General features: G+C 35.1%; 1 protein-coding gene and 1 long non-coding RNA gene across 4 annotated transcripts; one reads left to right on the top strand and one right to left on the bottom strand.

The window, feature by feature from the left end:
• Nucleotides 1-12,476: 12,476 nt before the first annotated feature.
• prkd1 (protein kinase D1) lies at nt 12,477-56,269 on the bottom strand. Its single transcript, XM_046856306.1, has 19 exons — nt 55,965-56,269; nt 37,849-37,987; nt 34,150-34,281; nt 33,004-33,164; nt 32,147-32,170; nt 29,078-29,276; nt 28,267-28,344; nt 27,388-27,586; nt 27,070-27,193; nt 26,761-26,838; nt 25,613-25,892; nt 24,717-24,769; nt 22,727-22,799; nt 22,407-22,513; nt 21,412-21,573; nt 21,167-21,265; nt 20,209-20,476; nt 16,217-16,302; nt 12,477-13,395 (listed from the first exon to the last, which is right to left on the bottom strand). The coding sequence occupies exons 1-19, from the start codon at nt 56,127-56,129 to the stop codon at nt 13,177-13,179; spliced, it is 2,646 nt and encodes an 881-aa protein (XP_046712262.1). The 5' UTR covers nt 56,130-56,269; the 3' UTR covers nt 12,477-13,176.
• Nucleotides 56,173-63,714, top strand: LOC124390400. Of its 3 annotated transcripts, XR_006926736.1 has the most exons (5): nt 56,568-56,614; nt 56,710-56,808; nt 57,498-57,671; nt 62,776-62,808; nt 63,493-63,714. It is a non-coding gene; the product is annotated as an uncharacterized LOC124390400 (long non-coding RNA). The 3 variants fall into 3 exon arrangements; XR_006926735.1 differs by lacking the exons at nt 56,568-56,614; nt 56,710-56,808 and adding an exon at nt 56,173-56,297; XR_006926734.1 differs by having other exon boundaries at nt 56,529-56,808.
• The last annotated feature ends 8,375 nt before the right edge of the window (nt 63,715-72,089 follow it).

Raw genomic sequence — 72,089 nt, 5'->3', positions numbered from 1 at the left:
GGCAAATGGTCAATTTTTTTTATTTTATGGCTAATGGTATGTTGTTAATATGAATAATAAAAGTTTAAGATTTGGCCTTGGCCTTTTGCCCACAAGTGTAGTGTTATGATATATCTCTACAAACCAATAAAACAATCATTCATAAAACATGTGTTTCTACTGAAAGCTATGGATGTAGCACAGATATTGCTTATTTTGGGTGTGTGAAATAGAAAATAAATTCTGTGAGTTTTACACCCAATGTTTGAGTTAAGACATAACTTGAGAAGGTTTTTAACTCAAAATTATGCATAAGCACTAGAGCAAAACCACATCTGCATAGAAGCATGTATAATTACCAAAGAATCCTGTTTATCCACAGATGTAGCAGGTGTTAAACATGTAGAAATGAGCATATAAGGAAAGCCTATTTAATCTCACTAGACAAATAGCAAACCTTTCTGAATAGTGTGGCGCTACTTAGAGCACAAACAAGGCACATTATCAACACAAACTATTTGTGACACTCACTTGTGTAAGAATGTGTAATTAGTCATTTATAAAAAATAAAATATTTGAATTTTCCTCACTATAATATAAACTATATAACATACGCAGAAATTGTTTGAATTACTGAATTAATTTTATTGATTGGTAAACATTGGAATTGATCTGATGAGTCCAAAATTTTGAACATGACCACCAAGATTTCATACAGAGTTGCTGCTTAAACTTACGTATGGATGCAAAGTTTTGTAAATTCTTCTTTTGTTTTTTTACTCAAAACATGCTGCCAGGCGAGGTGGCTATTTTAATTTGCCCCATAAGTGAATGAGGGTATGGATGGTGCCCTGTGGCAGACTGATACACATTTAGGTGTATATTTTAGCCTTGTGACCAGTGCAGAGGTGGCAAAAGTACACAAATCCTGCACTCAAGTAGAAGTACAGATACTCATTTTTAAAAAGACTCTGGTAAAAGTTGAAACTTTTTCACTTAAGTTAAAATAAAGAATTTTGGGCACCGACATGTACTTAAGTAAAAAGTAGCCATTACTACTACCCCTTTTTAGTGTCACGCTGGTAACTGGACCTCACATCCTTTTAATATATTAATACAAAATTATTTTAAATGTTGTTATCTAATGAATGTATCCAGGCTGAACAACCACCATATTGAACACAAGCATATAAAAGATGGGCTGAAAACGGTGCACAATGCTAGGAAAAAATATCGGTCATGTCACCAAATAGTTCAAAACACAACTACTGAGCCTTGTTTGAAAATGTAAGAAGTAGAAAGTACAGATATTTGTACAAAAACTGTAATGAGTAAAAGTAAAAAGTAGTCTGAAAAATAAATAGTGAAGTAAAGTACTGATACCAGAAACATCTAACAAAGTATTTGTACTTTATTACTTCCTATCTCTGGTCCAGTGCCCCTTCAGATAGACTCTAAGTTCCTAAAGATAAAATCAAATTGTTAAAGACAGTGTACCTTCTAATTTTAGTAACGAGCAGACTATTTTGGCATTCTGTGGCAGTCTATCCCTTCTTTTACTACATGTGTGTATGTGATGAGAGCACACAGGTGCCCTATAAAGGAGCATACACTTGGTCCAAAGCTGAGCAAAGTACCCCATTCAGGACAGAATCAGAGAAGAGCCAATGGTTTGTTCGGCTAAACAAATAGCACCTTTCATCTTCGGCTGCTTTCACGGCCATTGAAGTGGAAGATAAACTTTGCTCCCCTCTCTCCCCTCTCTGTTGGTGTGATTGCCTGACACCCCCTTATTAAGAAACTTTTACTCAGGTTGGCATGAATAAGCAAGGAAAAATTTAAAATGCATTGCGTCACAGTGTTCTAATGAAGCCTGGGTCTTAGAGAAAATGGTGCACACCTCAGAAGCTTAGATTCACTTCATAGATAGACAGAAACATGTGTGACACTCTCATCATATTTAGCTGCAGAGAAAATTAAAGGTGCTTCTACCTCTGTGGTGTGACCCACAATTTATTTCAAAAACCAAAAATAAATTCTCCATATCAATTAACCTTTCCTGGTGGTGCATGACCATGTTCGCCCTGACCTTTGACTATATCACAATATGCAGTTTCTGCCATTTCTGCCAATGTATTTTTAAAAAATCTATCAAAACACCTACAAAAGGCCATCATGCCACTGACACCATGTATGTGATTTTCTCCTCAGAAATAGAACTGAGCACATTGAAATGCACACCAAGTGGAATGACTGTCATCAATGGGAACATTTTGCATGTTAAGATGATAGAGCTCATTTTTGCACCTCATCAATTTGCCAGGCCATTACCAAGCCCATACAGTTAGTGTACATTCTAGTTAAAAGCTAATGTATAAATGTTTATTTACAATGCAGGCTATACTACTTATAAAAGCATAGGTAGAAAGAACAGTTAGGCTGAGAAGAATCTAATCAACTAACTTTATTATATCCAATGCCTATCTAATTGGAGCTATGCTCAGGTTAGTCTAATGGGCAGTTATCTAATTTTCCCTTACTTCCATTGAAATGATGTTCATGTCTGCAGAGACAGACAAAAAAAAGCAAAGATTTCTCCTCATTCTGTACCCAGAAAAATGGTTTATTACAGGAAATCCTTATTTAAACTAATCTCAATTTTTTCTTTGTCACGTATCAGGGGGAACTTTTGGCTTTTTGATTATGGTTACCAAGGTGACATCAGTAATGGCCTTGGTGACACATGGCTGATGTGGTAGAGAGACAAAAGTTTGTATTATGCATGCCATCACTGTCAATATTTATTCATTAAAAAGCAGCAGTGGCTGAAAGAATGCTTGCACAAGTCCTAATTTTGCAAATCAGACATTACACATGACCACAAATCATGATCTCAGATTAAACAATACAGGGTGGAACATAAGCCATTGTGGGTACAATTTTATTGATTCTACACTAGAAAAAAAAAACACTTCATGCTTTATAAGTGTATGTACTTCACAGTGATAGAGACACGACTTACAATTTTGCTGAACACAAACTGAAAACAATGCCTCCAAACCATCTGCACAGAAAATCACAAGTATAGTTATTGTTTAAGTGTCAAAAATGTTTAAAAATGCATAAAACATACACTAACCAAAAGACAGAAAATGTGGTAATAAGGACAACTAAGAGAAAAACAGTGTGTTAAGTGAGTCATTTTTAGTTGTGCTTGTTTTTTTTCTCCTACTGAAATAATTTAAGAATTCTCATGGTTTGTTATTTTTTTAAACGGTGGACACAGAACAACAGAACAATAGGGAAACTGTAAGAAAATTGAGTAAGATATAGCAACGAACTGCTTCCTCTCCTGTGGACAACATTAAGAAACTCAAGCTCTAGCCCTGAACTCTGAGATTGAATTTACATGACAGGGTAAAACAATATATGTCTGTCATTACAAAACGATTGCATGCAGCAAGCTAAGTGGTAGAGGTACTTATTACTCGTTGCATCTAAAATTGCTACACAAAAACAAGAGTAAAGATACTGCAATCTAACACAATAACAACATAATCTGTTAAAATCCGTTGTATTTGAAGTAATGTACAAAATCTTTATATATGCTGTTAGATGTGAACGTGCATTACCCAGAGCAATCAAACAGATCTCAAAATAAATTTGTGGGAATTCAAATGATCTAAATCTAAATTATTCATAAAGTTTATCAAGAGCTGTAATGTAAAATTCTTTAATAAAATAATTGATTTGTATTAACCTTTTTTGTAGCCTAGCCAATAGGATATGTCAATTGTAACTGAATTATTTATCTCTAATGAAGTCAAATAACCTGTACCACACAGAGGCTGGATGTTGCCAAGGGACCAATGACTTTAACCTGTAGAAGAGCTCACCTGTGAGATGATACAGAATAATTGATTTATCTACATCTTGAGCCAGTTTAAACAATAAGTTAATTTTTTTCTTGTTGTCACCTGACCTAATACAAGATGAGACATTTCACATATTTAAGGGATGAAATTTGTAAACAGAATCTGACCTTTAAATTTTTTTTTTTTGAAGAGACTAAAAAGGAGTCATATTTTTATTTATTTATTTTTTTTTTTTATTTTATCAGAGATGTGCATGTGAGGTACTGGTGGAGTGGAAAACAAAAATACCTATAAAAAAAAGACTTTGCATTCCCTTTCACTGGCATTTTTGTGAACTGTGCACTTGAAAATGTTGCACAGTAATTGATGTTGATCCTAGTATGTGTGCAGGCTGCGCTACAAATTAGGCTGAAAAAGGTTATCATAATATTTAGCTAGACCAATTTGTGAACTTGAGCAGCTTCCCCCGTGGGCTGATCGCGAGAAGCAAAATATATTTTTGGGTTTATATTATGTTATACAAGATGTCACCTAGTAAAATGGTGGGTGGCAATCTGAATCCAACAAGTCAGTGAATGGTTAGACAAATGGCTCATGGCTGCATGTTGTAGTGGCTCAAGGCTGTGAGCCTTACACTAAGGGTGTGAAGCAATGTGTTAAGAGTTCAAACAGCCTTCTAATACCACAAAATCCCTCCCCGAAGTTCAGAGGAGACTTTTAAGCAGAATCAAGCTCTTTCTCACTCATTTAGCTCCAAATCTTAGCATGTTTAAATGATTCAAATCTGTGACTTTATGTTTCGAGAAGCTGTAAGGCAGAACTAAGCATTTATATTTCAGAAGCCTTAGGTTGAGCTATTGCATTGTTATAATCATATCCTGTATTTTACATTACTTTAGACTTTATTGAAAGAAAACCAACAATAAGACAATGTCAATTAAAAAAGCTGCAATGACATTGGCATAGACTAACCACTTCTTCATCATAAATATTAGATGGACCTTTTAGTATGAGTATCATATGGTCCTTCCATTACTTTTCAGTTCAGACATTTATATACAAAGATATTAGGATATACAGCGGTCATTTATGTTTTTATTATTATTAGTAGTATTAGTATTAGTAGTAATAGTAGTAGTAGTAGTAGTAGTAGTAGTATCCTGTTTATAATTTCTTTCTTTAACTCAGGTTGTGTAAACCACAAAGCTATTTTGGCCACATTGAAAGTCATTTTGATCACATACACTCTTACACTTTGAAAAAAAAATTTAAAACATAAAACGTGCTCACATTTTTGGATCAAAAATCGCGTCCTCTACCAGTGCAAAAGACATGTGAAATGATATCATTTACTAGGGTAAAGCTGGTGTGTCTGATATTGCTGCGATTTTTATTTCGCTGCACTGTCGGCTTTATGAAGTTGTGCTCATGTTTGTTCGCTGTGGCAGACTGTGTGCAGGAGTGTGTGGAGGTTTTCTGCGCACTGCCGCTGCAGGTGCCATTTCCCTCATACACAAACCCGCCATCCTCTCAACACCAAGCCATTTTCTACCTGCTAGAAAATCATTCTCGATGGCTTCATTCGGATAACAAGGAGGATCCGTTCACATGAAGCAGTACAATCTGACTCCGACAAGACTGCGTAAAAGCGGGAAGACTCGTCTTAAAACGCGAAATATCACCTGCTTAAAAGAAGTAGTCTAATACTAAGACATTCTGATAATAATAATAATAATAATAATAATAATAATAATAATAATAATAATAATAATAATCATACCGCATGTTTTGTCATTTTAAATCGCAGCTTTTTATTTTTAGTTTTAAAATAACGTTCAGTATAGCAATTAGAAAAAATACTATAAGAAACTGGAACAGGCTCAGTTTTACCATTTATTTTACAGCTGCCTGTTCGCAGATTCAGATTCTGATATTGTCACAGTAGCGAATATTTAAGGCGTGTAAAGCTGGCACAGGCTGGGGTTTTGACAATGTAAAATGAAATAGTAGAGCATATAGCAGCTGGAGTACAGCGCTGTCACTGCTCATCTGCATTTAAAAAACAGAGGAACTGTACTTGTAGATTCATCAAAAACACAACTCAAGCACTTACTATTTAGCCTGTGGAAAGATCTTGCTAATATAAAATGTAATCCCTGCCTATTCATGGTTTGCATAAATATTGTTCTAGATAAATACACCTAATAATTGTTTTATAATAATAATAATAATAATAATAATAATAATAATAACAATTATTATTATTATTATTATTATTATTACTACTTTAACATCAGCAAATTACTTGAACGTGTTAGCATGTGCTACCTTTGTGTAAACTATGTATTTAGAATGGATCATTAATTAATTTGCATGCCGTGCAAAACGATGTAATACACCCACAGGCAATCCCACAGTTATGAAAACATTATACATTTGTATGGTGTATACACATACACACACACACACACACACACACACACACACACACACACACACACACACACATATATATATATATATATATATATATATATATATATATACACACACACATACATACATATATACACACACACACACACACACACACACACACATGTATATACACCATACAAATGTATAACATTTATATAATTATATGTTTATATTATATGTTTATCCTAAAGCAAATAGCAAATATAAATAAATACAAATACTAGTAAATATATATTTTTAATCTAAACATTTACTGTATTTACTTGCTTGAAATACTTATGTACATATTATTTATTTATCTATTTATTATCATAATTATTATTAGCCCACATGAGCGTTTACAAATTTTTTAGCTTTGTCAGTACATGCAATAGAGCAAAATGCCTCCAATTTGAGTTTCAATGACGAGAATTTCAATGAAGTCGAAAATGCTTCATACTTTAGCGTGGGTAAGCCGACAGACAGTCCATCTGTAGATTTCCCCCTTTTCTTTCAGTCCTGAAGCTTTTGCTCTTCATCATCTGCTCCGGTTTGTCACAGCTCATGGCACCGGCGCAACTGATTCAGAGCTGCTTGATGTATTTGCTTTGCTGTGGCTTTCTGCTTTGAATGATCGCGACTCAAACTGGTGTAAAATGAGGAGCTCAGTGAGAAAAGACTTCGCTCCGGGCCCATTTTTTCCCTTTCATGATGCCGAGTGTCATGATCTATCCCCGGGCGCCGCGCGCTCAAGTTTGTGTTGTTTTGACAGGTGTGTGTGCGCGCGCGCGCGTGTGTGTGCGTTGATGGATAAAGTAGGATAGCCAACACACGGTGCACTCGTCGCTTTGATTTGCATGTCCTTTCACATTAATAACTTTGCAAAATCGATTTATTAATATTATTATGAATAATAATAATAATATCTTTTTTATTTGTGTTGTTATTGTTAATCAACAGCTCTTTCATCTAATCCCTACCTTATGGACTAGTGCTAGAGGTGTTCTGTTATAGCAGCCAGTTCTCTTATTAGAGACTGCTCTATAGCATAATTCAGTGTGAAACTGAAGCAGCGTTTGAATAGCAGTGTAAGACTTCTGAGTTGTCGTAGGAAAGTGTGCTTCCACAATGAAAGTCATTTCGAAACCTTTCCCTGTTTCAGTATGCTGCCATTTTTCTTACTATTTTGGAAATTCCTTTTTGGGCGTCCTTCGTATTTTAATGAAGGTCACTCTCTCACCTCCAAATCCGCCAACACCTTCTCTCTCTCTCTCTCTCTCTCTCTCTCTCTCTCTCTCTCACACACACACACACACACACACACACACACACACACACACACACACACACACACACAGGTGAACAGAACCCGCGCGCGCAATTCGCATCAGTCTTTCTAAGCGCACAGCGCCATCTGCCGACTGCCTCTGCAACCTCAGAGACTTAACAACGCAAACAAACAAGAGCAAGGTTTAATTAGCCAACAGTTCCCTCAACAACAGCAACAACGAACACGCACACACAAATGCACAGAAATGCTGTAAAGATGCTTTCAAAAATAATGATAAAATGTTTCTACTTTTAGGACAATAATACAAAGAGCAGTAAACAGTAATAAACTGTGCAAAGCCAATATTTTGGTGTGACAACACATCAGTATACTCTTTGTGCAGTTTATAGTTACCTCTATTTTGCAGATTAAAACTGATTATTTTGTAACAGTGTAACAATTTCTATCTTATAATGTAAAACTGTTTTTGTAATAATACTGTATTGGATTTACTCGATATGCACCCACCCCCTCTCCCCCTCTCTTTCTCTGTGTATATATATATATATATATATATATATATATATATATATATATATATATATATATATATATATATATATATATACACACACACACACTGGCGATCAAAATTAGAGAACAATTTATAAACAATTGAACAATTCTGAAATAATGTCATCTTCACTGCTCAACAGTTGAAGGAGTTTTTGTTCTGTCTATACCATGCTACCAGAACACCTTTTCCACAAAATAACTAAGGCATTTCCAAAAAAAACCATTATTTTGCAGGAAACACACTGATCAAAATTAGAGAACAACAATGACTGTAGAATTGAAAAAGATTACAACAAAATGTTCTGAAGGTTACAACAGTCAGCAATTAGTAGGAAGTGTACAGGCCTCTGCTCTGAATGACTTCTGCACATCTGCGGCCACAGGACAGCACTAGTCTCTCACACTGCTCTGGTGTGATTTTGGTCCACTCTTCTTCCAGTCTCCTCCACAGTTCGGTGACTGTAGTTGGTTTCTTGGCCATAACTTTGTCACCAAGGATTTTCCAGAGGTTCTCTATTGGGTTGAGATCAGGACTCTGGGCAGGCCATGTCATTATTTCAATGTTTTCAGTTTCGAGGAACTGCTTTACCCGTTTTGCTGTGTGACATGGAGCGTTGTCCTGCATGAACACTGCAGGCTGATTGGGTGATGAACGCATGGAAGGAACCATATGTTGTTGAAGAAGGTTCTGATAAACATTTGCATTCACTCTGCCATGTAGCTGTATAAGAGGCCCAACTCCTGCTGCAGAAAACATGCCCCAAACCATGACACTTCCTCCTCCACTTTTCACTGACTTCTTTACACACTTTGGGTTCAGTCTTTCTCCAGTTTGTCGCCAAACATAATGTTTCCCATCGGACCCAAATAAATTAAACTTGCTTTCATCACTGAAGTGAACTTTGGACCAGTTCTCCTCTGTCCACACAACATGCTCCTCAGCAAAGCTTAGTCTAGCCTTTTGATTCTTTCTGCTAATGAGAGGTTTGGTCACTGCAGAGTGGGCTTTCAGTCCAAATGCTCTTAAATGTTGAGACACTGTATGACGAGACAGATCCTTACCCTGTTCAGCACTGAACTGGTGAGCAATTCACATTTACATTTACATTTGCGGCATTTGGCAGACGCCCTTATCCAGAGCGACTATTTAATTCCAGCTGCAGTGTGGAAACGATTGCCCAATGAGATCCTCCGCAGTATCCTGTCCTCTCTTGTATTTGTCTTCCGTGGACGACCAGCCTTCTTGGCGGACTTGAATTAGTTTTTGATGTTGTAAAGAGTCAATATTCTTGAAATCACAGATTTGGAACAACCAACTTGTCTTGCTATGGCTGATAGGGTCATCCCTTTGGCCTTTATCTGGACAACCTGCTGCGGAGGCTTTCAGTCACTTTAGAACGGCCCACCATCTTGCAGAGTCAGTGAAACTGGAAGTTAGGCTGCCAGATAATCTAGGAAATTAGCACCAGGTGCCAGATTAACACCAATAACTGGGAGGTATCTGAAAGTGTTCTCTAATTTTGATCAGTGTGTTTTCTGCAAAATAATGTTTTTATTTTTTTTTAATGCCTTAGTTATTTTGTGGAAAAGGTGTTCTGGTAGCATGGTATAGACAGGACAAAAACTCCTTCAACTGTTGAGCAGTGAAGATGACATTATTTCAGAATTGTTCAATTGTTTATAAATTGTTCTCTAATTTTGATCGCCAGTGTGTGTGTATATATATATATATAGAGAGAGAGAGAGAGAGAGAGAGAGAGAGAGAGAGAGAGAGAGGTGTGGGTGCATATCGAGTATATACAATATCTCAGAAAACCACTCACATTTCAGCAACAATTTTAGTTTATCTTCTAAAGGAACAATACTAGAGAAATGGAACTTTGATATATTTTAGAGTAATCAATGTGCAGTTTGTATAGCAGTCCAGATTTACCGTCCTCTGAAAATAACTCAACATACAGCCATTATTGTCAAAATAGCTGGCAACAAAAGTGAGTAACAGCTGTATGTTGTGTAACCAGGCAAAGCCACATGTCCAATTCATGTTCATGTTTTTGTCTGCTTGGCAGGAACATACTTATACAATACTTATTTATGTAGCTAGCATTAGAGCAGTTAAAATGTGGTGCTTTGAGTACAATTTTCTCATACTGACCACTGGATGTTTCTCTCTGAGGATTTGAGAATTAGAATTGTTGCTCGCCACAAAGACCGCCTAGGCTATAAAAAAATAACACCCTGAAACTGAGTTACAGAACAGTGGCCAGAGTCATACAGAGGTTTACTAAGGCGGGTTCCACTCAGAACAGGCCTCACAGGTCCAGGTGCAGAAGCTGCTTCAAAAACAGATGCATGAGTGCTGCCAGCATTGTTTTAGAGGTTGCAGAAGCGTAAGGTCTGGTTATCAGTGCTCCAACTATACGCTGCACACTGCAACAAGTCGGTGTGCATGGCCGTCCTCCCAGAAGGAAACCTCTTCTGAAGCTGGCTCACAAGAAAGTCTGCAAACAGTTTGCTGAAGACAACCTGTCCAAGAGAATGAATTTCTTGAACCATGTCCTGTGGTCTGATGAAGATAAACTTGTTTGGTTTCGATGGTGTCCAGCATGTGTGGGGATGACCTGGTGAGAAGAACCAAGAAAATTGTGTCTTGCCCACCATCAAACATGGTGGTGGTAGCATCATGGTCTGGGGCTGAATGAGTGCTGCTGGTACTGGAGAGCAGTTCATAGAGGAAAACATGGATTCCAACATGTACTGTAAGAATCTGAAGCAGAACGTGCCCTCTATTAAAAACTGGGCCGAACGACAGTTTTCCTACATAATAATGACCCCAAACACAATGCCAAGATGACAAGGCTTGCCGAGGAACCTGAAGGTGATGGACTGACCAAATATTTCTCCTGACTTGAACTCTATTGAGCACCTGTGGGGCATCCTCTAGTGGAAGGTGGAGAAGCGGCATGTGTCTAATATCCAGCAACTCTGTAATGTCATTATGGAGGGGTGGAACAGGATCTCAGCAACAACCTGTGATTCCCCCCACCCATTTCCCTGGCTGAAATATAAAGGGTGTACACACACACACACACACACACACACACACACACACACACACACACACACACACATATATATATATATATATATATATATATATATATATATATAGTACAAACCAAAAGTTTGGACACACCTTCTCATTCAAAGAGTTTTCTTTATTTTCATGACTATGAAAATTGTAGATTTACACTGAAGGCATCAAAACTATGAATTAAAACATGTGGAATTATATATGGAATTATATACATAACAAAAAGTGTGAAACAACTGAAAAATGTCATATTCTAGGTTCTTTAAGTAGCCACCTTTTGCTTTGATTACTGCTTTGCACACTCTTGGCATTCTCTTGATGAGCTTCAAGAGGTAGTCACCTGAAATGGTCTTCCAACAGCCTTGAAGGAGTTCCCGAGATGCTTGGCACTTGTTGGCCTTTTTCCTTCACTCTGCGGTCCAGCTCACCCTAAACCATCTCGATTGGGTTCAGGTCCGGTGACTGTGGAGGCCAGGTCATCTGGCGCAGCACCCATCACTCTCCTTCTTGGTCAAATAGCCCTTGATGCCTTCAGTGTGACTCTACAATTTTCATAGTCATGAAAATAAAGAAAACTCTTTGAATAAGAAGGTGTGTCCAAACTTTTGGTCTGTACTGTATATATATATATATATATATATATATATATATATATATATATATATATATATATATATATATATATATATATATATATATATATATATATATATATATATATATATATATATATATATATATATATCCAATGACAGATAATGGACATCATTGGATGTCTTAAAGGGATAGGCAGCAAACTACTGAACTGATTATATATATATATATATAGACACAATTTTCTCTATATTAGTGATCCCCGTTTATCATGGTGTTTACGCTCAAAAACTGCTCATGATAAACAAACGCCACCCCAAAAAATGTATTTTATGTATACAGTACTGTACTGTATTAACATGTTATTTCATTTAATAAGTAATAATATAATATTTTAATTAATAAATTTCATTAGTTCAACATAAAATTATATAAAAACAATTCCCTAAAAAGTTTTTTGGTCTATCGTGCTATCCGTGAGGAATAAAAAAAAAAAAAAGAAAAAAAAAAAGAAATATATATATATATATATATATATATACACACACACACACATGCAAACACATACACGCACAAAAGGATTACAAATAATATACTGTGAGGACAACAGCTGAAACTGTGCACAAGATGCAACAGTTTAAACTATGATGTTTTTTGGTTTTTATTAAACTTGTCACAGAAGAAAGCAAAAGAGGACAAAAGTGGCAGTGTTACTTTTCAAGCTGGTTGACTTGTTGCACAAATCATGTACACACAGACACATGCATGCACACACACACACACACACACACACACACACACACACACACACACACACACACACACACATAATCACTCTATAAAGCACAGAAGCCCACAAATGCTGCAATGACACTTCTTCTAATAGTTACACGTCCATTATCTGTCATTTTGTGAATTACACCTGCAGATTGAATGTTGATTCAGCAGAAGTTATCAAAGTTTTACAATTTCCTTACTTGTAGGGCCATTTAAAATACTTTAAAATACAAATCTTTTTTTATTCTGAAAAAGGACGCTTTTGTTTAAGAAGTATTTGTATGTATTGTGCTTTGTTTACTGTACTGTGAATGAAAATGTTGAGATTTTTCAAAAATATTCAGTGGAATGGCTATATGAATTAAATATAATTTTGTTGTACTATTTAGGAACTGAATGTTTTGCAACATTTTTTGTATTTCTATAGTGTAATCAAGTACAATATGAACGTGTTAATATGGCATCAGAGTATATGTATTTGGACTTGTGCTGCGGTGTTGTGAAGTGTGTATTTGGCTTTATTTGTGTTTTGTCTTAAAGGGATAGGCAGCAAACTACAGTGAACTGATTCGATCGCTGAGCATGCTCATTATAGCCTCTTCAGACTCCACCTCCTCAGTGACATCAGCATGAGGGTTAATGAGGTGAACAGGATACTGCAAGCCATTTTGCTCTGCAAAATGTTCCCAGCGCATATCATCACTCTCATGTGTGATGTATCGCTCTTGCATTTTACACTCTAGATTACGCAGGTCCAGCCACATTTGGTAGTCCTGTCAAAGAAACATAAGAGCAAATCTTATAAACTGCAACAAGTTGCTCATTATAGCTTATTTTCACAATTCACACATTCATATTCTAATCATTCATACCATCTTAAATAATCAAAAATCATTTAATTATCTTTTTTTGGTTTAAACTTTATGTAATGTCAAAGGAAAGAGCTACCGTAATTTCCGGACTATAAAGCGCACCTATATATAAGCCGAATTTTACAAATATTTTTATTTTGAACATAAATAAGCCACACCTGTCTACACTAATGAACTTTACACAGGCTTTAACGAAAGACGAAAATATGTTGCGCTTCCTTTAGGAGCATAGCGGTATTTTGAGAATAGCCTGCACTGCATTTTTCTGCTATTACTGCGTGTGTTTAAGACGAGGATTATGTCCTTATTATTTTCTGATGCTCATTTCTAAGTTTCTTTGACTAACCCGTAACGCTGAATAATAAACAAAAAGTTTTGTAAACCTGTCTGTGCTTATATGAATTCTGTTTCAACTGGAGTTAGCGTGCTCTCCCTTCACCCAGACTCAACGCATTACAACGGCTTGTATCTAAACAGTAGCCTACCAAGTAAGTCATTGTTCACTGTCTTCCTCCTTCCTTTCACAACTATTACTCTCGGGAGTTTATCTTTTGGCATCGTTGTGCGTTAAAAAAAAACTTCTTTTCTCCCGATGCCGTGCAGCTCAGAACACAGGTGAGGTGCGTTTTTCCGTTTCTGTTCGGAAATTTCATTGGTCTAATGTTATGGGGTTCAGTTTTTTGGCTTGAAGTTTGTGAAACTGGGAAAAACCCAGGAAAAATTCATAAATAAGCCGCTTCGTTGTTTAAGCCGTTCAAAACATGGGCTTATAGTCCGAAAAATACGGTACATATGATTATACAATGCATTTTATAGTTTTTACACATTAAAAGCCACAGTAATTAATATAATTTTTAAAATTCAGGCCTCAAATTTTGCAGTAATGTTTGAAAGCTAGCACAAATGCACTGAGGGATAGGCACATTAGTTTTATTTTTTGTTACTTGTGTGAAATGTAATTCACTGATTTAGAGATCTGCTACAACTAGGTGAGTGACGAATGCTTTTTAAATATGAAATCACATTTCTAATGTCTACATGAAAACTATAAGCTATAGGAGCAGCTTAAGGCAGTAAGTAACAATTATAAAATCAAATATCAACATTAGCAGTAAGTAGCAAATATAAAATAAAAAAATTATCTAAATATCAGCACTTTTAATATAAAAATTATGATTGTAGGTAATCCTGAAATTTTAAAATGCAAAATTTATTTATGCTCCAGTAGAGCTGCTGTAGACATGTTATCTCAGATGAAATAAAAAAAAAAAAACAATAATAATTTTATATATATATATATATATATATATATATATATATATATATATATATATATATATATATAAAACGCATCATAGTAGTAGTCACTCTTCTCGACTTACGACCTGACGGAGTTACGACCATTTTTCCGGTCCCTATCTATGTCATAATTTGGTCTACCTGTACTGATGAGTTTTTATAGTTTTTACAGTCGTAAAATATTTTATGACTACATCTCAATTTGTTAGCAGCACCTGAACTCTAAACATAATGTTGGACTGAAGTCAAACATCAGAATTTACAGTTACATTTTTACCTCTGACAGACTTAGATTATATAGAACATCCGTCATACAAGTCTGTCTGAATGAGTTGTTACTATAGAAACAGTACAGAGAAGTGTTTTATATATGTGTGAGTGTGTGTGTATGTGTGTGTGTGTGTGTGTGTGTGTGTGTGTGTGTGTGTGTGTGTGTGTGTGTGTGTGTGTGTGTGTGTGTGTGTGTGTGTGTGTGTATCATTGGCGGGTTGTCAGGGCCAGCAAGACCTTCTCTTCTGGGCTAGAATTCTTACATGCATTTTAATATATTTTTGTCCATGAATATGTATTAAATTATTCCTTCATTTCATAGCTTTTCTCTCAGTTGACAACTAGCTGAAAGAGTAGAAGAAATTGATTTGGGCACAGATATACTTGTAAGAACATTTACAAGCTGGACTTTTAAGAAAAGCTGGACATTGTGAGGAAAGTTCGGCCAAAACAGTTCAAAACAGTTCTTAAGCTTTTTCATGAACCATTATTCCTTTGTGTTTTCTTTCCGGTAGAATTTGCACGTAATGCACGTAAAAAAAGCACAAAAGTGGACTAGAAAAAAATGGACTAGTAAACTAGAGATCATGTATGCAGGAGATGCAGCTGTGGCTGCAGTGAAAGGAGACTTGTTGAATTGTGTTAATTGGATTTCTTGCGTTTGTAATTGCATACATTATCGCTGCATAAGATACCTGTTTGTGATGTAGCGCTCTGTTATACTGCGTTTCTTTATAATATTTATGGTTTCTATAGCCGGGGCATCATAATGATAGTATTAAGAGGTGGGTTAATTCAGGTAGGACTATTACATGACAAAAATGTTCAGTATGTAAGCTCAAACTACACATATTAAGAGCACACAACTGATTTTCTTGTTTTGTGACATTATTAAAAAGTCACATTTGCAGACCCTTCTCAATTTATTTACACTATCATGAATTAATTGTAAATATTTAAACTTTGTTCTAAATTAAACACAGATACATAGACTGCATTATGAATATCTGAAAAGACCTAGACTGAAATACACATCAACTTAGTGATTACTAATTTAAATATCATTGTATGCATAATTTTTATGTTGAATATTAATTTTAACTATATATTAACTTCTCTGCAGACAAACTATGAGATATTAAATAAGACTGACCTGTAGCCAGGGATGACTGAGGGACTTGTCCACACTATAGCGTTTCCTCATTTTGACTTGCAGCAAGTTATTAATGAGGTCAATTGCTGGAACAACAAAGAAGACTGTCAGTGGCCAGGCCACGGTGGGAAAGCCTCAGGATTAGGGGATTGTTTGGATAATGAGCAAAACCAACATTATTAACATTATTTCCGGGGTCACAGAGTTCTGAGAAAACCTGAACCTTCACCTCAAGGCCTTATCCTAAGGGACTGGTGGGCATTACATGAATAGGCCATGACAAAACCTGAACACACTTTAACTGACCCCTGCTTCCTTTAACTTCTTCCTTCTTCTTTCCTTTTTACTCGTTCCTCCCCCTTCCTGTGCTCATCATTCTACACTACTGCACTTATTTTAAAGGGTACTATGATATAGATTTTTTTATTTAACATACATGCTATTGTAGAAAATACCATATTCATATCGACACATCATATAAAACACTAATAATTTAATTAGTACTTAATTTTGTCAAATATCAACTGTCAAATGTCAAACCTTTGCTGAATAACATACACAAATAAAGTCTTCTATAACTAGTGTTTAGTGGTTTAGCAAAATTCTGTCATGTAGATAAATTATTTATGTAGACTTTATTTATTAATTATTTTATTCTAATGCCATGAAGAGAAACAGATAGCATTCTCACACATCCATACCCTCAAACACATAGCACACTGTCACTTTTTTGTAACAGTGTTATGTTTTCATTTCTGTGATGATTGTGACCAACATGTTCAATATTCAAACTTAGTCATCTAACAGGTAAATCTAAAATGAGCTACTGAAGTATGTTCTGTACTGTATTTGTCAGTATAATTTAAACTGATGCTGATGAATATTTGTTTGTAATTTCAGTGTACTTATTTCTCCCACAACCATATTACACTTAACTCTTTTGCGTTCAGACACAGCAGAAACAAAATATGACGGGTTTATATGGAACAAGATCCTATAACCATCATTATAATCTGATTTCAGAATTACCACAGAGACAAAGAATGACTAGCATACAGTCATGATAAAAAGAAAGTACACCCTCTTTGAATTCTATGGTTTTTACACATCAGCACATAATAACCATCTTGTCCATAGCAGGTTTTAGAATTAGCTTCCCGCAAACGCTAATGAACGACACAAGACATATTGAAAATACGAAGAAATAGAGAAACCATGTGTGAATTACTTAATAGACCTTATGATTCGATAGCTTGTAGCAATAGCTTGTATCTTTAGCAGCAATAACTACATATTATTCTGTATGACTTTACCAGACTCTCACATTGTGGAATAATTCTAGCTCACTCTTCTTTACATTGTTGTTTCAGTTGATTCAGGTTTGTGGGCATTTGTTAGTGCACAGCATTAGTTGCACAGCAGTTTTGTCCTAGATTTGTGCATGTGCTTAGAATCAATGCTGTGGATGGTTTCTCATCAAGGCCCAGGGATCCAAGAAATTACGGAGTAAGAACAGGAGCTTTGAGGATTTGGATTTGGAATGTAGTTAATGTCAACAGTCTGCTACACTGACACAAGACTACATATGATCATCATAACTGCACAACTCAACATTGTTTATCTGTAATAAATGGATATTCAGTGCCACCCAGATGAGGATGGGTTCCCTCTTGATCCTGGTTCCTCTCAAGGTTTCTTCTTTATGCCATATCAGGGAGTTTTTCCTTGCCACAGTCGCCATCGGGTCGCTCATTAGGGACAAACTTACACTAATAAAGAACAATATTATATATTCTTTATCACTACATTATCTGTGTTAAGCTGCTTTCAGACAATGTTCATTGTTAAAATATATACATTATACAAATAAAAATTAATTGAATTAAATTGAATGTCCTGCTGGATGACTCAATTTCGAGTTTTAGCTGTAAGTCAGATTTTGCCTCAAATTTGACTAGAACATTTTGGCATGCAGTGTTCACAGTCAACTCAGTGACAGGAAGGTGCCCAGATTCTATGGCTATAAAACAAGCACAATTCATCAAGCCCATATTTACCTATGATTTTTATTATATCCTGATGAGTAAAAGTATAGAATTCAAAGAGGGTGTACTTTCATTTTCACACGATTTAAGGTACAGTACATTAATTAGCATTGGATGACATTGAATGTGTAAATAATAAAATATCAAGCATTCAATTATCACCATGAAGTTCATTATATTCCTCTAAAACCACAAATGAATGTGCTTATTATGCCATATCAATTTGCACAACGTGTTTTTTATTAACTGAAAATTGAGGCATTTTACTTTTAAGTTTATTTAATATTGCAAAAATAACAATTTAGGTCATCAGATTCAATCAATTCTGGTTTTCAATAATGAAAAAAACAGGCCAGGGTTTTAAAAGGGTCCTTGGTCAGTTTGTGCACATGACTGCTTAGACAGGATTTTCCCTTACATAAGTTTCTTGTATTAAAAAAAAAAGAAAAAATCTGCTAAATAAAATAAATAAATGTAGAATTTCACCAGCTTCCCTGGTCAGTTTCTTATTCATTTACAGCATAAAGCACTGAGAGTATACATTAATGCAACCCAGGAAGCCAGGATTACATTGTTATTAATAATAAGAGATTTGTTCACTGATTCATCAGCGACTGTCCCTGCATAATTTCAAAAGTTAATTGCAATGACACCTGTAAAATTCTGTAGTGTGCAGTCATGATGTGTATAAATTATGATGTTAGATTATCTATGTAACACTTTAATAATGAAGTGGTAAGTGGTAGTGTGAATAGGCCTTGAGATTTGAATAACATTAATGTTTTTTTATTTTTTTTATTAGAGCTTTATGCAATTATTTTTACAAAAGTCAGACTTGTTGGAGTAATTCCCTTCTGGATTGTGGTGCTTGAGAATGGAAATTATTCTCTTTCCTTACATTCTCGCTATCTTGGCATCTACACACAAGGCTATGACAGATTTCATGATCATTTAAAGAACCAATAATGGTGGTCTTACCTGGATATAAGATATCTAAATAAGATATCTAAAATATCTTATTTGAGAAAACTCATCTAGCCATTTGAAGCAGGCCATAAGGCTACTGTTCATACTGTAGTTACTGAAGATTCAAAAAACAAAAATTTGGTATGTAACAATATTGTACAACACCACAAATAATGTGATAGGCTGATGTTAGAGAAAGTGCTCGAACAAAGTTTTATAGCTATTCGTCAAGACTGGATAATTACCTGACAGAAGAAAATTATTAAGTTATGCAGCTGACTTAGCTAGGCCATACCTTTTATCTTTTTATAAATTATTCACAGTTTATTTGTTTTATCTGTTGGCCAGGGCTACACATGCATATATTGAAAAATGAAAAATAGAAATACCTTATTATATGCTTTTCATATAGTCATAGCCATAGTACTGACTAAGGTAGATGAGTATATCTAAAGCTAGTATTAAGTGGGACCCAAGAACTGAACAAAAAAATTAAAGAGAAGAAGGCAGTAAAATAAGTGTCTCAACTTCTTCTACTACTATCACTACTAATATAGCTAATTAAAATTAGATGGTGTTAAATGGTGTGGCCAGGTGAAAACTAAAACAGTAACTATTGGACTGGGTAGATTAGGACAAATTTGGAATTTGGAAGCAGGCAGAAGCCTGTACACTTCTAGATTTAGGAAGTGACATTTATTGGCATTCATTTATTTATATACTTATATTCATATTAAATATGCATTTATGCTGGTTTCTAGGTGTGTACAAATGTAAATATGTTGATGCACACTTTACCATTTTTGTTATTGTTTAGCAGAAAAGTTGTCAAATACAGTAGAAAGTATCCACTTTTTGTGGGCAGCATTGTGTGAAAGCTGATGTACGCACAGTTTAATTTTACTGTGGTTGCCTGCCAATTGCATTTAAAAAAAATCATTCATAAGGACAAACTGGATCCAGGCCTGACTGTTAACATACCTTCAGAAGTCACCTTCTTCCATGGGTTGGGTGGGTACATGAAAGCAGCATTTTGTATCTGGTCATGAATATCCTCATCCTCATTGAATGGGAATGTTCCACTGAGGCTGACGTAGATGATAACGCCAACACTCCACATGTCAAGTGAGCGGTTGTAGCCCTTGTTCCTCAGCACCTCAGGTGCCAGGTAGGCTGGCGTGCCTACCACTGAGCGCCTGAAAGACTTCTCGCCAATGATCCGAGCAAACCCAAAATCACACAGTTTTACCTGTGAAAGAATGATAAGTGTTCACAGAGTGCTAGAAGCTTGATGCTGGAAGCAGACAACCCCTTTAACTTGACTGTGGTGCAACAAATAGCATCCATTATTTCTCCTCAACCCACCACAGACACTATAATGAGCAGTTGCCAGAGACTGTGCTAAACTCAAATAAAATTATCATGCAGTTAAAAGCAGTTACAGTACTACTCTCCTGCTGATTTTCCCCTTCACATTTCACACGCATAGAGGAAGGAATGCTGTTTGAAGGTCATCATAGGACCACTGCCACTGAGCTAAAATCATGGAAATTGCAAATGACAACTGATTTAGCTATTCTGTTTTTGTGTTTTTTGTGCTTCTTTTAAAAAAATATTTGTTGTAGATAAAGCAAAAGCAATTTGGTTTTGTATTCCTCTGAGATGTTTGCTGGTGCCCAAACACAGTGAGTCATTCGTTCTGCTCGAGTGCTTCCAGAGCAAGCTGCACACGCTAGACGGGTAAAACAATGAGGAGATAATTTAGCAGTCTTTCAAGGCAGATATGTTGGCACACGCTCTGTGTGCCAAACACAAAATAAACTGTAATTATCATTGCTTATTGTTATTCTTTTGCTTATGTAAAAGCAGATTAATTCATGTGTATTTTACAGTTATCTCTTTAGATTTTTGAATGGTTTTCTGTCAGCACACTACTCACTTGTGGAAAAGAGTCAGCAGATGCTAGTAAGACATTCTCAGGTTTAAGGTCACAGTGTACAATGTTCTTGAAGTGAAGATGGCGTAGCGCTACAAGTATCTGTCCAAAAAAATGTTGACTTTAGTGGAAAGCCTTTTATATACTCAGTGGTATAAGACTTACTTTACAACACAATGACAGGGCTGTTTGCTTGTGGATATGGTGTCTAATGCTGCATTATCTTCTTGTGTGGCTATGAGACCCACCTGTGTTACTAGAAACTTAGTGATGCGTTCTGGCAGCCTCCCTTTCTCACTAGACAGTATCATCTCAAGCATGTCACCATGGAGCTTCTCCATGACGACAAACACACGCTCTGGTGTCTCAAACATGCACTCCAGGTTCACCACTCCAGGGTGATGAAGGTTCTATAAAATAACAAAAATGTTTAGATATACAATAGAATATAAAATACCATCATATATAGTAGTTAAGCACAATCATACATTTAAGTATTGTTTATTTTTTTGTTTTGTGTGAGGTCTTTCTGCACTACAGCTGTGAGGCAGCAATCTTATCTGCTTTTCTGCCACCGTCATGCAATACTTAAACTTAACAGCCATAACATTAAAACCACCTGCCTAAATGTAGTTCCCCAACTATAAAAAGAAAAAAAAGGTTTGACCCCTCAAGGCATGGACTACATAGAACATTTGAAGGTGCTAAGGTATTTGAAGTGTGCCGCTACACAGCCTGATATGCCACAAACATCCTTCCTTGAAAACCTTTTGGTATGTACTAACCACTGCATACCAGAGACACCCATAATATATGCTGTTTTAGAGATGCTATGACTCCTATCCATTACACTTTGCCCTTGCCAACCTTGTTCAAATACGTACGCTTGGCCATTTTCTTCATGCTTCCAACACAACTACAATACAACTACAATACAACTATTGTTCACTACCTGCCTATTGCATCCCACTCTTAGACAGGTGCCACTGTACCCAGATAATTAATATTGTTCTCTTCACCTCTTGCTGGTTTCAATGTTATAGTTGATGGTGCACATTTACAGTTTACTCATTTGTTAGAAATTTTCTATCCAATGTGACCTGCAATCCTTGCTCATAGGCCTGTTATCTGAGCAACCATTTCCAAATTAATTTCATATACTGATATTATTCACAGGAGAATATGAATAATCATATGCTCAATTTATTTAAATGCTTATATATACAATTGTGTATTTATCTACCTGCAGGATGGCAACCTCATTGCGCAGCTGACTCTCTTGTTTAGTGGGAAAGCGCAGTTTGTCTATAATTTTGATTGCCATATCTCTCCCCGTTTTTCTGTGCTTTCCTGCAGTATACAAATTATAAGAACAAAACTATTTGGTTCAAATGTGGTTTTATGCATTATTGTTAAATAATTAATTGTATCCACATAAACATCAGAGATAAATCTTAAGGACATTGCTTTCATTTACAATGCACTGAAAACATTATGCATTGTTGTATGTCCTATCTTGTTATCAACAAACAGAATGCAACAGAGTAAATACAGTTTAATTACCACCATAAACAATGCCAAATTGCCCAGATCCAAGAACTTCATCAGGGAATATTTGATAAATTGTGCTAATGTCCTACAAGAGAAGGAAGCAAACATATAAACATGACTGTCCAATAAATTACATCCACACTTTCCATTCTGAACAAATGGTTTATTCCCTTGCTATGTCTAAACTGGTTTGTAAACTTTTCCCAGTTACAGTTTTTGAATTAAAAGTAAATTTGACTTGCATTAGACTGAAACTCTGCTAGAAAAGCATGGGTAACCATGGCAATCCCACGGCCACATGGATGATCAAAATAAATTTCAGCAAAGGTAGTGAGTGTTTATATTGCACTGAAACTCAAGGCTACAGCTATTGGCAAGCCAACAGTTTACTCCAGCACATAGAAATACAGTTCACAGAGAGAGAGCGTTTTAAAACATGACATTCATTCAACCCTTTTCATATTTTGCAGCATAAATTATATCTGCATTGGAGGACTGATAACTCAGGTTATTCCTTTATGCATAAATGATGCATATAGCTATATGACACATACTGTCCTTTGCTGTTCTGTAATTTATAACCTTATTCATTAGAACAATCCTGAAGTTTATATTATTGTACTGTTTATGTTCATGATGAGTATGGAATACAAAACTAATAAAAAAATCATTAATACCACATTCTCCTGAATCTGACAGTTGGACACAGAAATGCTGATGGAGACGTCTTCTGTTGATAATGAAAACAAATGCAATTATTATCCATAAGTTTTACATCCAGGCATGTGTTATTTTTAAAATAACACTTTAATACATATTTACAGTAAATGCTGCCTTATTCCTCTACCTTTATTTATTTAAATTGGCACTGTAAATAATTTTTCATTTTTAACTAGAAGTGTAAAATCAATCTATCAATTTATTATGTTTTTGCAAATGAATCTCAATTTTTTTCCCTATTGAATTTCATCTTCAAAAAATATTGCTCAATCCCTTTTAATAGTCAAATGAGAAAATGACTTAAGACATTTATGGAATGTAATATGTCTAATCAGAATCATTGTTTTTATAACTAGCATTTAAACACCATTAATAAAGAAGAAAATACTTATTCAGGTCCAATTAAAGTGATCTTTGTAAGTTTGCCAACATCATTTATAAGCTGTTCTACATTGTCCACCATGTTTTGTTCACCAACTTTCAAAACCAGGCCAAACATTTCTTGCTCCCTTTGTTCAGTGAAAATTACATTAATGTGGCATTCCACTGACCCATTATTTAATTATTTAGTTAAGGCCACTACAAACACATTATACGTCATACTTGATCTTAAGTTTAGACCCAATTCTCCATGCACATAGAATAAACTCAAGAGTACAATAGGCCCTTGTAAAGATATAATTGTGGAGCTAATTGTGTGTTATTAACAGCATAGTGCAATACATTATCTGAAATGTATTATATACAATTCCCATTCTGAACAAATGGTTTATTCCTTGCTATGTCTAAACTGGTTTGTAAACTTTTCCCAGTTACAGTTTTTGAATTAAAAGTAAATTTGACTTGCATTAGACTGAAACTCTGCTAGAAAAGCATGGGTAACCATGGCAATCCCACGGCCACATGGATGATCAAAATAAATTTCAGCAAAGGTAGTGAGTGTTTATATTGCACTGAAACTCAAGGCTACAGCTATTGGCAAGCCAACAGTTTACTCCAGCACATAGAAATACAGTTCACAGAGAGAGAGCGTTTTAAAACATGACATTCATTCAACCCTTTTCATATTTTGCAGCATAAATTATATCTGCATTGGAGGACTGATAACTCAGGTTATTCCTTTATGCATAAATGATGCATATAGCTATATGACACATACTGTCCTTTGCTGTTCTGTAATTTATAACCTTATTCATTAGAACAATCCTGAAGTTTATATTATTGTACTGTTTATGTTCATGATGAGTATGGAATACAAAACTAATAAAAAAATCATTAATACCACATTCTCCTGAATCTGACAGTTGGACACAGAAATGCTGATGGAGACGTCTTCTGTTGATAATGAAAACAAATGCAATTATTATCCATAAGTTTTACATCCAGGCATGTGTTATTTTTAAAATAACACTTTAATACATATTTACAGTAAATGCTGCCTTATTCCTCTACCTTTATTTATTTAAATTGGCACTGTAAATAATTTTTCATTTTTAACTAGAAGTGTAAAATCAATCTATCAATTTATTATGTTTTTGCAAATGAATCTCAATTTTTTTCCCTATTGAATTTCATCTTCAAAAAATATTGCTCAATCCCTTTTAATAGTCAAATGAGAAAATGACTTAAGACATTTATGGAATGTAATATGTCTAATCAGAATCATTGTTTTTATAACTAGCATTTAAACACCATTAATAAAGAAGAAAATACTTATTCAGGTCCAATTAAAGTGATCTTTGTAAGTTTGCCAACATCATTTATAAGCTGTTCTACATTGTCCACCATGTTTTGTTCACCAACTTTCAAAACCAGGCCAAACATTTCTTGCTCCCTTTGTTCAGTGAAAATTACATTAATGTGGCATTCCACTGACCCATTATTTAATTATTTAGTTAAGGCCACTACAAACACATTATACGTCATACTTGATCTTAAGTTTAGACCCAATTCTCCATGCACATAGAATAAACTCAAGAGTACAATAGGCCCTTGTAAAGATATAATTGTGGAGCTAATTGTGTGTTATTAACAGCATAGTGCAATACATTATCTGAAATGTATTATATACAATTCCCATTCGCACAGCAGGATTCTTAAAATTTAAATGAGTTGAAATGAAATAAAAAGGTTTTGTAATATATTAAGTCCAAATGCATTTCAGAGTAATGATCATACTGTGGTAGTTGTGTCGGCTGCTGTGAGCTGTGCCCTTCGAAATAACAGGCATGAGGGCATGCTGGATGGCCGTTTGCCACATGTGAGCCACATCCTGACCGGTTCCACTGATCAGTACACTGCCATGGAACAAAGAATAGTCTTCCTGAGACAGGTTTTCTCCTACATAATACACTAGAGTGGCGGTGGCAATCTCAAAGCAGTGAGGGTTGGCACCTTCGGGAAGCAAGCTGAAGTTCTGAGCAGGCTCCAGTGACAGAACCTCAGATAAGGGGATTTCCTGTAGAACAAAATGAAACATTGAACCAGAGACTGGAGAAGAGACATTGTGAAATACTGTAATATGAAATATCACATTGAATATACAGAAAAGCATCTACACTGAATTACTCGCACATTAATCTTTGTCATTAATAAAGTGACTTATTTTGTAATAAATGTCTGATATGACCTTTAAAAAAACTTTCTTGACACAGTGATCTAGTGCATTAGCCATTCCAGCTCTCATTCCTTCTCTTTAATGCTCAAACAAATTGCCTTCCAAGTGTCAACTTTCGTGTTCATATTACCTTCAAGTGCATCAAGATCATCTAATTACTTTTTATTTGTCTGTAGAAATAAGATATTTATGGATTATAATGTGTCTCCACATGATCCTGGTTTATTAACTAGCTATAAAACACCACTGGTAGATAATAAAAGAAATAATCTTAGCAAACTTGCTTTTTGCTTTGCTATCATCATTTGTAAGTTGCAATGGGCAACCATGTCACTGAAATGTCAATTTCCAGCATCTGTACTTAACCAAGCTAAACATTTATAGCTGCTTGTACATAGTACATTATGTATTGTCTATGTTAGCCTTGTTAGTTGCACAAAGATGAAACTGTTGACCTTTGTAATGTACAAAATTGTAAAAAGTTTTTATACTTATATTTATCAAATCAAAGTTTTTACATGTCACAGTTTAGTCTGTATTATTTTGTACAAACTATATAATAAAAAGCTAGTTTATATTATAGGCATGCATCCTTTAAAAAAACTTTTTCAACATCAATACAGCACTTCATATAGGAAAAACTAAATTACAGCACCAACCAACAATTCACCAACCGGACTCACTAAGCATAAGAAAATATTGTACTCACCTTATAGTATTTGCTCCCTGTATCATTCTGGAACAGTGTAATGCACTTGCTATCCAATCGCCAATAATGCCTCTTACGCTGGTGTAAATATAAACAGTGAAATGGCAAGGGTTTCACTACTGTAGAGTCAAATCATTTTTATCACCACATTTTCAAGCATAGTCGAGACATAACTAGAAAACTGTTCTTAACTATAAATACAAATATTTATTTAATGTATTAATCATATACAATAGTAGTAACAACCTCTTCTATTTGTGAATATCTAAGAGCTTACTACTTAAAGGCACTAAGGACCAGATTTCTCACCAATGTGTCCTTGCTGGTGAAGTGCACAAGCCATCCCTCCTTCAGGACATTGCTGTTTTTCCTCTTGATGTGCTTTACTGATTGGACCACTCGCATTAGAGGGATGTTGTTGCTGGTGCATGGACTTTAAAACACATTGACAAAAAGAATGTCCGTGCTTTGTGATCTTACTTGGTGAACTCAGCTTGACCTAATGTTCCTGCCACTAATCCCAACAGTTTGCATTAAATTTATTTATGTGGTGTTAAGAAGAGGCAATGAAGAAACTATAATGTTTAATGTATTGTTAGAGTATGTTTATGCTATGGATGAGATTACCTGATAATTCTATTAGGCTCATCATGATCTGGATCATGGAAATCTCCAAGTTCACAGTGGCCTACATCCAAAAGAACTGAAGAATCTGCAACCAGGGATTCATCTATGTCATCTATGATGGGACTGTTTCTGTCACTATCATGGTCATCACAGCCTTCTGCCATTAACATATCCAACTCAGCTCCAGGACTCAACAGGTCTAGAATCAGAAAAAGACAGGAGTGAAGAGAAGAGAAGAGAAGAGAAGAGAAGAGAAGAGAAGAGAAGAGAAGAGAAGAGAAGAGAAGAGAGGAGATAATAAAATAATAAAAAATAATGTTATTAACACCTGACACCTTTTATAGACTTGTTTCATAAATGTTAAATAAAATGTTTAAATTGCATCGTTACAGAAATCCTAACAACTTAATTTTAGGTAATTTACCTGCAACTATAAAAAAGATCTGACATTTTATATCTGTTGAATATCAAATGCTGTAAAAAGATCACAAATTAGATTTTTGTATCTTGTTACCTATTTCTATTACAATTAAAAATACAGAAACAAAAGATTTGTGTATATAGGAATTACATTATGTTTGTAAAATAAGCTGACATCCTTTATTGTATATTCTTATATTATTTTAATAATTTTCAACTGAATTTGTTTGCATTTAGTTGTGTATTGTTTTGTGACTATTAGAGACTTAATGTGTCTGTGCATTGTGCAAAAATGTTTCTTTTTACCAAATTTTCTGTTTTAAAAAGAACTTATTGTAAATAGAGCAAGGCAGCATTTTAACTCTAAAGTAAGATAAATATTTTTGTATTTGGTGTGAAAAAACAACGATGTTGATTGTGACATTAAGGAACATGTAGAGACTCTAAACTTATACTTGCCTCCATTCCTTGACACCTCTCCAAGACAGTTGTTAGGCACTTTAGGTGCACATCGTTTGTGGCAGTTGAATTTGCAATCTGTAACAGTGTGAGGGGGAAAAGGAGATGAGAAAATCATGGCAACGTGAGAGAGAGAAAGAGAGAGAGAGAGAGAGAGAGAGAGAGAGAGAGAGAGAGAGAGAGAGAGAGACCTGGCACTCTAAGATGAGCGTGTGTTGTGCTATTGGTTGACAGGCTGAGACCTTGCACATTGCCAAAGCACATTAAAGCTGTTTCTATCAGCTATCTGACAGCACTCTTTACTGCCTGACGCCCACTATGCCTTTATCAAAGCAGCATAGTTACTTATGTGGTCACCAAATCTTTTTATATATATAATTAAAGAATAATAAAATTAATAATTATTAATAGATAATTAAATAATTCTAATAGAATTCTCTCAAATTTATTATTTTATAATATATTATTTGAATAAACTTACTGAATTAATTTGTGCATGCATACATTACAAATGCATAAAGTACTACTTGAATATAAGAATTTTATGTAAATATTGTAGTCATTTTGTTTCATTACATATCATTCATTTACAATCCTTTAAATTTAAGCACTTAAATATTTACAATATCCGAAAAATAGAGTGCAGCATGTATACACTAACTAGTGTTTGGCTTGTAAACCCAACTGGCAAATGCAGCTCACCGGCAATGAATCATACTGAGACCTTTGAGGATGCAGACAAAGTGAGCAAACAACAGTTTGATTCCCCCAGCATGGCTCAGGTTTACACAAGTCAAGTGTGAGCGCATACCTTTGCACTGCAGGCCCTGGCGGAACAGGCCCTTGAGCAGCTTCTTACAATGCTGGCAGACAGTGGGGCGCGTGTAGGAGTGGATGACAAACGTGTGAGGCACCTTGACTTTGGACAGCAAGATCTTGTCCAGCTCTATCGGGCGCCCAATATATGACTGTGAGTTGGAGCGCCCTCTTCCACTGAATATGTCCTTCTGCTGCAGAGACGCAGAATAGAGGCAGTGCAGAAAATCATTTTGCAGAAAGTAGCATGTACTGCAAGTTCTCATGTTAGCTGTACTCACTTTCAGTGGGAGAGATCAGCAAGCATACTGCCAGGTTAATTCATTTTGGATCGAAGTGTTAATCGCACATGCATTTTTTTTTTTTTGCATGAACACAGCAAAGTTGCCTGTGTGAAATTACACCCAGAGCGTACACTGAAGACCAGTTTAGCACTCTAGGTGTTCATTTAACACTGGTGAGTTAGCTGTGCACAAGCTGTACTTTCGACATAAAAATGCTCCTTTTTCAAATGTTTCCTCACACACACACACACACACACACACACACACACACACACACACACACACACATTTTAGACAGCTGTCACCTCAAGTTGTATGCACGAGACTGCATTCTTGAAGAAGCAAACAAGAATATTAGTCAAGAAAAACAGGTTGAGAAGGACGGGCGGTAAATTTGCATTAAACTCAGAACAACAAGTTTCCAGCACCAAGCTGTTTTTAATGTGCCACTGATTGGCAGTGGTGCAGATGTCTTACCACCTGTTGAGAATAGGCCTGACATCACGCAGGTGTGCCAAATCAACTGCACACTACACTCTAAAGAAAGCAAGAGATCAATATCTTTCTTATCTTTGTGTTGTACATTTGGATGGTGGATTTAAGTAACCTAATGTCACTAAGATGATCTTACAATAAGTATTAATCTTAAATAACTTAAAGCTGTTAAAACTTACATTTTAAACAATTTAAACTCTTAATACTAACACATGCAACATACAGGTGATAATTTTTTTTTTTTTAAACAACTAATACTGAATGTTAACAGTTAATATTTTTACTATTCTTTACTGATGCTATAGGATCAAATGCTTTAAAAAAAAAACTATACAACAACCATATATACATCTAGTTAATTTAGTAGTTTACTAGGGAGCTGTTTATTATGATTTTCCTCAGCTTTTTTGGCTGCTAACAGCATCTCTGCTGATTTGTCTGACAGCTCTAGTTTATTCTGGTGCACGGCATTCATGCTTTCACATACACAAAACTGTCATGGCTAAAAAAGTGAATGACCTAAGTAAGATCAACAAAACATAAGCAAACAGCCATCTACACGTCCAAACTTAAGCCAGCTGATCTCAATGTTTACTCAGATCTCCAGACTAGCAAACTAGTAAAATAAATCTTTATTTAAACTTCGTAAATTGTTAGACTCGTTATTAAAATTTACATTTTTGCCTATTTACTGGTGGCTTTTCATTTTCAACACAATATATATATATATATATATATATATATATATATATATATATATATATATATATACACTATTTATTACAAAGTTATTTAAATTATAAATCTGTTTTACTGGTCAGTTAAATAATGTATATATATATATATAGCACTGAAGTAAATGACAAGATATGATAATGATTTAACTTTTTAATGAAAAAAAAAAACTTGCAGTACTCACATAAAGAGTTTTTATATTATTGCATTTAATACTGAAATAATTGTTACATTTATAATAAGGATAATCTTGCACTTTATTTCAAATAGAATTAACAAGTAAATATCAGAGAATCATTTTTGTTATATTTATTTTCTTTTGCATTTCTGGTCTGAGGATTACTGAAATACTACAATGAACAGAAATGCACATGTACATACAATTTTCATGTACAATGCACAATGACAGTCATTAAGTATTCCCCTTCAGAAATACTTCCAGGTTGTACAACAACAAAACATTTAAAACTACAAAAAATAACTTTTCATTTTTGCCTCATTGCCGTGAAATCTCTAATCCAACAGAGACGATCTGGCTAATCAAGTAGACTGTGCAGATGTGTTGGATCAGGGATAGAATTAAATTCTAAATATAGGAAAGTATATCTCAAGAAACAGGCTAAGTGATCAGTGCTCTAATATGTGATCTGTGAGGTAAATTGGGCACAGTCAGCAGATGTTGCTTTTTTGCAGTCAACAGTTGATTAACAGTTTCCTTTAAACAAACTCAAGTGTGTATCACAGCATTTCTAGTGTCAGGATAAAATGTCTCAACCTTTGGGAATGGGGGATTTGAAGCCTGCCATATGATGGTTGCAATCAAATGAAAGAACACCTTTAAGAAAAAAATAAAGCACAGCAGAATATGCTGTTATAGGATATCTGTCTGTAAAGCATAGCAATGATTAATTTCCAATAACAGCCAATAGTAAAGTGTTTTATTCCACTAATACAGTGGTAATTTGCAAACTATAAGGTTTTTAATTTAACCTCAATAATTGTGAAGCAATTCAATATCTGTTACTGCTTATAAGCAATAAGCAATAAGTAAGACTAATATTTTTATTTAAAAAATCCCTAATCAATGTCTTCTTTCTTCTTTCTCTTGAAGTAAATAAGATTTTTTTTCGAAACTGCAAAGCCTTCAGTCCAGAAGACTTCCCCATGTCAAGAAGTCACTGGAGTCTGATTCCAAAAAATCAGAGTTTATATAAAAATTTCACTCCTAAACTTTTAACCCCTTCTCAGATTTAAGAATTCAACAGAGCTGTACTAAAATATTTTTTTAAAAATGATCATCTTCTATAACTTCATATATTGTTTCATTTGATTAAACAGTTATCAGTGATGGTTGAGACAGTTACTTCATAACTACTTTAGATCCTCTGAAGGCATTATATTCTATCACATCACAGAATGGGAAGGGAAGCCGATATTCACCTTTATATAAAGAAAACATGAGACAAAAGATGTATGTATAAAAGAATAACCCTTGAAAGTATGGGGCTGTTTTTAGATAATATTAGTGAAAGATTCGTTTCAGAACTTACCTCAATGCTGGGACTGAGAGGAGACTGGAAAAAAAATTACACAAAATTGTTATTGTTATTATTAAACACCAAAATATTTTAAGCTATTTAAACCTCATGTTAAGTTTAAACAAATAGACTTGGGATCAATGAAAGACAATTGTACAATTCTTTTAAAAGATTTATATTCACACTTCACACCGCACAAACTTTCCATTATTAATTAGTTTTTATATCAATCCTATCAATAGTGTTTATTAACTTTAATGTTAAACTTTTTTTTATAACATCTGGTCAAATCTATACAAACTTGAACAGCCATTCTTCTTTGCACAAGGTAGGTCAATAGTCTCAAATTCTCTTCTTACACTTTCACATGAACTATTTAAATAGAATGAAGTAAAAGATCAGGCTGATGTGAGCTACATAACCTTTTTTCAATTTCAAGTCAAGGCAAGAATGCTAAAACTGCCAACTTTTACTCAAATATAACTTTAATTTAGTGGAGTTTTCCAAATAACCTCAATGAGGTATAATTTTCTGCAATTTTCTTTACCCAAGTATTGAATATTCTAAATCATTTAATATAAATAAAGAAAAGCCTTGATTTTTTAATTGCAGCAAACTAAAAGCCTAATAGAAATTCCATTTAATATTAAACATGTTTATGCACTTTAATATTATAATACTAATTCAAACCAATATGCTTTAGGAAAAAGGCATTGTAAATACTAGAGAAAAACATCATTGTACAATTTATTTTGCTTATTCATCTTATTTTTTTTTTACCTCTTGAACTCATCAAAGATCAAATCACTTGTGATACTAAACATGACAACAATAAACAGTGTTAATATAGACTAAAGTGTGCAACGTACTAGTAAAGCTTCATCAGAGGGGCTGGGGGAAGGTTCAGCAGAAATTGAACGAGTGGTGGTCAGGCCGGTCAGGGACACATTTGACAGCCGGCGTTTTCGAATACCACTGCAATTGTTTGGAATCTTGAAAGCACAGCGCTTGTGGTAATTCAGCCCACAACCTTTTATCGAAAATACAATGATAATAAAGAGAACACATAAATGGGCTGACTATATATTTCCTTGTGAAACATTACAAAAAAGTTGTGCATGTAATTTGTTAAAACAGGTTTAATTCTGTATTGATAATTTTTGTATTTATTACTAATGTTGTTAAAAAAAATAAGACCCAACTAATGTTATTTCAAATTACAAATTAGTCAGGATGTTTTTATTAGGCTTCAGCTCTAATAGCAGTCCTTGATTAAGTTATATTTGTTTTTGTAGAAACCGTTATGTGCGCATCTTATACAATTTTACAACATTTGTTACAAGATAACATAAAAAATAAAAGGAAAATTGCACAACTCTTTAAATGAAGAAAAAAAATGCACATTAGATTTGTATATACATTTATAAAGATATATGTAGATTATACAAAATGGTTGTCTAAAGTCCAGTACTATTGGCCAACACATTGCAATTGTTTCTTTCACCTGACGGTGGCAGCAGTCTGTGTTAACATAATTAGCTATGGCCAGGAGCCAAGAATCAAATTTTTTTCACCTGCAGAAAAATAAACTAAATATTTAGTGATAGCAAGAGACAAACTATACAAACTTAAGAGTGAGAAGAAAACAAGAATATTTTTTTTATAGCAAATGCATGTGTGAGACTCCTGCAATAACTGCAGAGATTTAAGGAATTAAATATAATTAAATATAGACAATGAAAAAATATTTAGAAGATATAAGCACAGGAAATCTAAACTAATAACTATATCCTGGCAAAAGCAGTACAAAACAGTTTAACAAAACAGTTAATCATTAACCAACCTAATCAACCAAACAAAAGATTAGCAAATAATCATTAAAGACTATTTAATTTGACAATTTAAGATTATTTTAGTTTGTCTAATTACTTTTGGTCTCTTGAATAGATTGAACACATATAATCTGCCCTTCTTCTAAAAAAAAATGTCTATATGCCTTGTGGAGATATGATTACCTTCACACTTCAGTCCCTGCCTGACCAGACCCCATAACATCTCTCCACAGTGGTCACAGAAGGCAGGAGCCCGGTATGAGTGGACGAACAAAGTGTGAGGTCTGATCTGGAAGTCCTCTACTGTAGCTGAAGCTTTAATTTGTTCAAAAAAGATATTTGTTACATATTATATGAAGATTAAACAATATTTAGACAAAAAAAGATTAGATCCACATTAATTGTGCATTTATTTGTAGATTTTTTTATCAAATGTATATAATGTTACAAAAAGTTTGATAAATATTAATCATTTTAAATTCACAAAAACCCTCACTGTCACTGTAATAAACTGCAAAGACTTCTTTCTTTCACTACTTGCCTATCACATCATTTGGACTTTGAACTTCATGGGGGAATTTAGCTCTCAAAATCCCTGCCATTATGAATCAACATGTCATAAGTTTTCAAAAGAAAAAAGGCAAACAAATGGTGCAGAGGGAGATATTTTTATTCGATAGTGTCTCCTCTCCCGGGGCTTCCCTCTGGGGAGGTGTGCCTCCGGAGGTGCAGATGGACTAGAGTCCTGGCCAAAGCCGTTGTGTCAGAGGGTGGACTGGCACGGTCCTTTCTCGGCAGGCTGGCCCTCTTCTCCTTACATGAGCAGAGAGTGTGTCTGTCAGGGTTAATGGGCTGGAGATTAGTGGCTCCCCAAGAGGGGCTGATGGTCAGCAACAAATTAATTAAGGGTTTGATTTAAGCCATCTGAATGCTGTGAAAGATCGCAGAGAAGCCAATTCAAAGCTCCATGGCACTGACTTCCCTTCTGAAAATGCTTCAGGCAATCTTTTAATAATAGACTGCTGAAATTGAGATGGAAAATTTCTCTCTTTCAACATTCTGCATGTATGCAACTTACAATACAAACAGTACCTTTTAGCAAAGTACAAGATGATTGTTGACTTTCTACTGGTGAAATAATTCAAATAATAGAAAGGATAAAAAATATTGTGGCCTAAGTATTGCAAGTTCTTTCTTACCACATTATCTGTGTAAAGCTGCTTTGAGACAATGTCCATTGTTATACAAATATATATAATAAATTGTACAATTGTACCACTATACAAATAAAAATAAATTGAATTGAAGTTCTCTTTGTAACTCTTTTATTATGCTGAACATAAATTTCCATTTCTATATTGCTGAAGTCAGACATAAAACATTCACATACAATAACCTATAAAGATATGTATAATATTTATATTCTCAAATGATGCTATGAAAGAGACGGGTGGAGTGTTTTGATTGGCTCTTGTTGGCTGCATGTCGGCGAACCAATAGCAACCGAGTGGGAAACCCAGCGGGAGGACTGCTTGTTGGAGCATGTGCCCTTAGCTTCCTCTCCAACATGGCTTCCCCGCAGCATGCTCAAGTAGAATACATTCTGATTAGCCATTCTCTGGCTAAATTGCCTCAATTCATTCAAATTATTGTTTTGCCTTTTGTTTAAAGGCCAAGATATGTTTGCAAGTTTGAAATACCTGTAAACTGTCATTAAATGCTTCAGGGAAATGAGGGTGGCACAAAAAATCCACCCTGTGCTGCTGAGTTAAGGTAAGTAAAGACTTGTGTATGTGTGTCTGTGTGTGCCCATATTAACATGTAAATTTTTTCTAAATATTTTCAAGATAATCATTATATGTAATAGTAGTTTAAATATTTTGCATAAAAATAAAGTGTATTTTATTCTTGGTCTAGTTTATGATGCCTGAGAAGACATACAGTTCCCTTTAATTGTTAATGGAGCAGTGAACTACTGTTTTTCCCTCTGTTTCAAAGTTTCAAAGTCATTCCCAGCCTTTCTTAATTTCTTTTTCTGTATGGTTTTGTGCTTTTGACATGACATTGAGTTGAACTTGTGTATTGTAATTTTTGATGAGTTCACAAGTTTTTCACGATGAATTAAATTTGAGACTATTTATTATTCAAGAGCTGATATTTTCATTGCAGGCTGCATGTATTAATCACGTTGAGAGATTTATTAAGGGTTATCATATGCATGGAGCAGATGTGTATTGACAAATTCACTAGAGCAAAAAGCATTTTCACCCAATCTGTGATTTAGATACAGGCTATGATTTAAAATGTTTTCTCTTCATTCTTCTTGTTCTGTCAATGTCAATAAAAAATGATAAAGATAATTTCTTATGAGAAAAATATATATTTGTTGAAACTGTACTTTTATTGAATTTAGGTTTCATTGAATAAAGTGGCTTGGGAGAAAATTAATACTGGCATATTCAAGAGTGAGAAAAATATTGTTTGATATGTTTGAAGGATAGACGAAAAATCTCTCACTGTTTAACAATTAGGATAATTAGTGATACACTGAAAATGAAATTCACGAAAGAGGGGAAAGATGGCAGATTGTTTCCTTTAATGGTGACATTGTATGGATTATATATAATTTTTATTTACACGATACTGACAAATGTCATTATCTTCAATCCAGGTAGCATAAAATGCTAATCTAGCAATGCAACAAAACATATGTCAAATAGAATTACATTATTTAATGTGGGATTTGGCATTTGCTGCAAAATGCCTTTATACCTAATTGGTACAGATTAGTAATGCCAGAAAATTTTGTGATGTATGAAATAAACATACTGTTTAGTAATGTCAAACATATAATAAAATAATTAACAATTTATCTTTATTTAATGCAATTGTACACTGAGCACATTCCTGTATCAGTGCAAAAGTATATGACTGGAAATCCGTTACCATTTTAAGTTTAACCTGATGCAACTTTTACACTGCTTGTTTGAAAAATTATACCCTCTGAGGAAGTGTGACAAGACAATCATTATTAATGATTCAGGCTGACTTAGCCCTCTCAAGAGGAAGTCATAATTAATAACTGCTGTTGTACCTGTTATTTTACAGCAAGATTACCTGCTCACTGTGCTGTTGAGTAGCATCACTCAACAATCCCAAAGCCTTGTCTTTGACATTGTGTGCATCTGGTCATGTTAATCACATGATTTTCTTTCCAAACCATCAAACCCATACACACACACACACACACACACACACACACACACACACACACAAACACACATAAACAGACATAAACAAGCTGGGGGAAGGGGTGAGGTGTCAGGCCTTCTTTATCTCCTTACATCAGACTATATCTATTCAATTGCCTGTCATAGCCCAAAGGAGAGCAGAAGTAGGTAAAGAGAGAAAAAAGGCCTTCCAAGCATTTGTAGAAACACTTTAGCAGTGTCAAACGTGATACCTCCAGAGCTTCCCCCTCCTGGGTGACAGAGCTCCGGCTTCACACTGCATGCAGCAACCAAACTTGGATTATCCTCAAGTTTTTTCACACACCAAAAAGAAGGGGTGACAAAAATAACTAAATGAGTCTAGTGTTGTCGCATGGAACCTCAATGACTGACAACTTGCAAAAATGGTCAAAGTATATTCTGTGATTTTGTTTTTGGTACATGTGTTTGTAAGCAACTCCAATACTGTTAGATAGACAAATGTCAAACTTCAACAGCAAAGCTAAAATATAAGTAAATCATATCTTAATTTCTTCAACATTCAGTTTGATTCTTATGTCAATAAAAAGACCTGAGCAACTCTTTGGAACATATTGAAATGTCTTCAATGCTGTTAAAAATGAACTCTAAAAAACTGAATACTTAATCTTACCTGAGAGCACTACCTCCACCAGATCTCCCTCCATGATGTCAGCGGCACACTTGACCAGCTGCAGGATATTGTCAGAAGTTGGGTCATGACGAAAAAGTAGGATCTTGTCATACATCCCATAGAAGCCACACTCTGGAAACTACAAGTTTAAGTAGGTTAATTAATGTTATCCCAAATTTTTTCCATACCTTTTTGTCACATTTTTTATTTCATATTCTCTCTATGTTACAACAAAGTTGTCAATTGCTTTATTAACAAAATCTACCAATAACCCCTGCATTTATAGTATAGTAGCAAAATAGTGTCAAAACTAGAGTAAGGTATGCATGGTTCTGTTATATGTCATAATATATGAAGAATCTGCTGCTGTTTTGTATTCATACATGCAGTTTCCACTCTCACAGCTTCAGCTAAAATTATTATATAACCATACTATAAAGTATTCCAAAGTATTTCTACAAACCAAAAAATATCTAACTTTCATACACAAAACACATAGCCCCACCTTTAGCTTCTTTATTTCTTTCTTTTTTTTTTTTCTACATTTCCTAAACAGTTTTACAAACAACAGTCTCGCAATCAATTCAATGTCAAAGAAGAGAGCAACATATTGACTGACCCATGTAGGCTGCTGAGGAAACGACCTGCTAGCCTCGTTCTCTATTGATCACTGCTGGGCTGAGTTACAGCCGCACGGCATGGAGCGCCTGTTCAAAGCTGCACCATTCACAAAGGAAACTCCTACTGGGCCAATTATTGTCTCTATTTACATACTGAAAACCAAGGAAACTGGTATTTGCACAATAATTAATCTGCAGGACATTTATGCAACTCGTGCCAATGATTATTTTGACTCAGTTTAAAAAAATACTGCTAACACATAAGACAATAAAATGTAACGTATCAGCTGTACATGTCATTTTCTACAAAAGGTGCATGAATGGTGGTAAATTTTTTCACTGGGTTCAATTAAGTGATCAACCTTTTAACAATGCATTATATACAAAACCTGCTATCCAAAGTTGACCTATGCTGTACTATAAACAAAAAAATATATACAGTATATAATAATATATAGTGATCAACTGACAAATATTTCAGACAGTAACTTATCATTCTTAAGCCACATTCTTAAGGTATATTGTAGTTGTTAGAAATGTGCTGTAGTGCCCTGTGTTTACGTACTATAGCATTCTGGTGTCACCTGTGCAGAAGCTGTGGTTAACAGCATTAAAGTGTACAATACATGGTGTCAAGGCAAGAAAACAGATTCAGTCAATACAAAACACAGATCCTATACTATTGGTGCTGATGTGTTACGGGTGATCTATTAATGCAGTTTTATATGATTAAATCCAGACTGCAGATCAGTGAGGGCATGTGTGGGTTTATATTTTTCATTTTGCTCATTCTAATGAGTTTGGTACAGTAAGACACACTGAGGAGAGTGAACATTCTGAGGTCGCCATGACAGCAGCCTCACTGTAGCAGCACTGGTTGTCATGGTAGCAAAAGCCCAAGGCTCTTTCCTGATTGAGCACTATTCATTTATTGGAGACAAATGGATGTGCATGTACCAAGCCATCAAAGTCAGAGCGACACCCACCAATCCTCATCATTAACCCCTTGGGAGATGCCTAGCTCTAAGCTCAGGAATATTCTATAAGTCCATGTTATGGCCTCTTAGGGTGTTTCACAGTGTTTCAATGAATGCTGCATCTTCAGGGCTGTCATTTTCAACCCTCTTCCTCCCTTTCATTTTCTTCTGCTGTTTTTGTGGATGACAGAGTAGGACTGTAAGCGAGGGACATCAATTTGGACGTTGTCTTCCCTTTAAACAGTAGGTTGTTGAAGCTGGCTGTCAAGGTGGAGCAAGGCTGAAACAGGCAGGTGGGCCAATGCAGAGGCGGGCCAGAGAGAGAAGCAGATATAGACAGAGGGAAAGAGAGTGAGAGCAAAGCACACTCTGAATGCAGCTGGGAAGGGTGAATCATCCATTCTACTTCGACTGCCTAGCCTCTCTTAACCCACCCCAGACATTTTCCATGTGCAGACTTATATATACTTAGCAACATTTTCTCAATATACCACAATGTACATTTTATACACCTATTTTCAAAATCTATTTTCTCAAAATCAGCATGCTCGTATCCACTCCTGGGTCTTCATGTCCATTTACTTTCATCTGTAATAAGTGATCATGAAAATTGTATAAATCTTTCAAGAAATAACTTTAAAAACAAAGCAAATGTTAGATTTTTAGGTTAGATTTTTTTCAAATTACAATATGAAATTTCATAAGGAGCAGTGAAGACAGTATTTAGATAAATTTCCCTTATTAATAGTAATTATTTTTGTCTCATTTCTGTCCACGAAAGAAACTTACAATGTTATCATAATTTACCAAAATAAACATTACATTTCTTTTAATTGTATGATGTCCTCTGTGTTATATTTTTGTCTAATCAATAGCCAACATCTTTGTTCAATTGTATGTTGTATATGTGAACAAATGAACATCATCTACATTTGCAATTTATGCTTATGAATTTTCAACTCAATTAAGTTTTTTTGGATAGTGCTCTTAAAAATAGACATAGTCATAAAGCACCTACCCATAAAATACAATTATATTTAAGTTGTTTAACTGTGTGAGCTAACTGTCAAAATGATTTTATTATTAATTATTGAGAAGAAAACATAAATATAAATCTTTTCTAACACCAGGTGGTTATGCATAGCTGGTATAAGTCAGTTAAATAGAAGGTTTTCCTTTTTTGCTACTAACTACTACATACAAAGGACTCCCTTCTAGATCACCATTTTAAAGACCCTCTTTAACAATTATGTCACACTAACTCTGGTGTGTAAAATTAATCTCACAAATCTGTATATCTGTCCAGTTCTTCCTGCTTCTATAATAAATGTTATTAACTCCACCTGTCAGTGGTATTAATGTTTTAGCTGATCTGTGTATACATACAACCCACAGCTCGTAATCTGAGAAAGAAATCTGTGGCATGTCACACGTCATGTATTACCTGCAGATGAACAAAACATGAAGTGCTAGCCAGACTTATGCTGATGTTACCCAGACAAAGGATCTGGGCCAAAACAGACCTACATTTTTCATTTCCAGGTCATCAAATCGTCATGATAATTTTGAAAGTATAAACAATCATCTTACAACAACTGCAATTCTTGTAAAAAATACAAATAAATAACTGTAAACTGATGGTTGGCATAACAAATAAAATTGTGTTTATTATATATACAGGAACATCTATTCCATATGTGTCATGCACTGATTTATTATCAGTACAGCTCTGGCATGGCAAGCTGATATTAAATATAAATGAAGGAGAAAAACTCTGGTCATTGTTAGATGCATAGAGTAGTGTGCAATGATAGGATGTGCAAAGCCTCCAGCAGCACTGCTGTGTTTCTTCAGGTGCTAAGACACTTAGACCTACAGGAAATCATGTCCAGCTACACACTAATCTGATGCACACTGATCTGATACACATGGCTCTAGAATGACATAGGTGTGAAATCTTCGTGGTGAGCAGTGGGGCTTTAATTAGATAAAGTAAAGGTACAGATCATTGAGATAAAAGAAACAATTTTATGGAGCATGGTCTAATAACCTGCCCACAGTAAGGATTCAGTATGCTTTATAGCAAACCTAGTTTTTATAATAAAAAATGGTTAAAACTAATCTAAGGATTATTAGCTGTTCCCAATTTGGTTGCAATTTCAAATAAGGAAATTAAATGATTTACAATAATGACACAAGAACACTGAATTGTTAAGAAAAAAAACCGTGTCTAGCTAAAATGTTCTAAATCAGTAATTTACATATAATGTCTCATCATTACTCTGAACAAGCCGAAATGAATGCAAACAGCATGAAATCATATATTCCACTTTCAATAATTCATTTAATATTAATATTTGCAGTGTGTACAAGCTTACTAATATATAACAAAAATGCAGAGTATGCAATACATAAAACATCAAACATACAAACTTATCTGTCCAAATAGGATATATAAATGAACTGTAAATTATTGCATTTATCTGTCTATCAACACAGAAATGAGTTTTCTTTTGGCTCACTAAATTAAGGCTCATAAATGTACAGTTTTATGTTCACTTGGACAAAGTTACTGCAAAGCAAAAGTAACAGCTCCCAGAGGCAGAACCATGCCTAACATCCTTTCAACACAAGTAAATTGGCTTTTTTTTTCAATTGTTATTTGTGCCTGGTTTGATGGCTGCTTTATGTGAGAAATCAGAAATGTATAGTTTTCAGGTGTTGGGTGTTCTTAGCTTTTCATCATAGCAAAAAGATCATATGATTAAAAATCATAAATGCTACCTACATACTTACATCTCTGCAAAAATTCACGTGTATTCAATTTCACAACTGGCATTCAGGATTTTTTTCTATTTTAATAATTGCAGGCCTAATTCTCTTTTTGCCACCAGGAAGCAGGAAAAGAGGAAGGCAAAGGAGGACGTTTATGGATGTGGTGAGGGAAAACATGCAGGTAGTTGGTTTGAAGGAGACAGATGTAGAGGACAGAGCAGTATGGAGACAGATGATCTGCTGTGACGACCCCTGAAGGGTACAGGTGAAAGAAGAAGAAGAATATGAAGAAGAAGGAGGAGGAGGCCTCATTCTCATTGCAAAAGCCTTTTTACACTGTGTTTAGTGTTGCTGTACTACCATAGATCACTCATCATTTTAGTTCAGGCATGGTTGTTATTCAGATATTTTAGTTATTTAGAATAAATTAGTTTCTAATAAATTAGTGAATGGGTGAATACATGCTTATTAATCTAATCATTTTCAGATGATTTCAGAAAATGCTGTCTATAAACAAAATGTTTTATTACTGTCTCAAGTGTAGAATTAGTTTGACTCAAAATGGTACATTTCACATTACAACAGCTATATTTCTATCTGTGGCCCCTCTACCATATTCATCTAACTCTATAAATAATTGGGAAGCATCATCAATTCCTGTGGTTTAAGACATTTGGGTGACTGTTCAGTTAAGAATCTATAATGACCAGACTCATATAAAATAAAATGTTTAGAGTAGTGCTTGGTTGATGTGCATATCTGATCATATTCAAACATCTTTGTATCCAGCATATGCCTTGAATCAAGAACATTACTTTCTCTTTATTTTCTTTAGTCTATCTATACAGTTTACCATTTACTTCACTATTAAGGCCATAGATTAAAACATGGGATTTTGTATGGGTGTAATTAGTTTGTTTCGTGCTCTGACAAGACAAGTTTTTTCCAGTGTTTTACCAGTATCAACACAGCTTCCCAAGAAACAACTGAATAACTGTTCAGTGTCTTTAGGTCTAAAATGGATGGACTATTGAAAGTGATTCCTATATGGTTTTACATTCCATGTGCTAAAAAGACAAACATGTACTTTCATTTCTGTTTCTGTAGTCTGAGTATCTGACCATGCATTACTGCAGAGGTATGTATTAACAACTATTAGTTGGCTAGTGTATTTCTCTGTAAAGTTTTTCACTCTCTACCTGTGAACAACACAAACAGTCTGTCTTTTCTCTCAGTGAGACTAACACACCAGGTCCCCATAGCGATCAAGCCATGGAACACACACAAACCATCAACCAATCATAGCCATGGCTAGCCATGTTGAGTCTGCAGGCTAGCGGGTGCTAGCTGTGCTGTGACAACTGGTCAATACTGTTGGAGCATTGTGCTTTTGTTTTTCTCCCTCCCTCTGTGTCGACAAGGCCGAAAAAGCCTAAACGTTTTGCCAATGGCAGGCATGGGGCCACATTCAAGGCCTAACAGAAAGGGCAAACAGATCATCCCCAAGCTCTCCCCAATACTCAAGACATTTGATGTTCAAAAACTATGGATATATTTTTACAGATTAAAGCAGATTTGATTCATCATTGCTCATTATGTAGTATGGCATATTATTCATGTTCTACATTATTTGTTGAGACATGCCTTTGACCCAAGTGACTTACATCTGACAGTCAACCGCTACAATAATATTGACAGAATTAATACAGTATATAAACAATAGACAATAAACCTTAGACTCATTTGCAAGAGTGCAAAGTAATACAAGTAAAGAAGAAACAAGGATTTTCAATCAAGACCACACACACACACACACACACACACACACACACACACACACACACACACACACACACACACACACACACACACACACACACATATATATATATATATATATATATATATATATATATATATATATATATATATATATATATATATATATATATATATATATATATACACACACATAAAAAGGATTGCATTCGGTACACATGTTCACCCGAACCAAAAGCCCTGTACTGAAACAGTTCGGTATGAATACATGTACCATTACACCCCTAACATATATGTATGAGGTGTGTGGACAAGCACAGATTTGTGAGTGTCAGGCGGAGATGCGTACATCGTGGCAGCATCTTATATATTATTTCCCGTTTGGTCATAAAGATAAAAATCTTTTAATCCAAATGATAGTAACATGGAGACTAACTTTACATGGATTCTTTAGCATTTTATGTTTAGCTTTAAGAATTTATCTTAAAAGGGGAAAATCCTGACAATTCCACATATCGAGGGAGTGAATGAGTGAAGGGTGGAAAGAATTTGTTAAAGTATATTTTTTATATTTTATATAAGTATATTATTTGTTTGTTGAATACATAGAACAGTTAATAGAACATATTTTTCATATCTATAGAACTAAACTTTTGATATTTAAATATTTAGATTTGTGTTAGACCTAAACAAGGTCTAACAAATCTAAACTATTTAGTTACATTTTTCCATTTATTCAATTAATTCAATTTCTGCTCATTAATCAAATGTAATCATTATAATAGAAAACTGTATTGAATTAATTCGATTTATTCTATTTTTTTTTATAATATAGAATACATTAAATTGATAAACAGCAATATTATATTACTATATTGTATTATTTAAAAAATATATTAGGGGTGACCCCAAGTAGTTTAAACGTTTCAAAGATTCAAAGATTCAATAGAAGGAGCCTGATTCGACTACATATCTCACAGTCGAATCTTTGCAGAGGTGTTATGAAACGAGGATCATGCCATTTTGGTTATATGGGTTATATGGCTCAATGTCTGTCTTATGTTGTTCATGTTATGTGTTGTTCATCTGAAGTTATATTTACCTGATTCTAAGAACTGCAATAGAATAAATTATTTTTATTGCATTGTGATACATTATGCACTTCCATTTTTTTACGTATTTATGTATATACCTGCACAAAATCAGTAATCTTGCATTAGCTTTAGCTATGTTTGGTTAAATACTGTTTCCTATTATCACAGGTTTGGCATACAAACTGCACTGTAAATAAACTAAAATAATACCAGTACATTTACACAAACAACCTTGATCATTGTTCTTGGGTCGCTCATCTCTACAGGTGCCATTTCTGAACTCCACAGAAAGACATTGCTTGCATACATTAGCATGTCTTTAATACTGACGGGGACAACTTGGATGAAGATTGTTCTCTCATTTAAGGCATGACGACACACTGTATCTAATTAAAGCACTCTTTTAGGCTTGTTAAGATTCTCATTGTCACCTTAATAGCTGTATGTTCACACGTTATTAGTGAGTGTTTTGCAGTTCTCCTCCTCAGCACCAGCATGCCCACTAACTAACCCTTGGCACAGTGAGCTCACGCTCAAGCACCACACAGGTTCTACTGGGCTTTGAGGTGCTATGGCAGATCATTAAAATTACATGAAAAGCTTAGCAGGTGGCATGACTAAAATTGACAGTAATTCCGATATTTCACTGACGATGTTCTTTATTGAACTCCTCTGCACAGTATGTGGTATAACAATCGTAAACATAATGAACACTAAAATTAGCTGCTAGGCATGGAAGAAAAGTTGTCCAACTTTATTCTATATCAGTGACTATGCAAGATATTATCTGCATAATTGTTCTTAAACAAGTAGAATTCAGATTAAAACCTAAACGCATAAGGATAATTGATAGGCATTTCTTGTCAGTTTAAAAAATTTTATTGCAATTTTTGCACAAAGGCACAGAATTTTTTTTAAGCAATTGGCTGATCTATTTTTAATGTGTGCCTTTTGTGAGCTAAAAAAAAATGGAGATCTGTGTCATGGTTTGTAAAGTATTGGTACGTTTCTTGTAAAGAGATAATTGTGTTTTACAGGTCTTGCCTTTACAACCATGGAAATAAGGTAACCTTTCAGCAAAGCACATTAACACTGAGAAAAAACGCTGCATATTGTTGAATATTTCAGCTACTGCAATATGCAATGTTTACTTTATTACCAAAAGCAATTAAAAATGTTCTGTTTGTAGGCCCTCCCTGCTTCTCTCAGTACTTGGTTTTGCTGAGTTAGCAAAGACAAATAATACTCAGATGTTCTCTTGAATGAAAAACAATTCTCTCAAATATTTTGTATTATACAGGCCATGTGAAAGAACAGATCACACTAAACCATTTTGTAAGCTCAAAGAGAGATTTCTTGATAATCTCAAAAGGATCTCAGAGGATCAAAGGAGCCAAGGAAGAATTCATGACCCTACAAGATGGACAAGCTGTCTGTGCATGCAAATATACACCCAACACACACAAAAACATGGTATCACATCTGTCAATGCTAATGAAGGCAGTTCTTTCAGTGATCTCCAAAACAGCTGCGCCACAATGGCCTCTGTACAGTACTCTTCTTTTGTCGTGGTGTGTGTGTGTGTGTGTGTGTGTGTGTGTGTGTGTGTGTGTGAGTGTGTGTCTGTTTGTGTGTGTGTGTGTGTGTGTGTGTGTGTGTGTGTGTGTGTGTGAGTGCATGACCTTGCTGCACATGGCTCTCGTCATCATAATGGCAATCAGATGAGTACTTCACAGGCAATCATAATCAGTTGCCAAGCAACTGTATGGACCACTCTCCTGCTCACGCAAAAAGACCAATGTTGCTAAGATGACCATATAAGCTAATATCACCAATTCACAGCTACTATCTCTGGTGACGTGAATATATAATTTGCTTTAATGCCTACATCTTTCAAAGCTGACGGTATGAAACACAGCCTATTCAGGCTTTGCACAATGCTTAATGGAAGAATATGACTCTCCTTTATGGGAATGAATGAAAAGGCTCCTTCAGCACAGTTCCATTGTCATTATAGTTTGAGCTTCAAAAAATAATATGGTTTAAATTTATGCCAGGTATGGATAGCAGTGCTGAAAAAAGTGTTGAGCTACTAAATTATGGTAAATGATTCAGGTTTTTAGTATTATTACTACTTGACCTGCTGTTAAAGAAGCTATGGAACAATATAATGCATCTTTGATGTATCTTTATATGCAATAACAAATATATAATTCATGTTTGTCCATTATTATATGTTTCCAAATAAACATGAATAAACATGAATACAGTCTGAAATTGTGACAGGTGTACATAAAGACCCATTGAACCCGTTCTTTATAATGAATTTTGTGATGTCAGTATCAGTCGAGATGTGCTTAATTTAGTAGTGAGGTCAAAATATTTGTGTATGTATCGAAATGTCAAGAACATAAGATGACACCAAAAAATCTAATCTAAACAAAAACCGCCTTTAACAGTTCTCTTCCTCCACCAGCCATGTGCATGTACTGAGCAATAGGAATGGTTAGCGCTTAGCATGAGGAGTGCAGCTGCCCCACTGCTTAATAAGAACGCATGCACAAGTGGTAATGCAAAAAGGTGAAAACTTGAAACAAAGGCGCCATCACTTTAATTAAACCTGATAATCCTAAGCACTAATGGATTCACAGTCTATTAGGCATCCCCTTGATAGCACTAAGGACTTTTGGCAGTGTGAGAATGAAGATGGTTGAGGGAGATTTCTTTTATGGAGCCTGCACAGAGAAGGTCAAATCAAGATTTTGAAGTCTGAAAATGAACATCATGGTTAAGTAATAAATTGAAATGCAATCTAATTTTGGATCTGTGGAACTATTCACTTTAATGAATGCCAGTCTTTACTGTCTCTTTACATCTAAATACCAATGAATATCCCATCTTAACTGTGCTCATAAATAACTAACTATCATATTGACTGGTTTTTAAACTTAAGTATTTTATCTCTAATGAATATTTGGTTATAGTTAATAGGAGATTGATTATTGTTAAACTATCTTGTGTCTGTTGTGACAGATATCTTTCCAATTTATGGAATTCCTCTATCGTATATATTTTTATACATAAATTTTACACATTTAAGAAGGAGAGAGTGTGTGTGAGACGGGTGGTGTGTGTACGCGCGTGAGCCAGAAGACGTACTGCCTGAGACACCAAAACAAACAGACACGAAAATCTAAAATAAAAGTGGCTGTGAAGCCTTTACACCTGACCTGTTGTGGCGTTCCTTCTTCCCGCATTTATACGCTCTCCCACACCTTCCATTAAAGAAAAAAAGACCAAAAATGTACTATATAACTGAAATAACTTTTAAATAGCATTAAAAATTTCGGCGACATTTGTGGGTTTTCTTTCTTTAATGGAAGTGTCCAAAAAATGTTGCTATGTCTGTATTTTACAGTTGAATTGTTGATATATCTGTACCATGTTTTGCATCGAAAGTGATGAAATCTGTTTTATTTATTTTTTTATCTTTAACTATTTTAGTTTTTAAGTTTATAGAGCCATAAATGCCCTAGCTGCCATTATTCCTGAGCCCGTTACTCATGTTTTTATGGCAGTGTCAGAAAATTTCAGACTCATTCCTGCAGTGCGACTTCTCCTACTAAGACCGCTAAACCAAGAAACAATCAAAGAGCCAAACCTGATGACACATTTAGCATGACAACTTCAAACCACCTCAGGGAAAATGTTGAAACGAGTCAGGTGTACAGTACAGCAAGAAGAGAAATCTATTGAGATATTGAGGGAAAATGAGTGATTGTATGCTTTTATTATCAAGGTGTGTCATTAAAAAAAATTTACTCTACAGATTGTTTTTGTTTGCTGTTAGCTACCATTAGCAAGAGAACGCCGGAACATGTCACAGATTAATGACGTGTCACCAGTGGCGGGCCGTGCATTTGGTACCTGGGCCTTCAGTGGGGACTTACCCGACTTAATCCACCTCATAATACCCCTTAATACCCTATCACCTCGCAATTATAGAAACCACCAATACTGTACAAAAACGCAATATAACAACGCGTGGCATTACAGAGAGAGAGAGGCATTTCACATATGGAGGGTAAATACCATTTTACTAAAGCAAGAAACACAGTTAAGACTCCAAACCTCTACACTACAACCCCCCATGTGCACCTACATCATCTGGAGCAATTAAAATACTCACCAGAGATGCATACTCATAATTTGCACCGCTCCTCAGAGGCTGAAATCCAGTGGTACCGCTCGTATTTACTGGTCTGGAAGTGGAGAACAAACCCTTTCTCAGGCTTTAGGGTTGGCCGACCTCCTCATGATGTCTAGCTTTCCTTGAAAATGTATTTTTAAGTATGTCCGAAACCTAATCAATTTCTCTACCTCCGTAGGCATAAAAAAGTCTAACTTAGATTGATTAATGTGTGCAGCGTGCTACACAGGTTTTGCCAGTCGAACTTGGCTGTACCAGTTTCCCTCTGATCAACTAATCAAAAATTCTGATGCTATTCTGGGCCAGCTAGCTGGCCCTGTGAGGAGAATATGAAATCTGATTGGTTAAAGAAACAGAGCTATTTCTTAAGGAGACAATGGTAAAAATCGACAGCAGAACAGACTTTGCAGGCCCTGGGCAGATTAGATTGACAAGGCAGCAAATAGAGGATGAAATCTGATTGGACAAAAAATCTAACATCCGCATACAAGTACTGGAAGCAGTGCATCCAAGAGAAACGCTACAAAATGAAGAAAATAAACTGTTGGGAGTAAATTAATACAATTTCATAGAACAAATATTAGAATTTAGGTTGTAAATGTAGGTCAGTGCTTCTGATAGTGTTTAGGCCAGCAGAGAAGGCCTTGCTGGCCCTGACCCTTGAGAACAACCTACAGAGAAAAGGGGTGAAGGTAACACCCTTTGGTACAGTAGATGTAGTATGTTGAAAAAAAATCTTGAGAGATGAGATCAAGATGCAAACAACTCATCAGCAATAAGAATCAGAAAGCCAGAGTGGAATTCAAAAGGAAATACAGATGAAAATGAGAATAACCTCTAACAAACTAATGGAAAGGCCAAAATATTTACAAAGGAAGGATCTGATCATGATAAAAAAGGAGGAATCCGTCAAGCATTAAGTAGTGTCCTAGTTTGGGCCCACTAATCTTTATTGATAATGAAGCTTGTGACGATAGAAACAGAATTCATTCAAGACAACAGAAACATTCTGACTGCCAATTTACAGAGAAATTGATCCCAATCAAATTGTACATTCCAAATGTGTAATTTAACAGTGCAGAAAGGCCAAAAATACAGACAACACAACAAAGGACTTCATCTGGGAAATAAAGTGGAAAGTATAAATTAGTACATTTTAAGTGTTTAATACTTTAATCAACATGGGCATGGACCAATATGGACGCTTTATACAAATGTATGTCGGTGAAACCATATTTAACATATAGCATGAAAACAAAATATTCTTGTAATTGTTTTAAAGTAATAATGGTCTTTTCAATTACGTAAATCATTAGGACAACAATCAAATCTTTTGCTATGTTTCCACACATGGTTTTTAATTAGCGGATGTGTACATTATGGTGGATTTTGGTGCTTGATTTGTGACGGCGCATAAAACAAGTGCTTAGTCGTGAGTAAATGTGTGTTGCGTTAAAGGTTTAAATTTCTCCTTTTAGATTTATTTATTTATATTATTAATTAAAATGTTCAAATAGTAATGCATGCTGCATTAATCACACGTTAATTAAATTTGAGCCGTTAAAATTATTTTGCATTAACGTGTCATATATATATATATATATATATATATATATATATATATATATATATATATATATATATCCTAAACTTTATGGTGTGCTTTAGGGCTGAAATCATTCCAATTTTATTACACCTAGTACCATGGACCATTATTACTGATGTTTATAGGTAAAACCCTATAAACTCTGGACCGCTCTTGGGACTCATTTTTAAACAAACATATAACTCTCCAAAATGCTTTGAGACACACAGGACTCGATAAAACATTAAATCTTTGCATAGACACTTAACTTGCACAGATTCAACAAATAGACTCTTTTCTTTAACATCACTTTACATCTTTAGTATTTTGTAGTATTTATTGCATGACTTATTGCCTGTTTGTGGATACTGCTGAAAGCTGTAAATTTTCCATTGGGATGAATAAAATATCTATCTATCTATCTATCTATCTATCTATCTATCTATCTATCTATCTATCTATCTATCTATCTATCTATCTATCTATCTATCTATCAATCTATCAATCATATAAATTGTACGCACAAAACTGGGCCGCCAAATCCCCTTCTCGCCTTCGGTGTTTCCACATACGTACGCAGGGCTCAGAGTTTACCTACAGGTGCGCACTTTCTCCAGTCATGTTTTTTTTATAAATCACAACTTTTGCATGGAAAGTGGCATAGGCAAATTTTCAGCCTCGTTTTGTGAGTACCCCACGTTTATAAATATAGGTAAATAGTTAATGGATAATGGATAGGTAAACACAGAAGACATTGCAGAATGAAAAATAGAGGAACTAACAAAAAACAGCGAGGGGTTTGGAGTTTGGAATCATTTCAAACTAAAGCATAAAAATAATGCCATACAGTGTGCTTTATTTATACACTTGTATTTGCATTTTGATGTAATATGGCAATTACAAACACTACATGGATTTAGTTTTCACAGATATTCTTGTATGTAGTTTCAGCAGAAAAAATCTTACTTTTTATAAAAGGGAAACAAATTCCTTGTTTATTTTAAGAGACATGTTTAATTTTCTCTTGTAAATTTAGTATTGCTCTATAATGAAGAAAAAGTACTTATCCGAATACTTGATTAATCGATGGACTAATCGGTTGAATACTTGTTTACTAAAATACCGTATTTTTGGTCTATAAGCCGCTACTTTTTTCCCACGTTTAAACCCCGCGGCTTAAACAACGAAGCGTCTAATATATGGATTTTTCCTGGGTTTTTCCCGGTTTCACAAACTTCAAGCGTAAAAACTGAGCGACATAACATTAGACCAATGAAATTTCCAAACGGAAACGAAAAAACACACTTCACCTGTGTTCTGAGCTGCACGGCATCGGCAGAAAAACTTCCACCGGTGGCGCAAGACGATGACAAAAGATAAACTCCCCAGAGAAATACAGTGGTCCCTTGACCTACGAGTTTAATTCGTTCCATGGACGAGCTCGTATCTCAATTTGCTCGTATACATCAAATTAGTTTTCCATATTGAAAATACTTAAAATGGCATTAATCCGTTCCAACCCTCAAAATGACACCCCGTTTTTATGTTTCATGTTATTAAATTGGAAAATACATTTCTAAATAACAAATCTTGTATAAAAACATAGTAGAAAGAGAATGTAAAGATATAATAAGGTTTTATCCAGTGTATTTTCCCTGGAGATGAGACGACTTGAGCTAACGAAAACGCCAGTGGGGAGTGTGTGTGTGTGTGTGTGTGTGTGTGTGTGTGTGTGTGTGTGTGTGTGTGGAGGGGTGGTAGAGGCGATAAGCGGAGGCGGCGGGAAAACTCGTTTTTTACTACTCCTGTACACTATGTATCCCTAAACTATAACATTTTTACTTTTTCTTCTTTGCTTATCTTAATTTTCGTCACAGTCTTCGCTTTCTGGCTTCGCTTCGCCATTTAGCAGTGGTGTCTCGAGCTCGTACCTCAATTTTTTTGCTCGCGTAACAAAGCAAAAAAATCGACCGAGTGACCGCTCATACCTTGGAAAACTCATACATTAATGCACTCGTAGGTCAGGAAGACAGTGAACAATGACTTACTTGGTAGGCTACTGTTTAAATCATATAAGCACAGACAGGTTCCCAAAAACTCGTGCTTTTTTATTTTTCTTGGCAACAGCTTTATGGTTTAGTCAAAGAAACTTAGAAATGAGCATCAGAAAATAATAAGGACATAATCCTTGTCTTGAACACACACAGTAATACCGGAAGAATGCAGTGGCAGGTTAGTCCCAAAATACCGATATGCTCCTAATAGAAGCGCAATATATTGCATTTAGTGTGTTTCGTTAAAGCCTGTGTAAAGTTCATTAGTTTTAGTGTAGACACCTGCAGCTTATAGACAGGTGCGGCTTATTTATGTTAAAAATAAAAATCTTTGTCAAATTCAGTGGGTCCGGCTTATATATGGGTGCGCGTTATAGTCCGGAAATTACGGTAATCGATATCTGCAGCCATAGTGTGCTAATTACAAGACTTCTAAGTATTTTAAAGGTAAAACACCATTAGAACAAAGTTTAGAACACAAATATTAATTATGCCACTGGGACCTTTAGTGTGTTCATTTACTAAAGTTATTTACGACCACAAAAGTAAAAAAAAAATTGGAAAAATATTCTCTCATAACATGTACACTCAGACTTTGCATTTATGACTTTTTCAAAATGTATATTCTCTGACCAGCTCATTGTATTATTCCATACATGCTTCTTGAAATAAAAAAAGAAGTTGTAAATCGATTGTAAAATAGAGATAAATTGTACATTTATAACCTAGAAACCATTACAGTAACAATATTTTGCTTTTAAATGTATGCCGAAAAACTATTTTAAAATCTAGTTACACTGAGGTGCAATGCCTTTATAACACAGTGTGAACATAGTGAAGAATCTGTTGTAAATAGACTAACAATATTTAGCAAACAGACACACAATTCTTTTTAACTGAGAAAAACCAAATCATCCTCTGACACTTGTTACTACCATCCAGCATAAAAAAGACATTGTGCACTCCTGCTTATCCAGGAGAGCTTACACCATCCTTGTACACTCTGCTCTTGTGGCTTCTTGAGGTTCAAGCGGTTTCCTCTGTACTTCAGCACACTGTATTTCTAGACTTAAAATATTTTTTGAAAAGCCCTAATGTGTTTCATCTAGCCTTCTACTCATGCTCTGAATTATGATCTGAGACTTCACTACAATGCACATGAGCTTTCAAGGGCATCTTCAATTTTTGATTCCTCTGATTAAGTCATCATGCTCAGTAAACTTATATATTTCTGCTAATGTGACTGAAGTTGGGGCATGTGAATAGGGCAATGGCTAGCTGAATCTTCACACACTGTTATCACATATCAGCTTTTCTCATTCATGGTGTGAAACATGTATCATTATAGGAGAGCTGAAGACAGGTGCAGCCCAATGTGTGGGTAGAGTGAGCTACTACAATACCAGGGCATTACCCAGGTCCATCTGTCTGTGGCCAGAATACAGTAAGCAATGTCAGCTGTCTCACACTGTACAGTAAACATCCATATAAGCCTTTCTAACTTGGTGCATCTGAAAAAGAACACACTGAACACACACACTTCCCATGCTATGACAATGAAACAGTGACAATGAAACACAATTTTCTGTGTCTTGTCTGCACAGCAATGTCACCATAATTTTCATGTGAAGAAAACATGTAACTGTTTAATGTGATAAGAGCTCTGAGCTCTTATACTCCTGAGACCCTCTCTATCTGAAAATGTGTCTACAAGGTGTTAAAGGATTTAAGGTTAAATCTGTTGTTTGAAGCCTCTCTCCATTTTCTTTCAATATATTAAACACATCCGTCTATTTTTCCCAAACACAAGCTGACAACCTCAGGCTTTGAAAAAAGTGTTCCTTGTTCAGCCTTACATGATTGCAGTTATCAAAATGCTATGCCACAATCTAACACCTATACTTCTAAAAACAGAGTGTAAACAGAGCAAAACTGTTAAAAAGTGCAACAAAACAATAACAAATAAACATTCTGCAGGAGTGGTAAGAAAGACAGAAATGAAAAAAGCCATCACATTCAGCTTATTTGTTGGAAAATGAGAAATAGCCAGCAATGGTAAAGCTTTTTAGAATAACATGAATTGACACGTTTAAAACGTTAATGAAGCCCACAGCAAACTTATTAACTGCTGACATTTTTGACATTTGATTGTATTGATCTATATTTCATCCTGAGTCGATGTGCAGCTCCAAGTCCATTTCACCATGTGTGTAGTGCAGGTAAATACAGGTTAGCATATTTTCACTGATGACTTTTACAGACAAGGTTACTTTTATCAGGTTCACATACCACTGATTGCTTTGCTCATTTTTGAAGCTTTAGTACATTAATTTTGCTTGGCTCATGAATGATGTAACTCTAAATGAAAACTTTGCATTTGAACCATGTCAAGCTCAAATCCAGTTATGTGAATCTGTGGTTACTGAAGTGCTGGGATATCACCAACCAACTATCAAGGTTTTTGCATTTATTATACTTGTTAGCCGATTTTGAGATCTATTAAGTGAATCTGATCCCAACTTTAACAATTCTAAATAACAACTAAGTCTATAAATATTATAATGTGAACCTAATCTGGGACCTAATTTTGTGAATGGAAAATTCAACAATACAAAACAAACAATATTACTGGGTTTTTCTTTTTACATTTTGAATATGCCGAATATGTTATTTGTTGGATTAAAATGAAACGTTATTACTCATAAAATAAATAAGTACTGATGAGTTCCATAGAGTTTATGGTGCAGTTAAAGGGTTTCTGGTAGCAAAGGGATTTAGAAGCCCTGGTATTAATATGTTTTGAAAGGTCTAAACAATTCAACGACGTGTTTCCAAATGAACCTGGAAGCAACAGATCTGCATCGACACACAGCCCTGGATGGTCATTGCAGTTGTTTAAAACATACATTTCACTGCACTCAGAAAAGTTATCGCTACACTTGGATTCACTCTATTATCCTTCTATTCTGACTTTGAGAATCTAGACAGCATTTATCAGACCGGGAGTAAACGAGACAGTTACCTTCTGGTCAACGATGGAACACGCCATTTCCCGGACCTGCGCGAGGCTGAAGTCTCCGGAGTCGAGCAGCACCGACTCGCGGCTCAAACCGATCTGAATGTGGAAGGAGACTCCGTGCGAGCCGGGTACGGGGCTCGGAGCTCGGATCACCGGAGGCACGCTCATGGGGAATACGTTCGATATTATATTAAAGGGAAAAACGGTCGCGGAGGAATTAGTCGACTAATCACTCAGTGCGTTTCGTCAGGGCGCTCTCTGTTCTAATGAACGCCCACCTGCCCGCGCGCGGAACAAAACTTCCAATCGCATAAAATTCCCGACGCTGTCATGAAGGTAAATGAAAAAAAAAAAAAAAATATATATATATATATATATATATATATATATATATATATATATATATATATATATATATATATAATTTTAATAATAATAAATTAAAATACATTTAGAGACGCTAAAAAAATCTAAAAATTATTTGGCCGTAGAGGGGCGATGATGATGATGTGATGGTGGTGGTGATGATGGTGATGATGATGGAGCCCTATAGACGTCAGATAGGCTTAATGTTGGGTTCTAATAGACACCGCCTCCCGGCTTTTTCGCTAACTACAGAAACACAAAATTAAAAGATCTCCGCGTACAACACGGTAATAAGTGTGAGAACCCGCATGCTTGCAAATGATTGTTTGTTTAATATATCGCTTCTTGTGTCATTTAAGAACACATTCATTCGCATCTTCAGGGGTTTTATAAAGCGTACTAGGCCTGTTTGCACGTGCACAGTCCACATCGAATAAGGGAATACTTACCTATACTGGATCACTACTGTGGCTTTTTTCAGGTGAAATTGCTCTTATTTTTATAGGTTACATTATTACAAATGCATTACAATGACTAATTCTCTAGTGTAGGAAGCATTCAAATGCTAATCATTAATATGGTAAGCAGAAAGACCTTGTCATTTGATGCATTTTGTACTGAACTGTAATCCGATAACGTTCAATAAAAGTAACTAAGCAAAAGCGAATAAGAATTATTTTATTAACACAATTCAGCGAATAGAAGTAATATTCAGATGCTTTTGTTATTGTTTTACAGGCAACTAAGCAAAAGCAAATGGGAAGTAACTTAGAACAGCGAATGGAAATAAGTATTCATATGATTTTGTTATTGTTTTAATATACAGACGTGGTTAAAATTATGAAGCGTCCTAAAGTTGTCGTTGACAGTATTAATAAATTTCTGACAGTATAATTAGTTCGATGATATGGTGGTGGAAAGTTGATGGAACCACAACTAACAACTAGCCACACTATTGTGCCTTGCAAGAGTACACAAGCACCCTCAGATTAATGATAAGCAAGTTAAAATTAGATTAATTTCTAATATTTAGATAGGTGTAGTCAATATGTTTTCTTGAAAAAACCAATGTGCTTTAAAAGCAAATGTTCAAAGTTGAAATTAATTATTTGTCAGCAGATTTTTTTGATAGTTTTTAACCAATTCTGTATGCTTTGTCTTTGTGACCAGTGTACTCCTGAAAGGTGGTGTTTCACCTAAGCCTTTGTTAGCAGACAGAAGCAACTCCTGTATTGTGTTCTATCATATCCTTCAATTTTGACTAAGAGACCAAGTTCTGAGGATTAATCAGTGTACCCAGAGAATGAAGATCCCAACATTACTGTAGGGATGATGTTCACTAAGGTATGATCTGTGTTAAGTTTGCACCTCGCACATATTTACATACATGCACACTTATTACTTTGGTGCTTATCTTGAACAAATCTTTCAATCTTGGTCTCACCACACCAAAATTCACATATTCACTAGGTGCTGTCATGTGGCATTTCTTGAGCAACAGCATCCTTGTAGTAATATGGCTTCCCTCCATATAATGTCTTGCTTTTGTAAATATTTGGGGAGGGCCTTTGTATGTAATGTTTGGGGGAGGTGATACAGCTTAAATTTCCTCACTATTGACCGAACAATGTTTACTGGGATGTCCACCCTACAAGAGATCATTTCTACACCCAATTCCACATTTTTTAAATTCGATTACATTATGTTCAGTTTTCTTAGTCTTTGGCTTCACTCCATTCTCTTAAACTGACCATCAATTATATTTAAAACAAGGTGTTTTTGTTGTTTGGAAAAGAGAACAGATTCTAAAACAGGTTTATGTACAAAGCAACAGCGCGTTTTTTACCAGCAGAACTCCTTGAAATTTTGAAAGTTTGAAATTTGAGCATCCTTATTATGTGTTCTTTTGAAGAATGATATGCAAGTAAAAATCTGATTGCATTTTTGTGTACATGACAATAAATTGACTTCAAGAATAATATAAGGAGCATCCGTTTTGAACAGTCAGAATAAACTGACATTGCAAAAAACACCATCTTTTTTATTTTCTGATTTGTCCCGGCAAACGTTGTGGTTGGCCAAAAGTTGGCCCAAAAGAAAAAAGATAAACAGAATGCAGATTTAGCAATGTACAGTCTTGGGCAGAGAGTTACTGTTTTGTGTCAGTGCAAGGCTTAGTTTTGGGTTTTATTCCCTTATAGTCCTGATGGACTACACAAACACTGTGTCATTTTCAATTATTGTACTTTTATGTTGAATATTTTTATTCTTTGAAAACTGTTACTTTTGGAAAGAGAGATGATACTTATTTTTATAATTTGTTGCAAAAAGGTGGCTGATGGAGAGGGATTAAGGTAATCGAAAATTACACACTGAATCAAAAATGTACACTGATATTTATGAATGTTAACGATAGATAGATAGATAGATAGATAGATAGATAGATAGATAGATAGATAGATAGATAGATAGATAGATAGATAGATAGATAAGTAAAACCCCACAGCTGCCTTACAGAATGATTCAATTAGCAAAGGGGAAGGAATTGTGGAATGCCACATTTAACAAACACATGGGTGTAATTTGTCAGGTGTCCACATACTTTTGCCATTATAGTGTAGATGCATAAATAGATAGCTAAATACAACTGTCTCTCCACAACAAGGTTTTAACATTAAAGAATTAGATTATTTGCATGTATACTATAAATAACTAAATTAGACTTTAAGGAGGAGTTCTGCAAATGTAGTAATTATATACAGTATATGTCCCTTGTTGAAGTGCTAGGCAATAGAAAATATACACAATATGTGAATGCATTATGTATTCGGATACATTGTTGATACATTACACATTAAATTGCTGTAGTATAACATTTTCGTTTTATAAGGAGATTATAAATATTTGTTATAGTTTTTTCACATTCACAGGGGTCCATTGTTCCTAACACCCACAAATGTCAAGGGTCACTTGTATTTTTTGGGGGGATGAATTCTATGGGAAGCTAGAGTCATGACCAAGCTTTGATTGTTAGCAGTCAATATGTTTTTAAACAGATATGTGCCAGATATGAGGGGCTGTTGAAAAATAAATTCTTATATTTAAGCCCATTTGGCAATGATGACAAAAAAATGTCTGTTTTAGAGACTATTTCCAACTTTTATACAAAAAATATCACTGTAATCCTGAGAGTACAGTACCATCCTTTATTATGGTGCATTTTACTAAACAAATGTGGCATAGAATGAATAATATTAATATTAATACAATAATATTAATAGGCCAGTATGGTGGTGCACTGAAAACTGTTGCCACATTGCAACTCACGCTACTTTGCTGGGGGTGCAATTTGTCCAATTTTCTAGAGTGTAAATGTAGGTGTTCATGTTGCCTTGTAATGGACTGGCTTCCTTTCCTGGGTGGGTCCCTGCTTCACACTCTGGATCCACTGGGATCCTGACAAGGATAAAGCAATTACTGAAAATTATTGAAATTAAATAGTTAATAAATTGCTCCTTTGCAATTTAAGCAATACATCTGTGTACATTTAATGAAAAATTACAAGAAGAATTCTGGTTTGTTTTGAATAATTTTAATCTTAAGCAGCACTTTTCATCATCTGTGTGTAATTGCTTGTGTTATTTCTTCTATATTTTGTGTAATTTCTTCTCGAAGTTGCTTTGTTCTGAATTCTTTCCTTTTCAAATCAATCCATGCTTCTCTTTGTTTGTGAAATAAGGGGATAGGAATCGACCACAGTACAGAATTTAGCTGAAGTGGCATAAACAAGCATATTGTTTCCACTGCAGGTGACTAACCTTTGTGATGACTTGCATGTCCCGTCAAGTTTTGATGCTTCCAAGTCTTCTTAATGATGTGCAATTTCTGGCTTGACAAAGACAGCTAAAATTATTCCACTCATGAGAGTGTAAAAATAACCTTTAAATCCTTCTAAATTACCAAAGACAAGAAGTCAAAAGATTATCCGTGCATGTCACACAGAAAAAAAGATGAAAATGCAGCAATGGCCCTGGCATGTGCCAAAGCACCCTTTTGATGGATAATAAGGTTTCTCCGTGTTAGTAGTTATTACGGGTCAGGACCCCTGGTGCATGTCATGATGACTTCTAATTGCAATTTACGATATAAGTGGGAGAGAGTTTTGGTAACTGGTCAAAATGGAAAAAGAATGATTAGAGACTTGTCAGAAATGACAATTTTCAGTTAAGCAGACCTTTTCTACATTTCTGTCTCACTCACACACTCTCCCCTTTTTCTTTCTTTCTCTCTCTATCTTTCACTCTTGTTTTTCTTTCTCTTCCTCTCTGCTGCTCTCTTTGTCTCGCCCTCTCCCTTTCTTTCTCTTCCTTTATGTCTTAATTTACATTTTGAACTGTATTAGGGTCTCTCACACAGCAATTAACTCACTCCAAACCAAATCTTGCCTCAGTTATGACTGACAGGGTGAACATAGACATTCATAATGATGGAGACAGAAACAGTTATCTCTGTTTCCCCCCCTTTGTTTTGGACAGATAATTTAGTAGCACTTTGGGCTGTATATAGTATATAGAAATATAAAAAACAGTGTTTTTGCAATTTAATCTGGAACCAGTTTACACTGGAATAAATTCATAATTTTTAAATGAGAGTAAACAAAAGTTCAACCATAAAAGAATTGTACAGTTACAATAACAGTAAAACTCCCATATTACTGAATAATTTCAGTGTTTACAAATATTTTAGTCCATAACCATAATGCTTATAACTTTTTAACGGCTTGATCTAAAATTATAATGTCTTTGTTATGTGGTTTATTGGTGACTGCAAGTTTATAGTTACAGTGAGGAAAATAAGTATTTGAACACCCTGCTTTTTTGCAAGTTCTCCCACTTAGAAATCATGGAGGGGTCTGAAATTGTCATCGTAGGTGCATGTCCACTGTGAGAGACATAATCTAAAAAAAAAAAAATCCAGAAATCACAATGTATGATTTGTAAACTATTTATTTGTACGATACAGCTGCAAATAAGTATTTGAACACCTGTCTATCAGCTAGAATTCTGACCCTCAAAGACCTGTTAGTCTGCCTTTAAAATGTCCACCTCCACTACATTTATTATCCTAAATTAGATGCACCTGTTTGAGGTCGTTAGCTGCATAAAGACACCTGTTCACCCCATACAATCACTAAGAAACCAACTACTAACATGGCCAAGACCAAAGAGCTGTCCAAAGACACTAGAGACAAAATTGTACACCTCCACAAGGCTGGAAAGGGCTACAGGGAAATTGCCAAGCAGCTTGGTGAAAAAAGGTCCACTGTTGGAGCAATCATTAGAAAATGGAAGAAGCTAAACATGACTGTCAATCTCCCTCGGACTGGGGCTCCATGCAAGATCTCAACGATCCTAAGGAAGGTGAGAAATCAGCCCAGAACTACACGGGAGGAGCTGGTCAATGACCTGAAAAGAGCTGGGACCACCGTTTACAAGATTGTTGGTAATACACTAAGACGTCATGGTTTGAAATCATGCATGGCACGGAAGGTTCCCCTGCTTAAACCAGCACATGTCCAGGCACGTCTTAAGTTTGTTAATGACCATTTGGCTGATCCAGAGGAATCATTGGAGGAAGAAGAATGATGAGTACCATCCCAAGAACACCATCCCTACTGTGAAGCATGGGGGTGGTAGCATCATCTTTGGGGTGTTTTCTGCACATGGGACAGGGCGACTGCACTGTATTAAGGAGAGGATGACCGGGGCCATGTATTGCGAGATTTTCGGGAACAACCTGCTTCCCTCAGTTAGAGCATTGAAGATGGGTCGAGGCTGGGTCTTCCAACCTGACAATGACCCAAAGCACACAGCCAGGATAACCAAGGAGTGGCTCTGTAAGAAGCATATCAAGGTTCTGGCATGGCCTAGCCAGTCTCCAGACCTAAACCCAATAGAGAATCTTTGGAGGGAGCTCAAACTCAAACTTCTCAGCGACAGGCCAGAAACCTGACTGATCTAGAGAAGATCTGTGTGGAGGAGTGGGCCAAAATCCCTCCTGCAGTGTGTGCAAACCTGGTGAAAAACTACAGGAAACGTTTGACCTCTGTAGTTGCAAACAAAGGCTACTGTACCAAATATTAACATTGACTTTCTTAGGTGTTCAAATACTTATTTGCAGCTGTATCATACAAATAAATAGTTAAAAAATCATACATTGTGATTTCTGATTTTTCTTTTTAGATTATGTCTCACAGTGGATATGCACCTACGATGACAATTTCAGGCTTGGCGCTTGACAACCTTGACAACCGATTGACAACCTCATTACTATTATTATTATTATTATTATTATTATTATTATTATTATTATTATCATTATTATTATTATTGTTATTATTATTGTTGATGTTGTTAACAATTTTGTTGTTGTTTCTTTAAAACCCCAGAGCTACACACAGTATCATACTGCATGAATACAGGTAAACCAATGCTTTGTAAGTCTACTTAGACCACAGAAATGTGGTGCAGTAGTAAAGTTTTTCTTAAATCTACAGCTCCCACAAAGCCCTAAAATAGTGGCATGCATCATGAAGCACCATGCAGCCATAATTTAATGAAAGAGGCCACTAATACTAGCAAGAGGCCACTAATACTTGCTACTAATACAAGCAAGATTATGTACATTATGTTTAAGTTATGTTTAAGTTATGTTCAGGTGAGAACATAAGAGTCACGCTGATCTGGATGAAAATAATTAACACTCATGTTCACTTGGTACTAGTACTACCTTGCATAGATGCTCAAAGACAAATTATTTTTTTCCAGATCAGTGTGACTCTTGTGTTCTCACCTGGCACCACCAGGGCTTAAAGTCAAATGGACTAAACAATACATGCATTAAGCCAAGCAACGCACTACATGCAATTAGCCAACAGATAGTTGAATTCTCATTGATTGTCATATTATAATTTCATCTAAAATATAGTTTCATGTTGTTTATATCACCAAAAATAAAATATGATTGACATAAGTGCATTTTGTTATTAATTGACTTTTGAAAAAAACATCAACTGAAGGCTATGGTATCATCATCCTGACCCTTTGTTATTTGATGATTATCATTGCTATTATACAATAACACCCATCTTGTATGCAACCCTCAGCTTCCAGTATAACCAGCCTACCTCTTTAATGTGATGCTAATATATGATACAGCATCTGTGACATACACAGCACACAGTCATCGCAAAGTGGGTGCATCAAAGGCAAACAAGCATCTCCGATACTCGGCCAGAGCTGCTCAAGGGCTGCTTATCAATCTTTCATGGGGCTGTTAAGCTGGTGTCCCTCCTCCACATGTTCCCTCCTGTTCACTCATCCATTTACAGCCATCTATCAAATATATACAGTATATATATATATATATATATATATATATATATATATATATATATATATATATATATATATATATAAAGAATAAATATGTTAATATATAATGTTAGCATTCTTATTATTGTTATTATTTTGAGGGAAAATATATGTATTTATTGTCATATTGTCAAATACAAATACAGGACATAAAATTCTTTAAATAACCAAGGAAGCTGGTGTCAAAACACAGGGATAGCCACAATATTGTATGTGCATGCAGCACAAAGGATTAAAAGTCTTGCTTTAGAGAGCAGCACAGGCAGCATGGTGGGTTTTTTGGGCTTATTTTATGAAGTGTTAAGTAGCTCATGTCCTTAACCACTTAACCACTGTTCTTTAAACATAAGGTCCTAATAAAACACAAACTATTAAAATACTAACCCTTAAAATTATGCAACGGTGACAGTACCATGTGTCAGAAATATGGTCCTGAACTGCATATCCCATCAGCCACTACAATTCACAGGACTATTTCACATATTAACACACCAGCATCACATTCAAGATAATTAGCTTAGCAATTAACACTTGTATATAGGCTCACCTGCAACTCTTGTCTCTTGTTTGTATCTCAATAGTTTTTATTCTTGCTTGTTTTTGGAATCGTGTTCCATGTTTCTGGTTTTGCTTTGTTCCTTGTTTATTTCTTTTTAGTTTCATTGTGTTTGTTTTATATGTATGCATTTATTAAATATTTTTGCACTTGCATCCACTTCACGTTCATTATATTACAACATGAATGAACATGTCTTACATATTTCTTAATAATTTAGGACATATTTGTCATAGACACTTTTTAAAAACAGCATTTTGTCACAAAGACAAGGTCATATTTGAAATTTCAGCTTTACGGTTTAACAGTGTAATGCTTTCTTTTGTTGTTGTTTTCTTTATAATTGCATTAAAAAAAATTACAGCATTCTGTAAGACTGTTTTTATTATTTATTTGATCTTTTTTATTGTTATAGAACAGATGTAATATATTAAAGATGAAATTTAGTTGCACTGTAAACAACAGAATCACAGCTTTCATAAGATATTTTGAACATTCATAATTTTTGTGCTTCAGTCCTTACACTAGTCAAAAACTTGGTCATTCAGCATATGGGGTCCTCTCTGTACCAATAAAAAGAAAGAAAACATCACATATTTATTTGAAATGAGGTGCTTTTTAAACTTTTTGGTGTCAAAAATGGGCAAAAAGTTACAGACCTCTAAATGCTAACAAATTGACTATTTGTAGTTGGTGAAATACTCATCAGTGAAAATGCCTAATAAAAATGCTGTTCTAGATATATCAAGGCATAGAGCAAAATGCAGGCCTTGCTTGGAACAGATCCGCATTGTCCGCTTGTGTTTATGATACAATGGTTGTGCTTTGGCACAGCTTGCAGTCCCCATGGTGAAAACACACTTTCTGCAATGACACCTCTGAAGGCTCCACAAAAAAGGTCTTGTTTATAATGCCATAGTTTGCTGGGTGAAATTCAAATAACAATGGGATGCATATATACTGCCTGCTATAATGCCAGTCCCCTGATTGGAGTGTGAAGTAAAGTGTTTTGGGTAGGGCCTGAAAACATTCAGTCTGTTCTACGGTCTAATGCTCAGCTGCTTGGGAAAAAGGAAAACAAACCGCACTGATGGGATACACAAATAAATCTTTGACCTTGTTTTTGCATCACCAAGTGATGTTTTCCCTGGTGTGCTTTGCCATAAAAATAAAGTGCTCATGCGAACATTATTAAGTATGGAAATGTGTTTTGTTAATTGTATAATTGACTCACTATATAGGATTGAAGCCAGAAAACAAATATTGAATGAATGTTAACAGAAGATTCAAAGGCAATACTTATTTCTGGTTAGTTCTAATAATAGAAAAATATATATATTTTTTTTACTAAATTGAATGAATATCAGTGCTGATTGTTCAAGTAGTGACAATAATTCAGCTTTAATAATCCTTGTAATGCATGGTTTAATATGTTATTATATAACTAGTAATTTCAGGATACACTGCTTTTTACACCTTTATTTCTATGACTAATAAAGTACACTGTTAAATATTGTAAACATAAAAATCTGCATTTTAATGATAAAACCTGTTGTCCTGTTGCTAAACACTTTTTGTTTTGATTAAGACTGAATTAGATGTCATAGAGATTAAAAACATAATATACCAGTTTTTGGTTAGTTTCCAATTCAGTATTGCTGGAATTGCTGTAAAATTGTTGTCTCATTATGGTTTGAGATTGTGTTTATGTAAGCAGAGGTTGGGCATGTGTGCTGTGTGTGTTGTGTTGTGTTGTGTTGTGTTGTGTTGTGTTGTGTTGTGTTGTGTTGTGTTGCTTCTCAGTCACATGTACAGCCCCTGCTGGAATACTTAATTTATGGCTCTGGGAATTCATTGATGAAATCTTGGTAACACTCAATCAATTTAACCCACACTTAAGGCCATAGAGCCCTCCACAGATCAGCCATGAAATTGCATTCACAAAGATAGTGTCAATATAATATTTACATTACAACTTTCTACCACTCCACTCACTCAATATACTGTATATATACATATAAATATATACGTGTGTGTGTGTGTGTGTGTGTGTGTGTGTGTGTGTGTGTGTGTGTGTGGTAAAAAGTTTATAGTGGATTTTACATTTTGTGTATGCGGCTAAGCATTTACAAATTACATTCAAATATCTGAATTCTTCGTTCATTTCATTTCAATTTCGCCATATCGTTCAATACAGAACCAAACCATGTTAGAAAATACTGAGACACCTTATTTTGGCCAAGATATTTACCAACAAACGTCGTGTTTGCACTTCACAACTCACTTCTGTCATGCTACAACATTGCTGCAGCAGAACATAAACAGAGAACAGCATTACACCACTGTCAAGCAGTGGAAAGTGCTCACATGCCCAGTCTTATTTTTGATACTTAACTGGGAAATTGAATACCAAACATCAGACAACATATTGCAACACTGCCAGGGGCAGCCCGGTGCAGCCCAAATAAAAAACAACAAAGAGCACCTTTAATTATTTTGTGTCTCCCAATAACAACTTTAATTGGCTCACCAAAGCAGGCAGGGCCCATCGAGGCAAAAGCAAACACTCAGTGGGGACTTTGAGGCGACTCGTTGTGTCCCCTAATGGCTTCTCTCCCCAGTTCTGTAGCTGCGGCCTGCTAATGACTCAGTTGTCACCACTCTTGTTATCGTGGGGCCGACCCCAGCAGGGACGAGGCATAATTGGCGATGGGGTGTGGCTTGAATTAGACTTGATGGCGGTCACTGTTGCATGGATGAGCAGACTTGATAATAGACTCCCAGGAGACGGTATTAATCTACAGTTTCAAACCTGTAAATTGAACACTTGCACTCAGAAAGGCCTCTCTGGGAGCATGCACTTTCTGAGAGTAGTTTGTGTAGAAAATAAGGAGGCCTACACAAACCAATCAAGTGAATCTTTTTAACCTGAGGAGAAGTCACAGCAAATTTTCAATCATAGTGTTTCCAAAAAAATAATTATTTTGCATAGGAATTATAATAATAGAAAAATACCTGTAGATTAGTCTGATACAGTTAAATGATTAATTGTTTGCATTAATAATAATGGTTTGCATTTTCTGCCCTTATATAATGAATATAGTGAATGTAATTATACTTGCATACAGTAATTGTTCAATAATTTAATTGAAAACATGGCTACATAAGGTCACATTTTCCAGTATTATTGTGCAAGAAATCTCACTCGACATGCATACAATTAATATCATGCAATTAAGATAGAAGACAAAATTTTGTTGCAAAGCCTGTCTTCCAATAGCCATTTTGGCAGATCTTGTTTTGGCAATTGGAAATGTGTAGACATGACTGTCAAGATACGCAAGCAAATAATTTGGTGCACAGCAGCCTTGGGCTAGCAAATTAGCAACATGTTTCTTTCGAATTAAAAAAAGGAACACAGTGTGAGTCTGGTAACATCAAGCTTTGATTAATATTGGATACAATATTAGGATTTTATGATATTCCAACACAAAGGCACAAAATGTTATGATGCATCTGCAGTATTAATTTTTTTTGTGAGACTGGGTTAGCAACAGACTCTCGTTTTTCTACTCTCTATGATAGAAAGTGAATACATTACAATGATAAATTGTGAAGTGGGCTATTATGAGGCCTAATTATAGACACTGAAACAAAGTTAGTGCCATTTAAACATAGTCAAAAGGCTTCTTTACATTTTCCCATGACTTTATAATGTAGAAGCAAGGAGTAACATCCAGGTTCTATTTAATTTGGTATTAGAGAAAGAAGCAGAACAAGTACTCTTATTATAGTATCATATTATTAATGAGAAAGCACATAGTAATTCCCACTTAAATATGTTCTAGCATGTGTTACACTGTTACAGTAGACACTGGACATTTGAATATAAGCTATACACCTCATTTGTTGTCTGAGCATTTACCAGAGAGACAATTATTTGACTTAAAAGTTTTTTTAGAGCATACGTATTTTGCTTTCCTTTACAGACTGGTGACACACATCCAGCACATGTGAACAGCTGTCTTGCCCACACTGTCAATTTGTATTTACATTTATGACATTTGGAGGACACCCTTATCCAGAGTGACTTTGAAGTCTCTATCAATAAATTTTAATACTGGTTAAAAGACTATTTTTAAGACTAAGGATACATCAATGAAAAATCCTTATATTAATACATAACAATGTTGAGGCCAAGCTCCTAAATCTTGGCTAATATTAACATTTTGTTAATCTAATAGTTAAGCAAACCAAGCAAAGCACCTGTACTAGAGTATTGGAGCTGTTTTTAAAAAGAACACTCCAAAAGCTTGTCTTTTTGAAACAGCAATAAAGAGCACAGCTGCACAAAGTCCATCATGTATGCTCCTTTCTGAAGCTAATTAATGTGTGAGGAAATAGAATGAGAAGGACTATCACATGGGGGTGGCATTAGTGAAAGCCTGGGGCTCTGTGCAGCCTGCTACTCATTACCGGCTAAAGGTCTGATTGACAAGAGTAAGTAAATCTCTCCAAAGACAGAGCGTTGCATTTTCCAAAGAAAAATGTGACCTTTTTATTTCCTAGTAACCAAATACACAAATAAAAGAGCAATCAGATGTGAGATAGACTCCAAATGTTTGTTTTATACCAAAAAGCGATTCATTATGGATTGATCTTGCAGGTTGTTCTGTGTTTCCTTGTGTTCTCATGTCTTTGGCATTTGAATTTCAGCAGCTAAGCAGTGTTAAAGCTGCTGCCATCCTAGAGTGTAACAACAATGGTATTATCCACACTCACACACACGCACACACACATAGCCATCTGCCGTGTCTGTCAGAGGAACTGACAGTCTTACCAAATATCACAGAAGCTGCTGTGTGATGTCACACAAGAAACAGCTTCCAAAGCAATCTTCCATTACTCTCACTTGAGAGGTAGCATCCTCATTGTGTTTCACTGAGCAGCACTTATACCATCCTCTTTTTTATATTAACCTCTGCAATGTTAACATTCTTGTGTATGTATATATATATATATATATATATATATATATATATATATATATATATATATATATATATATATATATATACTGCAGCTGACACCAAAAATGCTTGATCTCTCCTGACTCTTAACACTCTCTGTGCCAATTAAAACACTGGCACATTTTTACAAAGAACAGTATATATGAATGACACTTCTGTTTATCACAATTTTCTGTTCACTTACACCAGATTTGTCACAAGCACTCATATAAGAGTGAATATTCCAGAACATTTTTAACCTAATTCCCTTTGACCCCTTTCTCCATCTCCTTCTTCATCTCCCAAACCAGTGTACCAGAGTTCCTGGCACATATAGTATATAATATGTAGCTAGTTAATTGCAAATCATCTGTGATGTACACGGCTGCTTCACTAATTGCCACTGGAAGCTGTGCTCATTAGCTCATCTCATCTGGCTCAGTACACAAGCTAAACAACCTGCAAACGATCCAGCAATTACTGTTATTTTACCACTCCAAGACCAAGCGCGCATGAAAATAGCCGTGGTAAAGAACAAAAGATATTTGGCTGCAAAATATCTAAAAATGCTCCACCATGAGAAGAGGCTCATTAGGCAACATTTGTGTGTTGTGTGTGTATACTGTATGTGTGTGTTTTTCTCCCCCATAAAACCACACAGCAGGGCACTCCTAAAGGACTTGTCAAGGCTTTCTTAAGGGGAGCAGCACGCCCACAGATCATTTATTGACCAAACTGAGTTTTCTTGTTTACCAATAAAGTGGTGCTACATTGACGATGTGTTTGTAACATACATATCGCAAGCAATGGCCCACTTCTCAGCAAAAGCTTATACATGCAGCTGTTACATACAGTTTGTGTGTGTGTGTGTGTGTGTGTGTGTGTGTGTGTGTGTGTGTCATCCAAGTGAGAAAAAGAGACATCATGTTTTTCATTTACATTAAGCATGTTTTCTGTCATGTTCTCACATAAGCACTCACTGTCACACATGCATGCTTTAGCAGATTCTTCCAGATGCCCATGAATTTATTCATTTATACAAAAACACATGCCTGGTCTTGTATGAATGAATAATTATAAGCAGTAGTAAGACAGTCACCCATCTAATACTGTAAGGTAATCGCTTCCGTACAGTTGTTGAAATCCCACAGAATCATGTTTCTGGTGTTATTAATGGAAAAAAATGTTATAACAGATATTAGCAATAGCTAGCTCAACACTAAAAACAAACATCTAAAGAGTCCTCTCTTGCGCTTCGCTAGATATCGGTCTAAAACATTAAACAGAAATACAGATATTTTTCTCAGAGCATCTAGTTTATTGATAGTAATCAAATATATAAGATTTTTAAAGACAAAAAAGGAAAGAATGCACAATAAAGCCAACAGTGCTAATGCTAGTTGAAGTGTAGTAGTGTCTGATAAAGCTAATTGGTTAAGTTCATTTTTAGTACATTATCATGTTTCACTGAAAAATATGTCTTAATATTATTTGCAGTGTTGTTTACAACCTATTATAGCAGTTGTTGTGTAAGAACATTATTTCAGTATTCAGCACTCTTTCAGCTATATATATCTATTTGCTCGCAGTCAATTTAAATGCGTAGTAATAATTCTTATGATTCACAATTTATTCCAAAGACTTTCTGGGAAGAAAAATATTTGTGTGTATATGTATTTCTATGCAGTGTGCAATTTTTTATTATTATTTCATGAAGGTTCTAACAGAAGTTTAGTGGGTCAGGAAAAAAAATTAATAACAACATAGGGGCGTGGGGGAGTGGTAGCTCCAGCGGTTAAGGCGCTGGGTTACTGATCGGAAGGTCGGGGGTTCAAGCCCTGGTATCGCCAAGCTGCCACTCTTGGGTCCTTAAGCAAGGCCCTTAACCCTCTATGCTCCAGGGGCACCGTATCATGGCTGACCCTGAGCTCTGACCCCAGCTTCTAAGCAAGCTGGGATATGCGAAGAACAAAATTTCACTGTGCTGTAATGTATATGTGACAAATAAACGCTATTCTTCTATTCTAGCTTCATATAATATAAATTTTAAATCACATTTCACTTGAATATTTGCTACTATTAGTGAATTTGTAGAGTAAGCCTGTAATACACAGTTACCCAGTGTATAGTCTACCAGCTATTTTTTTTTATGTTTTAGACATACTTTTATTGATATGTGTTTGATACAGCAGGTGTGTTTTCTGTAGCAATGTGTAAGATGAACACAGGAGAGATATAATCATTAACCTGGGTTGCCATGTTTCAGCTCAAATACATCTCATAAGCCATATAAACAACCTGAAACTAGTCCACAATATTCGGATGCTTTTTTCAGAGAAATCTAATCTCTATTCCTCATTATAGAGGATCACATATATAGAAATGATTTTATTAGAGGAGTAAATATATTGGTATATATTTGAACACCATATGTAAGCATTTTGATGATCTAACCATGGAACAGAAAATTTTGACATGAGAAATGCTTAGTACTAATGGTTTTGCAAAATACTATTTTATTGGAACAATCTAATCAAAAATGTTCAATGTTTAAAATATTTTACCCTATAAATAAGGTACTTTTAGCATGCATTATATTTTGTTAAATATTTTATATAAGTTTAGAAGAAATATGTTAAAAAAATGTGTTTGTTTCTGACACAGTAGCCTAGATGTTACAGCATCTCAGTTATATACTATAATTAGTTATATACTATACTATAACTAGTTATATAGTAATAGTTTATATTTCAATTATAACTAA

This window comes from Silurus meridionalis, chromosome 8 (genome assembly GCF_014805685.1).
Source record: "Silurus meridionalis isolate SWU-2019-XX chromosome 8, ASM1480568v1, whole genome shotgun sequence".
Lineage (NCBI taxonomy): Eukaryota > Metazoa > Chordata > Actinopteri > Siluriformes > Siluridae > Silurus > Silurus meridionalis.
The sequence above is the reverse complement of the archived record's forward strand: the minus strand, read 5'-3'. Positions and strand labels throughout refer to the sequence as shown.

Excerpts from the sequence above, each read along its gene's own strand:
- prkd1 (XM_046856306.1), bottom strand. The coding sequence starts at position 56,129 with ATGAGCGTGCCTCCGGTGATCCGAGCTCCGAGCCCCGTACCCGGCTCG. Across the intron at positions 32,171-33,003 it reads CCTCTGATGAAGCTTTACTA|TCTCCTCTCAGTCCCAGCAT; the intron begins GTACGTTGCACA and ends TTTTTTTTCCAG. Across the intron at positions 24,770-25,612 it reads CAGCCGACACAACTACCACA|AAGACGTCTCCATCAGCATT; the intron begins GTATGATCATTA and ends CATTATCAACAG.